The sequence below is a fragment of the Amblyomma americanum genome, chromosome 1 (assembly GCF_052857255.1).
Source record: "Amblyomma americanum isolate KBUSLIRL-KWMA chromosome 1, ASM5285725v1, whole genome shotgun sequence".
NCBI lineage: Eukaryota > Metazoa > Arthropoda > Arachnida > Ixodida > Ixodidae > Amblyomma > Amblyomma americanum.
This window is the reverse complement of record NC_135497.1, coordinates 111,380,280-111,447,196: the sequence shown is the minus strand read 5'-3', so window position 1 is coordinate 111,447,196 and position 66,917 is coordinate 111,380,280. Positions and strand designations below refer to the sequence as shown.

At 44.6% G+C, this 66,917-nt stretch overlaps 2 protein-coding genes, 1 long non-coding RNA gene and 1 pseudogene across 3 annotated transcripts in view; 3 read left to right on the top strand and 1 right to left on the bottom strand.

The window, feature by feature from the left end:
* The first annotated feature begins 18,569 nt into the window (after positions 1-18,569).
* On the top strand, positions 18,570-29,753 carry LOC144113458 (uncharacterized). Its single transcript, XM_077646541.1, has 6 exons — positions 18,570-18,851; positions 19,018-19,192; positions 22,766-22,819; positions 23,123-23,176; positions 23,479-23,547; positions 24,539-29,753. Exons 1-6 carry the CDS (start codon positions 18,622-18,624, stop codon positions 24,584-24,586), a joined length of 630 nt encoding a protein of 209 aa, XP_077502667.1. The 5' UTR covers positions 18,570-18,621; the 3' UTR covers positions 24,587-29,753.
* A 1,424-nt stretch (positions 29,754-31,177) lies between these two features.
* On the top strand, positions 31,178-50,904 carry LOC144113454 (uncharacterized). The gene is made up of 5 exons (XR_013310802.1): positions 31,178-31,306; positions 31,422-31,501; positions 31,943-32,094; positions 33,131-33,378; positions 50,700-50,904. It is a non-coding gene; the product is annotated as an uncharacterized LOC144113454 (long non-coding RNA).
* An 11,090-nt stretch (positions 50,905-61,994) lies between these two features.
* On the bottom strand, positions 61,995-63,133 carry LOC144113453 (cleavage and polyadenylation specificity factor subunit 4 pseudogene; annotated as a pseudogene).
* Positions 63,134-63,996: 863 nt separating this feature from the next.
* The window catches only part of LOC144113459 (uncharacterized), a 16,599-nt gene continuing 13,678 nt past the window's right edge, over positions 63,997-66,917 (top strand). The window contains exon 1 of the mRNA XM_077646543.1: positions 63,997-64,217. Within this exon, the coding sequence (XP_077502669.1) occupies positions 64,212-64,217 (6 nt within the window). The 5' untranslated portion in view covers positions 63,997-64,211. The remainder of the gene's footprint in view (positions 64,218-66,917) is intronic.

The following is a 66,917-nucleotide window of genomic DNA, read 5'->3' as shown; positions in this document are numbered from 1 at the left end:
GACGACTCTCTCCCAAGCGGTTTTCTCTGGTCTCCCTTTCCTGGTTGGCCTCGTGCGCCGACACAGGGTGCCGTCTTTGCCAATGAAATAACCTAGCTGTTCGGGGGTGAGACGGTGCGCCCTCTAAGCTTTCGATTATTCGCTTCAGGTCAGGATCTTTGCACTGCTCTGTGCGTAATTCGGCGGGGTCGACTACGGGGACAAACTCATCTATAGCTGCCACGGCAGCTGTGCGGCTGAGTGCATCAGCATTCAGATGTGTCTTTCCTGACTTGTGCTCAACTTCAAAGCAGTATTCCTGCAGGTGTAGATTCCATCTAGCGAGTCGCGAGCTAGGGTCCCTGACACTCATCACCCATTTCAGAGGATGGCAGTCTGTGACTAGCTTGAATTTGCGGCCGTAAAGGTAGCATCTGAAGTGCTTTACTGCCCAGACAACGGCGAGGCACTCCCTTTCCGTAGCTCCGTACTTTTGCTCTGTGGGGCTCAGCTGTCGGCTAGCAAAAGCAACGGGATGTTCTTTGCCCTCGATAACCTGAGATAGCACGGCACCAACTGCGAACTTTGACGCATCTGTGGCCATAACGAAGGGCAAACTAAAATCCGGGTGGCGCAACAGCGGTGCACTCATTAGCTTCCTTTTCAGGGCCCCAAAAGCATTCTCCGCGTTTTCGTCCCAGCGAAAGGCGACATTTTTGGCTGTTAAGGCGGTGAGCGGCTTAGCGAGCTTGGCGAACTCCTCTATGTGCCTTCGGTAGTAACCGATCAGGCCGAGAAACTGCCGGACCTGGCGGACGCTAGTCGGGGATGGAAAATCCGAGACACACCTTAGTTTCTCAGGGTCCGGTCGCACGCCGTCAGCTGAAACAACGTGCCCGAGGTATTTCACCTCGTTTTTGAGGAATTGGCACTTAGAGGGCTTCAGCTTGAGACCCGCTGCTCTTAGTCGCACCAAAACCTGCTCAATATCGCGCAAATGGTTATCAAAACTGTCACTGTATATGATAATGTCATCCATATACACGAAGCACAGCCTCCCCAGAAGACCTGCCAGGATAACATCAGCGGTTCTCTGCCAGACAGCAGGGCTGTTGGCCAGACCCATCGGCATTCTTTTCCATTCATAGTGCCCTGAGGGCGTGTTGAATGCCGTTTTCTCGGCATCTGCCGGATCCATTGCTATCTGCCAGAATCCCGCCGCCATGTCCACTACCGTGAAGTACCTGGCAGAGCCCAGCTGAGAAAGCGTCTCCTGTATATTGGGGATGGCGTATGGATCGATGCGAGTTACGGCATTTAGTTTGCGGTAGTCCACTACCAATCGATACGAGCCATCTGGCTTTTCCACCAATAGTGCTGGTGCTTCCCAGGCTGACTTTGAGTGTTCGACAATGCCGCGATCAATCAGGTCCTGCACCTGCCGCTCCATCTCCTCACGTTGGGAGTAAGGAATCCTGTACGCACGCTGGTAAACGGCCGATGAAGTGCCGGTTTCTATCCTGTGCTTTATAACGCCACAGCAGCCCAAATCCAGGTTGGACGCGGCGAATACCTCCGAGTAGTCGTTCAGCAAACCAGCCAGAGCCTCCCTCTCCCTGGATTTTACGTGAGAAAGATTGAACGACGCCTTTGGAGCAGCCGAAGGACTAGCATGCTCTACAGTTGCGAGTACCGTATCGGTGGGCTCACGTTTCTCTATCGCAGAGGTGAAGAAAGCCAATGTTTTGTTCTTGGGAAGGCTCAGTGACTACTGGCTACAGTTAACCACCCGTAGGGGCACTCTGTGGGCGTCATTAACTGTCACGAGGCACGCGGCTGCCTTCAGGCCATTGCTGAGAGAGTCGACCGGCTCAAGCACTCCCACGGCGCCGCTCTCTACATCTGAAGGCACACACGCGTACAAAATGTGCTCCGACCAAGGAAGGACGACCGCCTCATCGACCAGCCTGATGGCAACCCGCGAATATACCTTCTCCAATGATCCCACTGTTTGACGGGTGTCAATATCGGTAATGCGAATCTCAGCCCCTCTCCTGTTCAAAAACGGAACTTTTGAGCCGCCCGCATTAACCTCTTCCTCAGAGAATGAGACTACTACCTTCCCTTTTCTCAAAAAATCCTGCCCTAATATACCTGACACTCCGTTTGGCAGAGACACCGTGTCCGGGCATACGTAGCAGGGGGTGCTCCAATGCAATTCCGCCGAGAGAGAAGTGTAACCGGTAGAGTCCACTTACGCCAAGAGGATCCCCCGTTATGCCTACAAATTTGGTTGCCATACCACCAGACGCTTCCAACACCTCGCGGTCCCCCTTCCCTTCGAAGCGTGTTAAAACTGCTCTCCTTAAGCAATGTCACCTTTGACCCCGTATCTATCAACAATTCCATGCAACAACCATTTAACTTGCAACGCACAACAGGGCATGCCTCGTCGGCCACACAAACTACCACCACCTCATCATTCACTGCTCCCTCCCCACGCTCCTCAGGCTGGGGAGGACTAACTAGTTTTTTGTCTCGGTATCTGGAGCCCCGCTGTAGGCTTGCTTAGGGCGTGTCTCGCCTGCTTCTCTTTGTGGCTCCTCACGGCGCACGTTTTGGCAGAACCTGGCGATGTGTCCGCGACCCTGGCAAGCGAAGCATACGATTTCTTCAAAATCTCGCATACCGCGCCTGTAGCTTTGTGGCGGTCTCCGGTTTCCAGCGAATGGGCGCTGTTGAGCGCGCGCTTCAACCTGGCATTCTACCTGCTGAGATAGCAGCTGTTCTAAGCGATCTAACCGCTCTGTCAAGAGAGCAACCTCAGGGTTGAGCACCGCTCTCTCTATGACGCGTACTCTCGCTGCGGCTGTCGTTAACGCCTCATTTTGTTCCTCATCCAATGCGGCCTCCACGGCTTGGTCGAAATTGCTCGGCTTGCGCGAGAGCACGAACCGGCGCACGGGGTCTTGCAGACCAGCCACGAACAAAGCGGTCATTTCCTTTTTAAGTAGATCCTCCGCGTATTTCTTCCTTAGCTGGTCTCCTTCCTCCTCCCTGCTTAACGTATCGCGCGCTAAGCGCTGAAGCCGCGACGCAAACGTTCGCACGTCCTCCCCTACCATCTGTCCGGCGTCACGGAACCTCTGTACTCGCACGTGACGTGGTTCAGTGTCAAAATGCTCAAACGCGAGCTTCTTAAATTCCGGAAATGATTTTGTGGATTTTACTTTTTCGTCTCGCCATGCAAAATCATGAGCAGCTCCTGCCATCTTACACCTCGCCATTCCCAGCATTTGAGCATCGGACCATCCCCCCAATTTTCCCAATCTCTTCTAGCATGGAAAAGAAATCGCAGATTGGAACCCCTGTCTTATCTCCCGTAAACGTCGGAATGACGCTTCCTAATGCCAGCATGCTTGCTCCGAGCGACGGCTGTGGAGTGGGAGCTCCCTCAGATACAGTCATTTTTTTTTTTTCAAGCCCTCCAGTGCCTCAAGCCTTTCAAATGGGGGTAAAAGTCCCACAATCAGTCCCGTGATTCCCTTTTGATTACAATTTTGAAGTCATGAATGTCACAGCATTCAGAGGACATTTGCTTTTGAGACCCCACTTCTGACACCAGTGTGATGACCCCCATAATGCGCAGGTCCACACGGGACGGAGAGGCAAAGAGACACCGTATGGCTCAGTTTAAACAAACAGGTATATCCAATAATTACACATGATTAAGGTTATACATCAGAGGCTGGGGCGTCCGAGCTTACGTGCCGACGACTTCATGGGGGCGATGGAGTGGCTCCGGAGTTGGGCTCGAGCGGTTGCTGGCAGAAGCTGCACGCCGTCGGGCTTCGGCGCTGAAGGCCCTCTTCGCTAACGATGTCGTCCTGAGCGTGTATGCAGTAGAATTTCAATAGTCGTCCGTTTCTTCGAGGATGGTTCACAAACCCTTCCTCTAGTGTCGTTCGGCTTGGAAGATGAACAGGAGGCGAGCTTGTAGATGATGACAGCAGAGCATAATTTTACAACAGAACAAACTTTGCACTACTTTACTCATCGACCGGGCAGGTTAGTGCCTAAGTAGCATCACATTACATGCTAAGCATGGAGCCCCAGCTCAGACTGGACTGCATCCGTTTACATGTGCTTTTAAGCACTTGATTAACAAAGGACTAAGGGCGGTCATTTCCAGTGGCCCGCCCAAAGCATCAATTCTCCAATCCAAAATAACATGCGAGATGGGGACCACCCCTTGGGTTGGGCTTAGCCTCGAACCCAGAGTCTGTTAACAATACAAACTAAATAAACAACAAAAACGCCACCACTCTCTCTCAAGTGAGAGTATACACAGGCTCTCTCTTCGGAGCTAATTCACTAGCGCCTGTCTTTCCACATTCTTGGCGAGTACTGCCTGTCCGCCATGACAGGTGTCCGTCGCGGCCCTTCTGGGAAGCTGTGGGTGCCTTCCCGGCGATAGCCCACGACAAAGGGGGGGGGGGGGGAGGGAAAGAATGTCGTCTTCGCGGTAGCGCATAGCGTCGGCTGTGGTACGGCGCGCTCTGGCCCGCTGACAGCTCCCTTGTCCTGGAATGTGCCCGGAAATTGGGGAGGATAAAGCCTGTTTCACCGCGGCGGCGGCGGCGTGTCCGGTTGTTCTGGTCGTCACTCAAAGAGCATGGCTGGGTAATTGATGATGCCGCTGTCACGGGTCTCCGTCTGCGCCGCGCCGTCGAACGTGGATCCTCGTAGCACACACGGAATGTCACAGTACTATTAGTACTTTTCCGCGCCACCTTCAGGCGCTTATTGGCGTGAGCCTCCGCGCTCTGTCGAAGGCGCACGTGCCGTGCGTCAGCTATCTGGGCTACGCCGAGAGAAGCTAGGCAATGAATGCTGTCATCCAAACGCGGGTATCTAATCGCGCAGAATGTGTCCTCGCGTTTGCAGTGGCCCAAGCGGCTGACAAAAGCAGTTTTGAGTCATTGATTGGAACAATTGCAGTGCCACCTTGGCAGCGCAGGTTCTCCTTTTTTGAAAACTAGGCTTCCTAAAAACATTGGTCATCTTCTTACGTGCTAGAAAACTGCTTCGCGCTTTGCGGAAATGTAGCTGTATAAGTTCACTTATCATGCCAGTATGGTGCTCGGATTATTTAGGGTGAAATGCTTGGGAAATGGGTCTTTGACCCCACCTTGAGAAATCGAAAAATACCTTGTGCCATGGCGCTCTTTGGCCTCAGATGCACTTGCGCCATAAAAATTCATCATCATCATCATTATCATGCCAGTTCGAAATAGTGAATGCTGTCTACATATTCCTCGCAGCGAATTGCTACTGCGATAAGCCAAATATTCCTCACGGGAATGAATATAAAAAGTGTGCTACGCATCAACAAAGACGCGCTTACAGAGTTACGCAGGGCTGTTGTAACTAAAGACTGCATTTACTTGGTAGATGTTTGTAAAGTTGTGTAATTAGATCTCACAATAACAGATTTATACTGGGCGTGAAACGAAAGCGGGACATCACGCACGACTGAAAGCAAAAGTAACCACATAACCTTGGAAGCCGTTCTGCTAAAATGTGAGCACTTTTATAACTAGCCTCGTTTCACTATTTAATTATATTAATTATATCATTATTTAGTTAATAATTTCGAAACAGTACTAGTATTAAAAAAATTATGAGTGCTGCAGTCCCCAAAAGAGATTTGAAGAGGATGGAAATACAAAAATTAATGTGGATTAGCCCAGCTAATCAAGGATATACAAAGCGAAAGCGAGATTGAGGTCTCGGCTGACCCACGGAGCCGGTTGTGCGCCTTTCCTTTCGTGAAAATGAATGGTCTTTGCAAAGTTGTCAACGCCAATGAACTCTATGAACGCCGTCTGCTCACTTGTTTTGTTTGGTTTTTGAGGAAAGGAAATGGCACAGTAACCGTCTCACATATCTCGGCGGACACCCGAACCGCGCCGTAAAGGAAGGGATAAAGGAGGGAGGCAAAGAAGAAAGAGAAAACTGAAAAAATTGAAAGTTGCATTTTGAGGAAAGACGCGGCGCTGCGCAGCGGCGGAACACCTGTGGCTCGGTGCTACTAGTGGCGCATGCGCAGTTGTGACTAGGGAGCGAGAGAGAGAGAAATGCGCCGTGTGTCGTCACTGCTCCTCGAGCATGCGCAGCGGGAATCACGCGAAACTGCTCAAGCTGAGGCCAGTAAAGCTTTCGCTTTAAAACTCCAATATTACATGCTACCCAGACTGCGACTGGGTAGCTGAGGGCAGAGCTCGGCGAGCCACTGCGTGATGTGAAGGCAGTCTGCCGCGGAGTCGGTGGTGCGCGCCGCTTGCCGCAAGACACGCTCGGGTGGGAAGTCCGTCACTTGGAAGCCGACACTAATCGCTCAGCTGACCATTTTCCTTGCACGTACCGTGACGCTGAAAATAATGAAGTATCAGAGCAATAGCGCTACCACGCTGGCAAAAGTCAGAAACAGGTGCAGTCCCAGCAGTGAAAAGACTTCGCTGGGATTAATTCCCCTCTGAAAATGTCTCCGTGACTGCCGCACAACTTATGCGAACTTGAACACGCTTTTTTTTTTTTGCTCATGAACGCGCAAAAGAGCGCTTGTGTGCACCGCCGTGCTATGCGAGCTTGCCATGTCTTCCACTCGTCGGCGCGCATGCATCACTTAACTGGAGTGGGGCGTCCAGTTATTAATAGTTCTACCTTGAACGATTAATAACTGGACGCCCCACTCCAGTTGTAGCCAACACAGTGCTGTTCGCGTGTTTTAATTCCTCTAAAATGAACTAATCACGCGCACAACCTGGACACATTTCTTATTGTGTAAATAGTTTGTGCATATTACTTCTCCCCCTATCCTCTCTTCCTATCCCCTCACCTCTTTCATTTCATTTTTCCATTCTGCCTGCTATCCTTTATTTTCGCTGCCCCAGCTCAGGTGCTTCAGTATCGATGGCAGATGCCGGGGCTAGCAAAAATATTTTCCTTCCTTTTTACTATTATTTTAATAAAAAAACCATTACCACCACCACCTCAAGACCCGTTAAATAGCAATCCAGCTCCAATAAAATATAAAAAAGATATGGGTTCTTAAAAGACAAAAATATAGTAGTATTTAGTAACAAGTTATGCGTAGCGATATGCAGTCACGTTGTGGGATACATAGATCACTTTTACTGCAAAAGGTCACTACATCTGGCTCGTCGACACTTTCACAGTCCGATTAAAATAAGACTGCATTGTCCAACCTGCAATGCGCCCGAGTATACAAATAAGAGGTAAGATTTTTTCATTTCATAACGTTTTGGTCAGGCTGTGGATCCAGTAACGGACAACAAATACGATTTGTATAGATCGTTCATTTGGTTTAAAAGTAAGTACCTTCTGATCGCAATCAGTGCAGTATGCATTAACTAGGCGTATATTCTTTTAGAAGGATTTTCAATATACAGTTTGCATTTTACACGCTATCGAAACAGTCGGAAACAACGAGTAATTACCCCTTTGTTGCAAATGTACTCCACCTTGTTGGATTTCCCCAAAACTTTAGACCAATCGGCGACGACTTTCGCAAGTTCACAGCATCGCCAATCATGACCGAGGTACGGTGGCATTTATCGCTGTAAACCCTTTACAGACAGCACGTTCACGCAAAGCGCAACAAATGACGCCACCAGAACAGCTAGGGTGCTTGTATACAAATCGCTCCGATAAAGGAAGCCGAGTCGAGGAGCACTAAATACGTCTATAGCGCCTCCCGAGGCGTCGTTGGCAGCGAATGCGGTGAAGTGCGGACCGCTCCTACGTAATCCTTCGAAGTGTACGCATGTCCGGGGTGTCTTTAACCACAGCTATTGTATACATGCGGTTGCCAAGTGTATTTTTAGATCAATGAACATTGAAGTAGCTGAAAATGCGCTTGCGGTCGGTTGGCGTATGACGAGGTCCTTTCACATAGGACAAGATCATTTGCGCCGCAGATTATAGTTTCACCGATGCAAATGACAGGAATTACTATACAGTGCGTGCAGTAGATGTGAAAACCAGCTGATAGTATTCATATCAGTAATAGGCAGTGCTTATCGGCGCCACAACACTGTCAGGCTGTTTTTATTTAAAAGAGTTTTGCTGACGCCAATAGTGCAAATACTTCTACGATGAAGTCATCACGCGAAGAGAGAAGGTATGTGCACGTTCATAATACATCAAATATTGCCGCGTAAAACAACGCACATACATCGAAAAGCGAAATCTTGAATTTTATGACTTTTTGATATTATGACCGATTTCAGCTGCCTTCGCCTGTGACAGCTCGTACCCTGTGCAAAGTTGTGTCTTACTTTCGCCAGTGTTTAGGGTATAGTCGAAGCGCGTTTAGATCAGAATGAATAATTTTTCTTTGGAAGCCTTTGATCGCGTTCCACACTCTAGATTAATAGCCAAATTATCATCATTACTTTAGACAGCCTTACAATATCGTGGATAAGAAACTTCCTCACATTCCGCAAACAGTTTACGTTTACTGACAATCATTCTTCTACCTTGGCCGATGTCTCATCCGGTGTACCTCAAGGTAGCGTGTTGGGTCCGCTATTGTTTCTCATCTACATAAATGATTTGCCATCCAACATAACATCAGCAATCAGATTATTTGCTGACGATTGCGTAGTTTATCGCCAAATTAAGACACCCGACGACCACATCGCTCTTCAAAAAGATCTAGATAAGATTACAAACTGGTGCACGCTATGGCAAATGTCACTAAATACAGAAAAATGCAAATTAATGACTGTCAGCCGAAAGAAAACTAACTCTCTTTACACTTACTCGCTTAATAACAGTGCTGTCACTGTCACCCCCTTGTACAAATATCTCGGTATTCATATTACAACAAACTTATCATGGAAGGCGCATATAAAACATGTTACAGCAAAAGCATATAGCACACTTGGTTACCTAAAACGAAACCTATGTGAAGCCCCTTCATCCACTCGTGAAATAGCGCACAGAACCTTTGTTCGTCCTCAGCTCGAATTCGCTTCCGCCATCTGGTCGCCACATCAGGAATATTTAAATTCTCTCGAATCTGTTCAAATCCGTGCTGCGCGTTTCACCGCGAAAGATTACAGTAGGCATTCTAGCGTAACTGCTATAAAGAAATCACTATCACTCCCATCTCTTGAATCTAGAAGGACGATAGCTCTGCTTTGCTTACTGCACAAAATCACTCACAGTGAACACGCAACTACATTACCCCTTTCCCGCCCATTTCGCACATCTCGCCGCTTATATAACGCACACAGTTTCACACGTGTTTTTGGCCACACAAATGCATTTAACAAATCTGCATTGCCTCTGGCAATAGCAGCTTGGAACGATCTTCCAAGCCACATTGTTGAAATTAATAATCTAGACACGTTTAGAGAAACATTAAAAAAATTGATTCCGTAGTGATGCGCACACGTTTCATTTGCACCATGCGACTTGGCTGTCATTCTCTATCCTTGCAAGCAGTTTATAAATATACATGCGTTTGCAGTTCTTTGCAGGAATTCGATGAGCCATGCGCGTTTCTGATCGTCCAGAGTGTTGTTGTTCTTTTTCGTTTGCTTGATGTTGTTCGGCGTCTTTCGATTCAATTTTCTGTTTCTTTTGATTCTTGGATTTGTTGTTAGCTATGTTTTTTTGCTCCTGTTTTCGCTATATGTTGTTTGTCTTACCCCTCTCACACAATACTCCAGTTGGAGCCTGTGAGGTATGTGTATAAATAAATAAATAAATAAATAAATAAATAAATAAATAAATAAATAAATAAATAAATAAATAAATAAATAAATAAATAAGCGGAAGAAAGCAGTACTTCTAAAAAGCCGTCGGGCATACAAAATGGATGCCCTGTAACTTGTCGAATAAAAGCTTTAAGTCTGCGCTGTGCGTCTCTCGTTTTTTTTTGTTTATCAGTCCTCCTATTTTTGCGCAGTTCTTCAAAATGAATGCAAAGATTGCCAGGTGACCTTCAAATATACTAGCAATTTCAGCGCAATAGCTGGTCGTTTCACCACGCCTTCCTATTACGCCACTGGATAATGAGTCGGTTAAATATACAGCTGCCAACGGCACCGTAGTCTCATCTCGCAGTCACGAGCTCACAGGCCACGATTGTCTCACCTTTGACGCGTTCAGTCTGCTTCAAGGGCGTAATAATAATAATAATAATAATAATAATAATAATAATAATAATAATAATAATAATAATATTAATAATAATAATAATAATAATAATAATAATAATAATAATAATAATAATAATAATAATAATAATAATAATAATTGGTTTTGGGGGGAAAGGAAATGGCGCAGTATCTGTCTCATATATCGTTGGACATATGAGACAGATACTGCGCCATTTCCTTTTCCCCCAAAACCAATTATTATTATTATTATTATTAGCTAAACCACAGCCAGTTTTTTTTGTTGTTGTGGAGGAATTCCGTGCGGTGGTCCTAAATGTGGGCGGAGACTGACTGCAGAGTTAACTTGTATCCCACTATAGTCTGCACAACACTACGCCGGAAGGATATACAGGATCTGTCCTGAAAGTAAGCAGACAAGTCATGGCGTTGGGCGCACGTGGGCTTGGCTGGGAAACCGTTTCGGGGGAAAGTGGGGTGGGGGGGTTAGGGCGCTCGACTACTGATCCGGAGTTCCCGGGTTCGAACCCTACCGCGGCGGCTGCGTTTTTATGGAGGAAAAACGCTAAGGCGCCCGTGTGCTGTGCGATGTCAGTGCACGTTAAAGATCCCCAGGTGGTCGAAATTATTCCGGAGCCCTCCACTACGGCACCTCCTTCTTCCTTTCCTCTTTCACTCCCTCCCTTATCTCTTCTCTTACGGCGCGGTTCAGGTGTCCAACGATATATGAGACAGATACTGCGCCATTTCCTTTCCCCAAAAGACCAATTATTATTATTATTATTATTAAAGTGGGGGAACATTTAGCGTCACAACGCGACAAGATCAGTTAGCTTCGAAGAGGCGAAACGAGTGGACGTGCTTGAGAATGTGCCCTGCTTCGTCGCTGCGTTAAGAAAACAGTGGAGCGAAGGTTGGAACAATGCTAGGCGGTTAAGTTTTGCGTTAAACTAAGTCTCCTACCGAGACGTTCAACACGATCAAGGCGGCATACGGGAACGATGTAATGCGCAGTTCGCGAGTGTTCAAATGACACAAAGCCTTTACAGACGGCCGAGTAGTACTCCCCGACGAGCAGCGGTCCGGGCGCCCGTCGGCGGCGGTTACGGACGCTAACGTTGATTGGATGCACGTTTTCTGGACACTGATCGGCATATAAGTGTCCGTATGATTGCAGGAGAATTAAGGGTTACAAAAACGCAAGTTCATGAAACTGTTAACAAAAATATGCAAAAGCGCATGTTCTGCGCAAAACTTGTGCAGACAATTTTGAACCGTATGCAAACGGAAACCCGAATGACTGCTTTTGCTGCATTGTTGCAACGAGTCAACAGTGACCAAAACTTTTTAACCCAAGCTATTACTGGAGGTCATAGCTTGCGTTAAAGCTATTACTGGGAGTCTCAATATGATAGAGAAACAAAACTACAGAGCTATAGAAAAAGTCAGAGTTCAGAGTGGTGCGCTAATGAACCTCCCTGTCGGAGGCAGGCGCGGATATCAAATTTAAAAAAAAAATCTCTTTATCGTGTTGCATGACTGAAAGCAAATCGATACAGCGCCGTGGAAGGCGTTCAAAGGGTCTCAGCGAAGGTGCTCAAAGAGATTCCCGGAAAGACTGCCAAGACGCCTGCAAACAGTTGGGAGCTCGCTGTGTCGATATAATGTATAGAACGATTTTTCCGAATAAGCAGTGTTTTCTATTCTCAGTCTCCTTACTTTCAGGAAAGATGCTGTAGTGCACCTTCCGGCCTTTCCCTCCTGCAAGTGAAGAATGGTATTTCCCTCTCTCCACTTTGCCAGGTGGCTCTTCAGTGCACTAACCAGTGGGTCGAGCGGCCGTGCCAGTGCATAAAGTCTGGCTCCATCGAAGGGATGTTTCTAGTGACTCAAGCACAGGTGGAGAGGAAAATAAAGAGAGAGAGAGAGAGTGACTGGCGGCCTGGTTCACACCTCGTTTTATACAAATGGTTTTATACAGCTCGCCCTGGCCACTCCGGATGACGGCACCGCCTTTTCGGTAAAATGGCCAGGGTCCAGGGTACGTGGCTCCCTCAGAGTATCGTCTAAATCCGCGTCTCTTGCGGTTCGAGAGAGAGCGCTCCGCCGCGGAGCCAATTGCTCCAAAACGACCAGTGAAACTCGCAAACCCGATCCAGATCAGCCAGTGGTGCACGCATTCGCTGCCGCGGACCAAGAAAACCTGCTCCGTGGATGGAAAAGTACATTTCGCCATTAGTTTAGGAGCTTCGCGTCAGTTCCTGGCGGACGCCCTCTCAGAAACAGCTCCTGCTGTAAAAGGTACTCAGCAGACTGCCTGCATGGCCTGTCGGCATAGTCAGACCGATCCGCCAATCAGGACCGGGAGAATCAGGTCATTAAATAAAATCTTTTGCAGCACTAACACGTATACTATACCCAATGCGAGAGGCAGAAGAGCGATTCCGGAAGTGCGCCAGTGTGCACGATCAGCACCCGTCAAAACTCAAGCACCACGAGGAACAACAAAATTACAAAAAAAAATTGTAATTGCTGTATCCGCTTGCATGCCTCGTTTTTTACGGCGTCCAGAACTTTTGTTGCTGAAATCGACCGGGAAGTACGCAAAAAAAAAAAGTTTCGTGAAGTGCACTGCGGGGAGACCCTCCAGCAATGGGTGTTTTCTCCCTTATGGTTTTCTGCCGAGATAGCCTAGATACTCACCTTGCGGAGCAAATTGCTTCACGACTGTTTTATCTATCTTGACCTCGTTTGGTCAGATGTTTAGGAGAATCCCCCAAGGCGGGGTAGATTTGCAATAAGGTAGTAATTACTCATTGCCGTCCACCCACAGCTTTCTCAGAAACTTCGTAGGTAAAGAAAAATTCGTCCTGGTCCGGAATTCGAAGCCGGGACCACCGCTTCTGCGGAGCAGTCGCTCTACCAATTGAGCTAACCGAGGCGGCAAGCTTATGGTAGGGCGAGAGCGAATTGATCAATAACACGAAGAGGGAACAGTGTTGGTCAAATGATTAGGGGAATCCCCCGAGGTGGAGTAGGACCATAGTGCAGGTCAAGACTGTAGGAAATACAGAAAGCCGTGTTTTGTAGCGATAGCTACTTTACGGCAGCATTTCGAGCTTTCAGCGCGGCGGCGCCGTGGGTGCGCCGCCATGCTGTCAGGTGGTTGGTCACGTGGTGCGGAGCAGCTGCCGGCGGCGCGGCACCGTGGCTGATAACGTGGTTGGTCACGTGACCAAGTTCCACTCAGCCAGCTGTAGCTATCGCGTAATTCCAGGTTTAACCAGAGCTAAACCACCGTCAATTTTTCGCTTACGGGAGAGACGCAACTTGGAGAAGGAAGGAAGTAAGCCCTTCCCTGCCTCTCCCAGGAGGAGTGGCCAAACGGCCAGCTTGGGAGCACTGCGCCCTTCCGCTTCCCCAAACCGCAGTCGCAAGTCCGCGTCTCCAGCATCGCAAAAGCGTACGCTGATTGGCCGAAAGTCACGACTGCCAAATGCATCGAAATCGTCAGTGACAGGCTGTGGCCGTAGAGACGACACCGAGCTGCGACAGCGAGATGACGCCAGGCAAACACCTTTGCCTCATTTCCTTTGTTGTCGCCATCTTGCCCCGTCAGCCCGCAGACCAAGCCAAACGGCACGGGTCCAGTAGAGTGGTGAGCAGGGCGCGAGTCGGTGCATGATTGCAGAAAGGAAACCAGCGCAAAAGACGGAGGCACACAACAGGAACACAGGACGACGCTGGACTATCGGGTCGCATACCACCTCAGAAGCCAGCGGTCTTTTTTGGGAAAGCCCAATAAGCGTATGGCCCATCGCAATTTCTGGAACTTCTGTGTGCCCTGAATGTAAAGATAGTGTTTCAGAATCAAATGATGGCGTGCTTTGCACAGTTTGTAGCACTATGTACCACATGGGTAAATGCGCCGGAGTGTCTGAGGCTACTCTGAAATCAAAAGGAGACGTATATCGCAAATCTTGGAGGTGTCAACAATGTAGGGGATCGAAAGGTCGCGCACAACGAACTGAGAAAGCTGAAACCAACAGCGAAGAACAACAACAGGATATATTGCTCATCCTCAAAGCAATCAATCAAAAAATTAATGTCTTAATGCCACTAAAAGAAACAGCCGATGACATTGAGGATGCCGTGCAGTTCGTGTCTGATCAAATGTCTGACTTGCTTCAGCGCACTGAACAAAATGAACGAGAAATAAAAGAAATGAGGATTAGAGTGGACAAGCTTGAGGCGAAAGAGAAAAGTCTTGAATCACTTGAAAGCCAAATTGACGAACTGGAATGGCGACACCGGCGAGCAAACTTAGAAATACATGGATTTCAGGAAACGGACAGTGGAGATCTTTTGGGCAAACTGAACATTATCGCCGAAAAACTTAAACTGCAACTGCTTAGTGACCAAGATGTAGATGCACTCCATCGCTTGCCAGCAAGGCGCGATAAGATTCCGGGCGTTATCTGCCGGTTCGCTAGGCAAGGCGTCAGGTACTACATGTGGTCGACGAATCAGAAGATACAGACCGCTGCTGGCGACGGAGCGCATGTGTTCGAAAACCTGACTAAAAGAGATCGGGAACTCTTCAAAATTGTCAAGGATCAGGCAAAAGTACACGATCACAAGTATGTGTGGCACACAAATGGCAAGGTACTGGTAAGGAAGTCTAATGGTCTGTCAGCCATTCACATCACTAAAGCGTCTTAACTCGATCGGCTAATCTAAGGTTGTATTTCCATCGCATGGCTGGTACTGTACATCATTCTACCACCCGTACATTCTTCCGGGTGAGCTTATAAGCCATATCGGCTCAGCGTTTTCAAAGCACTTAAAATGTCTCCATGTTAATTCTCGGTCAATAAGAAACAAGGAATCGCAGCTATCAGCTTTACTTCTATGCTGCAGTGATTCCTTTGATGTCATTATGGTTTCTGAAACCAGGTGTACCAGTGAAATAGACGTCCTTCGGTTAGACACCTACCAGACTTTCTTTTTAAACCGTGCCTTTGGCCGCGGTGGCGGTGTGTGTGTTCTGTTTTAGAAGGCATGGCAGCCCGAGTTACTACCCATGTTCACTATTTCTACATGCGATTATGAAATTTTGTCCACTCGTGTCGAAAATGTGATTTTTTTCGTTTGTTATCGCCCGTCCCAAGGTTGTATTTCGAATTTCTTTACTTTTCTTGAATCATTGCTTTCTTATGCTAATGATAACTGTTTAAGGCTGCTGTTTGGTGGTGATATAAATATTAACTTAATAGTGCCAGGTAGTCATACTGAAACCTAGACCTTTTGTTAAAAGTAAACGGACTTTCCAATGTAATCAATTCACCAACGTGAATTACACCTTCCTGCTCTTCATTACTAGATGTGTTCATCACAAATTTTGAAACTGACAGTCTCAAAGCTGGGATTATTATTTCTGATCTCATTGACCACTTGCCCATATTCGTCTGTATAAAACACAGAAAATTAAGTTCAAGAATTCAAAGCAGTGTTTTCCGGTCATTAACAGTGACAACCCCCTTAAATTCAGAGGCACGTTGACAAATGTCGATTGGACTAGTGTGCTTCAGGAGACTGACCCGAACAACGCGTGCGAACATTTTTTAGGCATCGTCAAGAATGTTTAGCAAGAAAGCTTTCCTGCAAGAACGACAAAGCGCAGTCATCGCACCCGTAAACCATGGATCACACCTGACCCGATAAATAACATTAATAAGAAGCATGAACTCTATCACAAATTTATCAAATCAAAGGAGATCAGTGAACTGACGACTTTCAAAATATACCGAAACCGCCTGAACAAAGAACTTGAGCGAGCAAAAAACATTTGCTACGCTAACCAGTTTGGTTCTGCTGGAGGTAGGACGGCGATAATGTGGAAAAAATTAAGCAATCTTTTCTCTTTTAGTAATACTCGCAATGAGATTAATGTTATCAGGCAAAATGAGGCTAATATATCGGGACAACAATTCGTAAACAAATTCAACCAGCATTTCGTTAATCTTTCAATCCCGCCATACGTGCATAACGACCTTTGCAACATCCCTTTGAGCAGTGAAACAATATTTCTCGATGCTGTTGAAGAACATGAAGTACTGCGTATTTTCCAGGAGCTGAACAATACCACAAGTATAGACATTGACGGGATGCAATTAAAACATATTAAGTTTGTCCTGGATGTCCTGCTTCCATGCCTCACACATATTTTTAATTTGTGCATTGCTAATGCTATCTTTCCATACCAAATGCAAATTGCACGTGTCTCTGTAATGTACAAAAAAGGCGACAAAAATGACTTCGGCAATTATAGACCCATCTCTGTGCTACCAGTATTTTCTAAAACACTTGAAAAGCTAATTGACAAACGTTTCGCAAAGTTCGAGCAGGAACAAAATATAAGAAACAAAATATATAAGCACCGTTCTACAGAGCACGCATTACTAGCTCAAAAAAGAGTACATATTAAAACACCTTAATCAAAATAAAATATTCATTGGCATTTTCGGAGATTTTACAAAAGCGTTTGATTTGTTGAACCATGCATTACTTATCCGCAAACTCGACCGTTACGGTTCCCGAGGTCACGCCGGATCTCTTGTACAGTCTTACTTGAGTAATCGCAGACAAGCTGTCAGTAATAATGGGTATAAAGCGGAAATAGAATCACTTCACCGCGGTGTTCATCAAGGAAGAATACTGGGTCCTTTTCTTTTTAATATTTTTTACTAATGATATTGTGCACATCGCCCCTGCGAAATACATAATATATGCTGACGATACGAGTATATTTTTTTTTCAGGAACTCAAGTAGATACAGTGAATTCGGCCCTCTCTAATTTATATGAATGGACAAAAAAAAATGGTTTACAGGTAAATGTCGCGAAAACAAAATCAGTTATTTTTAGAGCAAAAAAAAAAAAAGAAAGTTACACTTGTAAAACCCATTTGCTTCAATAATGCTCATTTAGATATAGTACCTACATTTAAAACACTGGCGTTGTATTCGATGCAAAAATGACTGGGATGACCATATCTATTTTACTGCCAGCAAACTGTCGCAAATTACTGGTTTAATTTGCAGATATCGCCAACTACTGCTAACAAGAGCATTGCTGGCCGTATATAATTCGCTCTTAAGTTCTCGCCTCAGTTACAGTAATTTAGTGTGGGGAAAAACGTCCCCAGAAAACATCAATAAGCTACTCGTATTACAGAAAAATTTTCTGAGAATAATTGAAAATGTTCCTAGAACATTTCACACGCAAGAACTTTTTCTAAATATAAAATACTTCCGCTAACTAAATTGTACACCTTTCGCTTAAGCCATGATCTGAAGCGCGATATTATTAATCATACGTCCTTCCTTCATGAACTGTCCAACATTGAAGTAAGCTATATAAAGTACACAACACGAGAAACGTCGATCAGTGGCATATTAAAACATACAGAAGAACATATATATGGCTGCCAAAAACTTGAAAACATATTACCGCGTCTACTAAATGCTCTTTGTCTAAGTAAGTAGTAGTAGTAGTAGTAAAGACTTTTATTCGACCATAATTTATAGGCCGAGCATGTCGACCGCCTGGGCGACCAGAAGCCGCTGTTCTTCTTCCCCTTCAGCGCTGTCTAAGTAACATTGACCTAAAAACCACATCACGCATAAAGCTTTTAGAATATTTTTTATTTACAGACACTGCATTGAATTGGTGAAACAAATTGACTGTATTGTACTCTTCATTGCTTTGTTTGTCATTTTGTTTTCCTTACTAATTTGCAACATTCTATTGTAATTGTATTGTATTATAATTTGAAAGTGTGCCACTGTTTTGTTGCCAAAGTTCGCAGCTGGGTGTCCATGGCCAAGTCAAGCGGTCCAAGAGGCCACTTTTACTGTAGGCACCCTGTCACCATGTATATTGTGGTAGTAAAACAAATAAATAAAATAAATAAAAGCGCGCTGTTCGGTGTTGCATTCCTTCGCATAGCCGCGGTGACACTTTGAAGGCGGCCTCACATGGCGTGCGCTACCGGGAGCGTGGGGCTCGCGGCCTAGGCCTCAAAGGAAGTTAAACCGCCTAGTAAGGACCCCCACAACATCATTCTTTGCCTTTAAAAAAATGTGAATTTTAAATTCTCTGCATGGACCCGCCGCGGTGGGTCAGTGGCTAGGGCGCTCGGCTACTGATCCGGAGTTCCCGGGTTCGAAGCCGACCGCGGCGGCTGCGTTTTTATGGAGGCAAAACGCTAAAGGCGCGCTCAGGCTAGCGGGAAGCTTCCCACAGCGGCACAGCGTCAACGTCGACGCTGCCTCGCAGCTCCTCGGAATGACGCTCACGGAGGAAAGAAGGAAAAGAGGAGAGGCTGCTACGTCACATTTTTTGAAGCCGGAAGCGAGGGCTCCGCCATGACACTTGGCCGTTTTCTCAGCCAATGGCATGCGAGCGCCGCGAAGATCAACGCGAGCGGCGCGAGCAGACGATTTCGCGTCGCGCCAGGCTGTCGGCAGCTGTCAGACACGGCGGAAAGTGAGACTTCTGCTCCCATTGACAACAAAGACGCTGCGATGCCCAGCTGCTGCGTTCCTGGGTGTCGGTCGCGCACGCCAGGACAAGAACCGGGCGTCACTTTCCACACGTAAGTATACTGCATTTTGTTTTCGTATTTAATTGACTGCGTAATGAGTAAAATGCATGCTCGCAGAACATAACGCACGACACGGCGTGAACGTGGTATTCGTACCGCCCCGGCCTTATTGGTGGCTCTTTGTCCGAGTGCAGTGAATAGTATTGTTTTCAAACAGGTTTCCGAAAGATCCAGAGCGAAGGAGGCAGTGGACTGAGGCCGTTAGACCAGGCCAAAGAGACTGGGAGCCAGCTAAATGGACCTGCGTATGTTCAAAACATTTCCTGCCCGAGCACTTCGATCGGATGTCGCCGCTCGTAGTTCGTATACGTGCGGATGCCGTCCCCCTTCAGGTGAGGAACCACCTTCTATACATTCTCAAGAGATTGGAAAGAAATGCTCTTATTGAGAAGGTGCTTTATTATAACTTGACTGCATAAGCATGCGTTCAATATGATGTTTTAGGTGTTCTTGCAAGAAATAGAACGATTTGTGAATAAATGGCTTTAGCTAGACGTTATGATCGAGTAGCGCGGCTACAGTACTCCCGCACTGATAAAAAGTAATTGTGTCATTATACTCCTAAACTGGCTGCGGTTTATATATGGCTCTGGTGAAATTCTGCTTACTGTACATGATAATTTATTTATTTATTAGCTTACGCACTCCATCATTAGAAGAAAATAAAAAAAAAAGAGAGCATCGAGCACACCACAGTTTTCCTTGGGGCATCATTTCTATTTAATTATTACTTGTAGTGTGCAAATGTTTGCGCCTAGCAGTAGGCGGTGCATTTTTTGTTGTCATCTCGGCCATAGCACCTGGGAAGTGTCACTGAGAGAGCACTGTAATTCCTTAAAACTATAGTTCGTTTACAAAGGAAATCACAAAGAATTTCCATAAGGCATAGAGCACCGTACGTATTTGCTCACGTGATTTGCGCACGTTTTTTCTTTAATTAGGGCTCCAAAAAGAGGGTGCGCAATTTACGCGCAAGCGAGTTATCCGAACACGTCCTGAAAAAAAGGTTGGCACCCCTCGCCCCATGGCAACAAGGTTGACACGTCCCCCCCCCCCCCCCCCCCTTCTCCCCGCGGGGTGGCATGACATGACGGCACGTGCTTAGCTCAAAGCAATAAACGCGCAAAGATTCAATCGCGAAGTCAGCCGTGGGAGGAGATAACGGGCAATAAAACGGGGCCCTTGCGTGTGGCCCGACTGACTAGCGGCAAACCGTATAGCAAACGGTACGGTAGAGTTTTGGATTCGGGCGCGCGCGCAACTGTTCGTCCGGGACAGCGACCGCCAGCGCGAGCAAGCCGGGTAAACGGCACAGTTCGCACCCGCGTACATGCTGGTGGTCTGGCTCAGCATAGTGCGCAAAATGTGCGAGTAGTTTTTTTTTTTATCGGGTTAAAAGTTTGAAACTTTTTGGGGTGCACAATCTATGTGCAGGCGCAAATTACGCGAGTAAATACGGTAAATGTCATACACATAAGGAAAAAGGGAAGCATGAGACAAAGAAAAAAAGACAAAACACAGGCAGAAAGCTTGGCCAAATGTTTAGGGGAATCCCGTTTTCTTTTGCGAAGTTTCTGCGGAAACAATTTATAGCTTTCCTTTAGCCGCATAGCTGCGCTTGGGTGGATGCCAATGAGTATAATTAGCTCCCTTATTATACAGATACGGCAGTTCTGCATATATAATTCCTCATACACATACCATACACACTTCATGGGGTATAGCTGGGTGAGCCTGAGGAGAGACACCCCACTCTTCCTTCTCAAAAATATGGTAGACCTGCTGTACTAACAATGCATTTCTCTGCTGTTGCTTTCTTAAGAAATGGGTGCACTCTCGCCCACTGGCTGTGTTCCATATTGACAGTCTCAGATTGGTACAGATTTTCACAGCAGCCAGGCGATGGCACAGCTGTTGCTGCCACTGCTCAGCATGGCACCCAGCAAGCACTAACACAAAGTCACACATCTCCAGCGTCTCCACTGCAACAGGTATTTTCAAACAGCGCTGTTTTGTGACTACTACAGCTATTCAAAGCATCACAGTGGCTGTGTATATGTTGGAGTAGGAGCTACAAACACTGCTTCCTGGCACGGGCTCACCAGAAGATTTATCCGAATCCCATGACACACTAGTCATCATATTTCTTAACCCTTCAGACAGCACTCAAAACAGTCTTAAAGTGTGATGCTCCACCTCCATCTTTCACTAGCTGCTTAAAGCTGAACACCTTGTATGATTGGTACATGATGTATGCGTTAACAGACAAAGAGGGCAATATCATTAGCAATATGGATAAGATATCAAATAGCCAAAGAGACACAAATCTATGCAGTAGCCAATGCAATCAGAACTTTAATGAGAGAAGCCGCAGCGCACAGCAATGGGACATCCCGTAGCAGTAAGAGAAGAGGAAGTAACAGAAGCCTTAGTAGGAATGAAAAGCGGGAAAGCAGCTGGTGAGGATCAGGTAACAGCAGATTTGTTGAAGGAGGGAGGGGAGATTGTGCTAGTAGAACTAGCCATCCTATATATGCAATGCCTTGTGACCTCGAGAGTACCAGGAGCTTGGAAGAATGCTAACATTATCTTTATAAAGGAGACGTCAAGGACTTGAAGAATTACAGACCGATCAGCTTACTGTCCATTGCCTACTAAGTATTTGCTAAGGTAATCGCTAATAGTCAGGACAACCTTAGGCTTTAATCAACCAAATAATTAGGCAGGCTTTCGTAAAAGATACTCAACAATAGATCATGTTCACGCTATCAGTGAGTGATAGAGGAATGCACAGATTATAACCGACCCCTATATATGGCCTTCATTGATTACGAGAAAGCATTTAACTAAGTGGAAACCTCAACTGTCATGCAGGCACTGCAGAATCAGCGTGTGGAAGAGTGTTATGTGAAAATATTGGAAGATATTTATAACGATTGCATGCCTACCATAGTCCTCCATATAGTCAGCAATAAAATTCCAATAAGGAAGGGTGTCAGGCAGGGAGACACGATCTCGCCAATGCTATTCACTGCCTGTTTACAGGAGGTATTCCGCGGCCTGAAATGGGAACATTTGGGGATAAGAGTTAATGGAGAATACCTGAGTAATTTGCGATTCGCTGATGACATTGCCTTGCTAAGCCACTCAGGACAAGAACTGCAAAGCATGATCAATGAGTTAGACAGGCAGAGCAGAATGGTGGGGCTAAAAAATAATATGCAGAAAACCAAAGTAGAAACAGCAGTTCGCAATTGGTAGCGAGGTGCTGGAAGTAGTAAGAGAATATGCCTACTTAGGGCAGGTAGTGACCGCTAATACAGATCATGAAAGGGAAATAATTAGAAGAATAAGAATGGGTGGAGCGCATATGGCAGGTTCTCCGAGATCATGAATGGCAGTTTACCATTATCCCTCAAGAGAAAAGTCTACGACAGCTGTATCTTACCGGTACTCATCTATGGGGCAGAAATGTGGAGGCTAATAAAGAGGGTTCAGCTTAAGTTAAGGACAACACAGTGAGCTATGGATAGGAAAATGACAGGTGTAACGTTAAGAAACCAGAAGTAGGCAGAGTGGATGAGGGAACAAACGTGGGTTAATGACATCCTAGTTGAAATCAAGAGGAAGAAGTGGGCTTGGGCAGGGCACGTAATGCAAAGGCAAGATAACCGCTGGTCCTTAAGGGTAACAGAGTGGATTCGAAGAGAAGGCAAGCGTAGCAGGGGGCGGCAGGAAGTTAGGTGGGCGGGTGAGATTAAGGAGTTTGCAGGAATGCGGTGGCCGCAGCTGGCAAAGGACAGGGTTAATTGGAGACATGGGAGAGGCCTTCACCCTTCAGTGGGCATAGTCAGGCTGATGATGACGATGATGATATTCCTCCAGAATAAATTTTTTTTTTACAGGCACCTATGGATGTCGCTGAAAGCCAGGAGACTTTGGCAGGCCCATCACAACAGGTATTTTACAATATGCCATTTTGTGACTGCATCAATTCGAAGAACAACAGTCTCTGCGTTTATGTCGCAGCACGAGCGACCAAAAACAGATTTCTGTAACAGAATGCATCCTGGCACTGGCTCAGAGGAAGTTTTCTCTGAATCGCCTCAACACATTAGTCATTTTTTATAATCCTTTTGACAGAACTGAAAACACAGCCTAGCAGTGTGATGCTTTTCTATTTTTCAGTAGTTGCTTAGAACTGAATACATCTTATGCTTTGGTAGAAGCATATTTCTCAAGAATAAAATTTTTTTTCACAGGCACCTATGGATGTCACTGAAAGGCAGGAAACTTTACCAGGCCCATCACAACAGGTATGTTACGATATACCATTTTGTGACAGCAACTGCTAGAAGATTGACAGTGTCTGAGTTTATCTCGCAGCACGAGTCACGAAACGGGTGAATTTTTATGTAAAAGAAAGCTTCCTGGCGCAGGCTCAGAGGAAGTTTTGACCAAGCCACTTCAGCACACCAGTCACATCTTTATTCCTTCAGACATAACTCAAAACGGTCTAGTAGTGTGATGCTTCTCCACTTTTCACTAGGTGCTTAAAACTGAACGCTTGTTATGTCTCGGTACACACACATTTCTCCTGAACAAAATTTTTTTACAGGCATCTATGGATGTGGCCACAATGCTGGACATTCAGCCAGGGCCATCTCAAGCCTTTCAACTTACACCAGTAAGTTTTATATCGTCCTGTGTGGTTTCCATCCAGGTTTATTCACTGCATGAGGTAGGATGTCGTTGCAATTCTGCAATGTAAAGTGCAGTAGAACCTGCAGTTGTTTGTCAGGCCCCGTGCTTACCGGAGACAGTAGCAGAGTGCAGTAGGTTCTGCAAAGATCCTTCATATAGGATGGTACCTTTTTGTGGAACCACATAAGCACATTAGTAACTGCCACAATATTCTTTCATGTGCCTTCATTGCTTATGTTCCGTTACACAAATCAATATAGTCATCTCGTCAGAGTTCCACTACAAATAATCTGTCAGTATCAAGAAAAATTTAGCTATGCAAGACATACTCCACCAGGTCAGTGATATCTTTTCTACAAAATTTTCTCACGTTATTCCAAATTGGTTTACTGATTTTGGACAAGGTCATTGACAGCTATGTAGAAAGTATTCGGTGCAAACTGGCATGCGTGCTACATGAAAAATTTGTACTGTCATGTTTTCTTCTTTTTCAGTTGTTCCTTGTATAAGTTTTCATGAAATACTTCTTATATGGGTACATGCCAACCTCTTTAACGTCAGTTCCAGTGGGCATTCAGAAAAGGAGATTGCACGACACAAAATTTAATGCAATAATTTTTAAAGCTGTATGTATTCACGCTTCTACACAGTTGTGCTATTAACCCTGCTTTATTTCTGCAACACTTTGAGTGTATAATAAAAATAAAATGTGTAGACATATAACATTACCTTAACATGCTAGGTGATATGAGTTTAACAATGTGCGAGCGTTTTTCTTTTGCAGTGACATCGAAATTGGCATTGAGTACATATGCACTGAAGCTGTTGCGTGGCCCAGTAGTGGGCATGCCGAGTAATTTTGTGATTAGCCTCATGTCCTGCTTTCCTTCTTATGTCTTGATGCATGGCGGAGGAGAACAGGGCAACAGGCATTCTAAGGTGGGCTGCATTACTAAACAGTTTATCTTATGCAGGAACTTCCGACTTTGCCAACCGCCCCAGCCTCTGTTGGGACGCCATGAAGAAGGACGCCAGCAATGGTAAATGGACCTGTCAAATGTGCCTATTTCTGAAGCAGAATTCAACACCATGAATGTCAAATGCTTGTGCATATGCCAAGAGCGTATTTGATAGCGTGAGTGGCCCATCCACAGCATGCATTATTAGCATAATCTTTAACACAGCATGTGCAGGCACCCAGACTGTGTGAATGGACTTAGCTTGATTTCGCCGTGGCAATTTTTACTAATATCTACTAACTGATCTGCATGGTATATTGTATGCAATGATGAATCAATAAACCAATGAATTTTTAAGTGTGTGAGTGGCCTGCATATCAAGCTGAGGAGCACATTATGGAATCTTCTTCTTGGACACCTCTCCATCTACCAGAGGAGAATCGGTGAGTCACAGCTTCATTTATTGATCTATTCAAGTACCCTAAGGGTCCACTAGGGGCATTACATAGGGGGAGATGGGGGGGACTCAAAGCGGAACAAAATTGTTTCAAAAACAAAAAAAGCAGCGTAGGTACGGCACTCAGGTGCAAGTCGAGAAACATCATTGCCAAGTAAATATTCTTACGAAAATTCACAAAGAAAAAATAAACAGCAGGTGCGAATTAGTCATCTGAGAAATCAAATTTTGTTACTGAAAGTGTGAGGAATCCATATAAGAAAGTGATCCTGACTGAAATAACAAAGACTCTGTTATCATGGCAATCCTGGAAGGTAAATCATTGCATTCTTTCATCATTAAGGTTACAGGTGAATTTTTGTACTTTTCCGTCTGGACAAAAACAGGGTTACCCTTGTAGGCATTACCGGCTTGATGCGAGGTGAGGTGCTGGTAAAATATGTGACAGGGCAAATGATCTGTTGCTATGGTACAATGTGCGAGAAAAAGATGATCAAGTGAATTTTCTGTGCGTTGTGAGGGATGGCATGCTGAGCATTTCCATCAGAGGTGAAACACTTTGATATTAAAGTAGGACGAGAAGATTAACTGAGCTCCTTCATTCTTCTTTTAATGGAACATTCAGAGTGCTTTGTGTTTTATATGTGCACACTGTTGTAACTGTGGTATGCAAGGCTTGGGTGTGCATTGTTCTAATGATGCATTGCATTTTCTATCTCTCTTCATAGGAGGACACACCCGAAAAAGCTTACTTGAGAGCAAGGGCTGCATGGTTTTCTGCAATGCATGCTCAGTCAAGAAAAAGCATAAAAAGGCTGCAGCAAACAAGGCGGAGACTGCAAGAGAAAAATGCGGAACTAAAATCTGTTCTGTCAGCTTTAACTACGGAGAATATCCTCCTGACAGAGCAAGTGTCTGTTTTAGATGGCCTGGGTAAAGTAAATAAGCACCTACTTGAAAGACAAGTTGAAAAGCATGGTGGAATTGGCACTCCAAAGTAGTACTCCCCTAAACTGAGAACGTTTGCCTTAACTTTAAATTTCTATTCCCCACGAGCCTATCAGTATGTCAGGAAAGTTTTTGACACGTGCCTCCCACATCCCAGAACTCTGCGAAAATGGCATGAGACTGTTGATGGCCAGGCAGGACTTTCAACAGAAGCTTTCAATGCACTAAAAATGAAGTGTGCTGAAACAGCAAGCAAGGGGCACCGAACAGTTTGCAGCCTCATGGTTGATGAAATGGCTATTCGGCAAAACATCCAGTGGAACAAACGCAACTTTGAAGGGTTTGTTGACTTTGGCAGTGGCATTGACAGCGACTCTTTGCCACAAGCAAAGGCTGCATTCGTTATAATGGCTGTGGCTATTAATGGGCGATGGAAGTTGCCCCTTGGGTACTTCCTAGTTGATGGCCTAATTGGAACACAGAGGGCTAACCTTGTCACCCAGTGCCTTCATAAGGCACATGATGCTGGAGCTATGGTTGCTTCACTCACTTGTGACGGGGCGCCTGCAAATCTGGCTATGTTGCAAGAGCTTGGGTGTGATTTCCATCATGTGGGAGACCTAAAAACAACCTTTCGACACCCAGCTACCCAGGAACCAGTGGCAGCTTTTTTGGATCCCTGCCATATGCTGAAACTTGTGAGGAATGCACTGGCACACAAGTGGTACTTTATTGACCACCAAGGAAGGACAGTGTCATGGGAGCATATTGAGCGGCTGCATACTGTGCAGCAGAAAGAAGGCCTACATTTGGCTAACAAGTTGCGCAGAGCTCATATTGAGTGGCAGCGGCAGCCCATGAAAGTTAGACTTGCTGCCCAAGTAATGAGCACTTCTGTTGCGACAGCACTAGCCGAGTGCAGGGAACTTGACCTGGAAGGTTTTTCTGGCACACAGGCAACAGAGAATTTTTTGTTGAAAATTAATGAGACATTTGATGCCCTAAATTCTAGAAGCCCATATCAGAAAGGTTGGAAGAAACCTATAAATGAAAAGAACATTGAAGCTTTCGAAGGCATGTTCAAAACCACAACCCATTACCTCTCTTCCTTGAAGGAGTCTGCAAATGGAAGACGAATGATTGAAACAAACCGAAAGACAGGTTTCTTAGGTTTTATCATCTGCATGCAAAGCCTGATTAGTCTTTTTCATTTTCTTGTCACTGAAAAACGAGTGCTGAAGTACATTCCGGCCCACAAAAGTTGCCAGGACCATTTGGAACTGTTTTTTGGCCTGATTCGAGCACATGGCGGGCATAATGACAACCCTACTACACAGCAGTTTCGTGCTGCCTTCAAAAAAGTGATTGTTCAAAGTGAACTGGCTGATGTATCAACAGGTAACTGTCTGAGCCTGGACAGCATCTCCATATTGTCATGCAGCAGTGCAACAGTTATTTCTTCTCAGGTCTTGAATATATCTGCACCAAGGAGGCAACTTCTAGACAGTGATGCTGTTCAGCAGTCTCAGGTAACAGCTGCAGACCATGACTACATCATAGCTCCAGGCTACATCAGTGAATGTGGAGGCCGAATTGTGGCTTACATGGCAGGTTATGTAGCTCATAAATTGGCTGCAAAGCTGACTTGTGAGCACTGCACAAGTGCACTACTCACAACAGAACGAGGAAACATTTACTCACTAATTAAGAGGAAAAGCAGAGGAGGGCTGAAATACCCATCAGAAAGTGTACTGAAGATCTGTCAAAAATCGGAGGCGGTGATCAGGACGGCAGTGCGCCTGAACAAATTGGCATCAAGAACACTACTCACTGATCTTCTCCACGAGGTTCTTTACGCATTCCACGGTAGAGAGCTCTTCAATGAACTTCATGAGCACATGTTCGACAACTCTCCACTCAACAATCATTACATACACCTTGTCAGAAGTGTTGCAGAAAATTACATCAACATGCGCTTGTTTCATGTTGGCAAGCAGGCAACCGAGAGCCTGCACACTGCTCAGGTCCGGCAGATGTTTAAAAAAATAACTCAATTCAAGGGGCAGTGACTGATGCGACAGTGAGAATTCAAAAATCAGACTTGGTTTTCGTCAGCACATGTCTTAATTTACCGTAGAGTATGAATGCAACCAGCCCATAGGGGTCCCATGCTTCATGTTGACACTGCAGCTTGCTGCCGCAATATGAGCTGAATAAGAATCTTACATGTAACAGACTTTCATGTCTGACTTTGTAAGAATAAAATTCTATTCAAACGGCCGCTCACAGTTTAGAGTACATTACAACCTGTCATACTGAGTATTGAAAAGAATAGCTTTTTAATGTGAATGCGTCATGTACACCACCGACTTACGCTCATGCTTGATGATAGTCACTGTCAGTTTTTTCAGGAGTAATCAGGGTTTTGATTTAGCTTGATTGCTACTGAATCAACCAGAAATTACCTGCTTCCTAAAATTAGATTTTCGTCTTTTGTGGTAAATGAACAATATGCACATTTTAAAAAAGAAGTCAGTTAAGTAAAATCAGTACATGTCCAGAGCGCAAATGCTAGTTCTTGTTCATGAATCTATATGCCGTAGATTCACAGATGGACATGCACTATTGGTCACTGATGTTCAAGAATAGGGGCTGCAGTTAGCAGTCTCCCAGAGCTTTCTTTGCAGCGTGCCTGCACTACTGTCCTTTATGGTACAGGGTGACTGAAGTATCTCGTATTTTGTAAAAAATATGGAGTGCATGTTTTTCATACTATAGAAGCCAGAATAATCAAGAGAGTAATTAGTGTACCATACTTACAATTTTAGTTCTAGACATTCAACACAACTGAAGGTGATTTTGGCCTTTCAAAGTAATAGTGTCAAAAGGGGGTGATCATCCCACTGCACGCAGCAACAGAGTAAGCACTAGCATATAAGTTTTGCAACAAATTCATGTTCTTAAATGATGAAAACACTTTTCCACATGCACTTGGTACATTCATGCATACAGAGGACAACCTTATCATTCTACCAGCCGCAGTTTGTACATTATATTAAACATTCTTTAGCTGTCATCATGCCTTAGTTGTGCACAGCTCAAATGCCCGACTTATGTACAGACTATGTTGGTTGGCTCGTGGTTTTGACAAATATAAAACAGCATGTGCACACAAGCACCACATAGTACACAACAAACAGAACAGAAAATTGGACAGAAAACTATGCTATTTCTATACTGTTTCAGGCTAGGCAGATAAGAGTCAAATACAACAATGCAACAATAGAAACAGTGTCAGCAGGGTGCTCTCTTTCTTTACATATATTACAGAAAGGAATACATGAAGCAGAAGGGAGGAAAATGATTCACTTTTTCCACTAGCTGCGACAACTGTTACCAATTTTTCAAGTCACTTCCATGCAGTGCTCCAATTACTTTGCATTTGCATCGCTTAAATTTTATCAGTTTTGTGATGCAGAAACAACTACCGAGAAATGAAAGCTTTCACACAATTTGGCAAGATCGGTCCACAAATATTTTTCTGTCTCAAAGCCCCCATTTACTGCCTTCCTATATATGTTTTACTCTCTCTGTTCGAATGGTTCATGGTTGCAAAGTGATCTAATTCAGATGTGCATTTCTTCTTCTGGTCTTTTTTGTTGAATCCTTTTTGTGTGTGTTCTCCTTCCATGTGTTATCACTTTTGTTAAAAGATTTTGCTTGCTTCAGGTAGCAAGCTATGTTTTGTAATAAGTGTTATGCTGTATCAAACCTTTTTAAAGCTCATATTTTGATTGTCCAATAAAATACAAATTTTGGACTTCATTAATCCGTTTAATCAGCTGAATGCAAGAAAGTGCAACTCGGCGAGGTGGTCGCGAGGGTCGACTCGGCATCTCGGTAAACGGTAAGTTGCGAGGTAAACTCAATCTTACAGAGGCATGGCCTTACACTTCACCACCCTTAAGCGCAAATGTTTTAAACCTAACACTGCGCCTCCTAAACCCGGCTATGTGTCCTTACGCTCGCATAACAGCACTCGATCGAGACAGCAGCGCGGGTCGGTCGATCCACTGGGTCCATATCGGAGAAAACTTGCACGCAGTTGACATATCGCTCGCACAGCGTACAGTAAACATATGGTACGTTTCAGACTGCTTCGCGTATCGCTTTGCTGACGGATACTATCGCATGCGGCGCGGCTTCCTTGGCACTGCACGCTTCGGTGAGCACACCGCGGCCCACGCATATCGGTCGCCGCCAGTTGTGACCGTCATGCATAGGGGAATGTAGACGCAACGGGTATGCTTACAAGGACACGGTCTGGACGAGTTTGTATTTATTCGTGGTTAAAACAGCGCGGGAAAAATACACAAAAATGAAGGAACACGCAGAACACGTATTCACACACAAAACAATTAAGCGCCGACTCGCACTTTTTCTTCCCGCGCTGCTGTAACCATAAACCAGCGTGTCACCGTCGTCTATCGCTTTATGAGCCGTCGGCACTGTCAATTTCTCCTTGGAACAAGGCTAGCAGCGTTGAGGGACGCAACCGCACAAAGCCGAAAGAGAATAGCGCTAAGCCAAGCCTTTTCAGAGAAAGCTGTCGCGGGCTTCCAAAACAACCGCTTTCGTCAAGACGGCATCCTGAATGAACTAAGCGCACAGCAATGAAGACCAGCACCGACTACAGGCCTCTGGAACTTTGTGCCTCCCGCGGACCACAACGATTGAATAAAAATGCGAATTTCCAACTCTACTCGACCGGTCTGCCGACATGGGTGATGCGTGAAGCAGACGACGCCGCTGCGCCCAACGCTGCTATTGGCTGCGCCATCGGCCAACAAATCCCAGTAGGCCTTGCAAAACCACGTGACTTTCTGCACGTTTTTTGTCATGCGGCTAGGCCTCTCCTATGGTTTCCTTCCTCCGTGGTATGACAACCTTTAAGAGCGTACGTTGTTGGGCTAGTCGGTCAATCATGGTAAATACAAGAAGGGGGGGAGGGCACTGCGCACAAAAAGACAAGGACAAGAAGATAAGAAGAGTCGCGAGACCGCGCCTGTTGTGTTGTCTTCTTGTCCTTGTCTTTTTGTGCGCAGTACCCCCCCCCCCCCCCCCCCTTGTATTTAGTATGACAACCTCCTCACCGCGCTTTACCCCCCTGCCTCAAACAGTTGGAATAACAGTTGGCACAGCGAAATAACGCAAGCGTTATTTCAACCCATCACGTCGCATCCGGTTTGAAGAAAATACGTCACATCCGGCTATTTTTTTGTGTTGTTTGAGTCATGTTTGAGCCGAGCCGAGCATTGGTTTCAGACTTCAGTAGCACTATGGCCGGTCGGCGGGTAGGGCGTGCGATCGTGTTGCACGTGAGTAATTTGTTCTTTCTATCTTTTGGTATGCACATACTGAGCGATTGCCTGTTATCTGACGCTCGGCATGCCGTTGTCAACTTCCTTGCGCCCGAATATTTTGTGTCAGCAGATAACCCAGGACTAGCACGGAGCCCGCTTGCCCGCCAGTGGACCGAAAAGGCCCGGAGGGAAAGACTCATCTGTTTTATCGTAAGTTCTGCTCAAAAGCTCTGTGCAGGTCTACGGAAAAGAGCAAGCGCTGAGCTTGATATCTTTTGTCAACCCAGCCCAACGTAACTCATGGTCATGTAAAACACGCATAATTACCAGCTTTTGCGTGCTGCCGAAAAAAGGCGGGAAACTTGACAACAGTCCAGTTGAACCACGACCGGCTTTATTACTAATACTAATAAAGCCGGTCGTGAGTTGAACTAACCGTTTGTGCGATGAGTTTTGTACACGGTCCGATTTTTTGTGGCCCCGCGGCTGGGAATGTCTGTAGAGTGTTGACTTCATTGCACTTTACAATTGTGTGCTCCTGTTACAATTCGCTTTCTAAAACAGGCACAAAATTTGCGGCGAGATAAGCGATTACGCTTTGGTGCCTGCAGAGCGAAACATGTTCTTATTTTAAATTCATGTTTATTTCAGAAAACAGCACTTTAAAAACTGGCATGCAGTTTTCTGGTATGCACGGGCCTTCCCGATTCCTGCTTCGAGTCCGGCGTTCACTTGCTGGCGCAGAGGCTGAACAAATGGGACATTAAAATGCTGAGGCAGCAAAGGCTTTAAGGCACCACAAGGTGAGCCCTCCACCTTCTGTGATAATTTTAAAATGAGTGCTGTGCCACCTGCATCGAACATCAGTTTTACTTGGGGAAGGTGTTTGGACTTAGGTGGCCAACTAGCATGGAGCGCATGAGGCAACTGGAAAAGCTAGCTTCCTTTTAAGGCCTTTAATCTTAAGACCTTTTTACAGCTGATGCTGTAAAGAGGCCTTAAAGAGATGAACACTGTGGACAATGTGCTTGATGTCCTTTGACTGTTTGGAAGCTTGTGAGGTGCATAAAGCTCACAAGGCACTGTTGCAGTGTGTGACAGGTCATTGTGGTGATATTAGAAGAAGACATAATACAGCACAATGCGACAGAGAAAAGGAACACACAGGATAAGCGCTCGCCCTGTGTGCTCCTTTTCTTTGTCCCGTTGTGCTGCGCTGTGTCTTCTAATATGCTATACCAACAAGCCCAAACTACCACCTTGTTAAGATTGTGGTCATGATAGGATTCTTTGATTTGGCTGCACTCTGCACTAGTTCTGAGAAGTTCCACGGTGGTGCCGGCAGCGTGCAGCGTCAGTTCAGACAGTTCAAACGCAGCTTGGCACTGGCCGCTTCCAAAACGAATGGTCGAGTGCAGGCCTGATTGTCTGATAGCTTTGCTGTCGTCACGAAATTGCAGCCAACTGCATGCCGCCGACACCAACGACCACCAAAATCCTGAAGCACTTGGAAGAATTTTCAAGCAGCAAATCGCAAAGAAATCTTACCATGAACCTGCTGTAGGAAATCGTCATTTCGTAGAGAAAAAAAGTCGGTGCATGTATACACACAGGCGACTTGCGAATTAGCGCTGAAATGCTTCCCATGCGACTCGACTCTACCGCTTAGGTTTTCATTATGGCGCCTCAAACAGTCACTCAACTCCTCCATGTGTAGGTCGAAGAAGCAGAGAAGCACGTGTTATTTAATGAAATGACAGTTATTTGCTGAAAGGTTATGGTTTTGGCAGCAGCGGTAGCGCACACGGCACATCTGTTGATTGTCGCCTGTCTACGCAGATTCTTCATTGGCCGCTGTCTTCCTGGCTGTAGCCTACGTGACGCCCAGCTCCCGGCTATCGTGCTGCACGGGGTGATTGCTCGACTGTGCTGTTATCTCCAGCTGAGGAAACCAACTATTTTCACCGCTGGGTGCCACTACCATCACCAGTCTTCGCTATAAAGCCGTCGACCCCTGAGGACAGCAACCTTTTGGCAGCAGCGGTAGCGCACACGGCACATCTGTTGATTGTCGTCTGTCTACGCAGGTTAGTCCACGCCCTGTAAAAATTTGCTCTCGTTCTTAGTGTGTTGTCTATTCTTCCGCTGCTGCCACATAAAATTGAATTTTTTTTTTTGTTTCTCTGTGCTGCATTTTCTGCTTCTATGCCTGCGCACAATGTATGTCCTGCGTGTAACGAGCCTATTAGCCCGGATGAACTGTCTCTGTCGTGTGGTGAATGTAGCCACTTTTTCCATGTTGGAGCATGTGCCGGAATATCGGAAAAACAGTATAAAAAGAAATCTGAATCCGCCAAACAAAAGTGGACCTGCTCTATCTGCAAAGATGATGGAAAAAATGCCGAAAGCACAGAAGGGAGACCGACAGCTGAAGAACTTACTGATATCAGGTCTATTCTAGCTGTTATAAGCCAAAAGTTGGACGAGTTGTTGCCGCTCAAAGAAACTGTGCCAAGCATCGAACGGTCGGTGCAGCTCATGTCGGACAAGTACGACGAAATTTTGACGCGACTAGCTGCACAGGAAAAAGAATCGAAAGAAATACGGAAAAGGCTAGAACACCTTGAACAGAACACTCGCGCTTGTGACGATGCAACTAGAAGACTTGAGGCAGATTTGAACGACTTAGAGTGGAGAAACCGGAAGCTAAATTTAGAAATTCACGGTTTTGGTGTTTCTGAGAATGAAAATTTGCTTCTAAAAGTAAACTCTGTTGCCAGTTTGATTGAGGTTCCTGCACTTGCTGAAACAGACGTCGCCGCTATTCACCGCCTCCCATGTAAACCTGGAAAAATACCAGGTATAATCGTTCGGTATATCAGGCAATCTATCAGAGATCAATGGCTGAATAACCGATCTAAACTAAAAGAAGAGAAATCTAACCTGTTCATCCAAGAAAACATGACCAGTCAAAGCCGGCAACTGCTTCGAGAGGCTAAGGATTGGGCCAAACAAAACGAGTGCAAGTACGTGTGGCACAGGAACGGAAAAATCTTGCTGCGCAAAGCCGACGGTGACTCTGTGGTAGTAGTGCGTCACAGGTCAGACCTTCCAACCTAAGCCTGCTGACTATAGACCGTGTCAAGATTATTTTTTGTTAAAAATGGCTAGTCACAGTCATATTCTTCCGCATGAGTTAAACACCTTTGTCTCAAGTCACCATGCTGTTTCACTGAAATGCCTTCACCTAAACGTTCGCTCGCTGTACAGCAAAGAAACCGACATAAATGACTTCATCACTGGTTTTAATTTTTTGTTTGATGCAGTCATGCTTAGTGAAACTTGGTGCAGGGATGACCGCGAGCTGCCCAATTTTCCGTCCTACCGGTCGTACAGTGTGAATCGAACAAATCGTCGGGGCGGTGGTGTAATGCTGTTGTTAAGAGAGCATGTGAACTGCGAGTTGCTTTCCGACTTTTGTATCTGCTGTGATGATTTTGAAATTATAACAGCTTGCGTGAATGACTATACGTTTTCTGTTTGCTACAGACCACCACATGGAAACCTTTCTAGCTTCTTTTCTTTTTATGAGCAACTGCTGTCATTTACTTCAGAAACTGGTAATTACTTGGTGTCTGCTGGGGATTTCAATATTGACATGTTGACCATCTCTGCACCGCAAAAGGCCATGCTAACCATTTTAACCTCAAACGGATATGAAAATGTCATCCGTGCGCCAACTAGGATCACAACCGAAAGCAAAACACTGCTTGATCTGTTTATTACAAATGCCGATTCTACAAACGCTGCTAGTGGTGTAATATCATACGACCTAAGTGACCACCTTCCAATATTTTTTCTGTTAAGAAAACATAATCTTATATCAAACAAAAAGCATCAGTACGTTTCCCTCCAGACCATTACACAGACTGGTTTAGATAGTTTCAGAGCTGAGTTACAGTGTTGCGACATGAAGGAAATTCTGGAAACAGATAGCGTAGACATCGCGTACAGCAAGCTTATTGATGAGATCTCTCGAATATATAAGCGCCATTTCCCAGAACAGAAGTTTAGACTGGGTAAAAAGATAAGAAAGCCATGGATAACTCCCGAATTGTTAAAACAAATAAATTGTAAAAATGCACTCTACCACAAGTTTATTAAGACCAAGGATCCATGCGTATTAAAGGAATATAAATCATTTAGAAACAAACTGAACAGAAAACTAAAAGTGCATAGGAAATTCTATTTTCATGCCGAATTTGACAGCTGCTCGAATAAACCTGATATTTTATGGCAGAAGTTAAATACCCTCTTGAATCGTCGCAGGTCATCTCCGCGTGTAGAAAAGCTACTTCTTGGTGGCAAAGAAATATCGGGAATTGCTCTAGCAAATACGTTTAACGATTATTTTGTGGGCTACTCCAATAGTTGTGCATCGACTGATATTTCGACATTACTGCCTGATAGAAATCAATTTTCACTTTTTTTTCGCCCTTTTACGGAACTTGAGGTACAGTCAGTTTTCCTTTCACTCAAAAATAGCTCAAGTTGCGACGTAGAAGGCATGCAGGTCCGGCCAATCAAATATGTGCTCGATATTCTTTCTCCATATCTCACTTGTATCTTTAATATGTCTTTGGCGAGCGCTATCTTTCCGAGGAGGATGCAGATTGCAAGAGTTTCGGTCCTGTTTAAGAAAGGTGATGTAAACGATATCAAAAATTACAGGCCTATTTCCATTTTACCGGTGCTATCCAAGGGATTAGAGAAGCTAATACATATGCAAATGTCTAATTTTTTTGATAAGCATAATCTTATTTCCTCTGCCCAGTTTGGATTTAGAAAAGGCCGATTGACGGAATTAGCACTACTTGAGCAAAAAGAATTTATTCTGTCGCAGTTTGACAACAAGAATTTTGTGCTCGGCCTTTACATAGATTTCACTAAAGCATTTGATTGAATCCATCATTCCATATTACTTGAAAAGCTTGAGACTTACGGCGTTCGAGGACACAGTCAAAATCTCATAAAATCGTACCTAGATCATCGCCATCAATATGTACAAATAGAGAACTGCCGTTCAGATTTGAAACAAATCAACAGAGGTGTTCCTCAAGGCAGTATTCTTGGCCCGTTCCTTTTTATAGTCTATATAAATGACTTAGTTCATATCTACAGAGATGCAAAATACATTTTATACGCTGATGACGCTAGTATATTTTTTTCATCACCTGAACCTAGTAGCCTTCAGAATAAAGCCAACTCTGCTCTAAGATCCCTTCATAAATGGTCCGCAGCAAACAGTCTACAAATTAATACAAAAAAGACAAAAGCCGTAATTTTCAGACCGAAATCGAAGCAAATAAACAGCAGTCTAATCACCCTTCTTTACGAGAACGAAAAAATCGAAAGAGATAGTAGTGTTAAAATACTTGGAGTTATCTTCACACAAAGTATGCTTTGGGATGCGCACATTGAATCTGTGTCAGGGAAGCTATCTCGTGTTGTTGGTATGACGGCGCGACACAGAGCTATATTACCTTTCAATATAAAGCTTCTTATTTACAATACTCTCTTTTTTTCTTCTTTGTATTATTGTGTATTGGTATGGGGTACCACGACACGTACAAATCTTGAAAGAATACATATACTTCAAAAAAAAATTGTTCGAGCACTTTTTAATGTACCGTATCATTCCCATACTTCACAGCTATTTTCGAAAGCAAACATAATACGCGCGTTTAATCTTTATAACTATAAGTTAAGTCTGGCTTTCAAACGGGAGGTGAAAGAAAATCTCAAGTTTTTTCATGAATTATCAGATCTCGATAAAAACACACATTCCTACACCACCCGTTACACAGAACCGTGGAAAGTGGTCACTGCGCGGGTAAATTATTCCAGGTAAAAAGTGTCATACACACTGCCAACCCTTTTAAATTCATTTCACAAATCAGGTATAGATTTGCATACGATTTCTGTACGAACCCTACGCCAACATTTCATTAACAATCCTTGCTTACAATAACAACTAAAAGTGTTATCTTGCCTTTTGTTATGTTTACCTGTTGTGACTATCAAGTGTGCGTGCATTAATTTTTAATATTGTGCTTTCTGCGAGTTTTTTTTTTTGTTGTTGTTGTTGTCCTATCGCTGCCTGCTTTGTAGGGAGGCTGCGGGCTTCAGTCAAGTCGCTTGTTGTCAAGCGGCTTTTATCCGCAGTCTCCCCCATCACTGATGGAAATAAACAAGTTATTATTAATATTATTATTATTATTATTATTATTATTATTATTATTATTATTATTATTATTATTATTATTTATGGGGTTTAGCATCCTAAAGCGACTAAGGCTATAAGGGATGCCGTAGTGAAGGGCTCCGGAAATTTTGACCACCTGGTGTTCTTTAAGGGAGCTGCTGACCCGAAGGACATGGGTTCGATCCCTGCCATGGGGGTCGAATTTTGATGGAGGCGAAGTTCTAGAGGCCCGTGTACTGTGTGATGTCAGTGCACATTAAAGAACCCCAGGTGGTCGAAATTTCCGGAGGCCTTCACTACAGTGTTCCTCATAGCCTGAGTCACTTTGGGATGTTAATCCGCCGTAAACCAAACCAATCTTTTTTTGTAATGAGGTGTAAGGCATTATTATACACGGAATACTAGTGGTATGCTCCTACGCCTGCTAAATAATTTATAACTGAATTTCTCTCTCGTGCTGTTTCAGTTTGTTTCAACAGCTGAACGATGACTGTGACCTTAAATAGAGCTTGTAGGTCATGTGAGCCTTGAAAAACTGCTATATAATTGGTGCTTCTACAGTTGTTGTCATTCCTCCTCTTGAGGAAGGCTGGCTTGAGCAGTGCAGTAAATTAACCCATTCGCGTCAAAAGACGGCGATTCGCCGTCCGGTGGAGAAAGGGCCGAAGTGGCAAAAGACGGCGAAACGCCGTCCGACTGAAAACCGTTAGTTATCGCAATAAATAAGAGATGGCGCTACATGAAAATGTTTCCTGGTTTTTGTTTACTAATTTTTACACCAGGTGGAGATAGTTGTCTGCAAGATTCTCAAATATTTGCAAGGAGAAAAGTATTTTCCACGTGGTATTTTCCAAGCCCGCATTTCTGAGTCAAACATGGCGACGCGGCGAGGCAAGGCTCTCACGCAGGCAGAGATTGAATCGGTTCTATTTGCGAGTGATGATGAGGACAGCGACGACACTGTAGTTGTAGATGACCTGCAAAGCAGTGATTCTGAAAGTGACTCGTCCGACGACGATGTCGGCTCTGACGCCGAGTCAAACTCATCAGATGTGGATTGCGCGCCGCCTGCAAAAGCACCGAAGTTAGAAGACTGGAAGTGGAATCCGACTGACAGCGACAAGAAAGTGGAACAGTGTTTGTTCAGTGGGAATTCAGGGATGAAGAGAACTGTTCAGTTAGCCCTCTCTGCAAATCCGACAGCTTTGACGTCGTTCAACTGCTTGATCGGCGAAGACTTCTGGCAGATGATCGCTGATGAAACGAACGCATTTGCTGTTCTGAAACAGGCTTCAGCGCCCGATCGCTCTTGGTTTCCCACAACACCAGGTGAGATGAAGGTTTTCTTCGCCGTCTGTGTACTTATGGGCCAAGTCAAGAAAAACACAATTCAGTCATATTGGGCACACAGATCGGTAATTAGCACACCGTTCTTCCCATCCCTGATGCCAAGGCAGCGTTATCAAGCCCTTTGTAAATACCTGCATTTCTCGGACAGTAGCGGCCAAGCACAAGGGGATAAGCTGTGGAAGTTGCGCTCAGTGTTAGAGTATGTCTTGGAAGCTTTCTCCAGTTCCTATTATCCAGAACATCAGTTGGCAGTGGATGAGAGTCTCATGAAGTTTCGAGGCCGACTCTGCTTTGTGCAGTTCAACCCGTCGAAGAGAGCACGCTTCGGTATAAAATTTTACAAGATCTGCGAATCGACCAGTGGATACTGCCTCAAGTTTGCGATATACACCGGAAAGAGCGACAAGTCGCCTGCGACGGCTGGAATGTTGTGCAGCGAGGCCGTTGTTATTGAACTTGCAAGCGAGTACCTACCAAATGGCCATACCATTTTTGTGGACAATTGGTATAGTTCTCCGGCCCTGTTTCTGCGTGTCAAAGATTCAGGATCCAATGCTGTTGGTACAGCGAGATTGCACCGAAAAAACATGCCCAAAGATTTCAAGAAATTGAACTTGCAACGGGGTGAGTGCTCCACTGTGTTTTCCCATGGCATCATGGCTGCAAAATGGCAGGACAAAAAGCCAGTGACAATGCTCTCCACTGTCCACGCTGCTGCAGACTTCACTGACTCGTCGAAAAAAACAAAAGATGGTCAACCGATCCGGAAACCTCGTGTTGTGCTTGACTATAATAAAGGCATGGGAGGCGTTGACCGTCATGATCAGCAGCTGGCTTCCTTCCCTATAATGCGCAGATACGCCAAAGGATACAGGAAAATTTTTTTTTATGTTATGGATTTAGCTGTTTATAACAGCTATATCTTGTTCCAAAAAGCAACCGGGAAAAAAATGTCCTACGCGGATTGGAAGGTGGACCTTGTCGAACAGATCGTCGAAGAAACTGTTTTGCCAGGATATCAGCGCAGAGGGAAACCAGCTGTGGCTCCATCACCGATGCGGCTAGAAGCTTCTGAGTGGGCGCATTTTCCTCGCCAGATACTCCCCAATGCTGTGAAGGAAAATCCATCTCGAAGATGTGTGGTCTGCAAAGCACAGGGGAAGAGAAGTGAAAGCCGTTGGGAGTGTGAAAAATGTAACGTCGCACTTCACATGCCAGAGTGTTTTAAAATTTATCATACGCGAAAGAACTTCTAATTCTGAAAATGTGTGCGTGCTTTGAGAGCAAAATAAAACCATTTTTTTTGCGCTATGACTTTTCTAGCGCAAGTTATCGCGGTTTGTTTGCAGCGACATCGGTCGCGCCGCGCGCTCAAAAAATGTCGCGGATGGCAGCGCGCGGAACGCGGATGAAGCGGCGGAAGCGAATGGGTTAAAATGATAAAGCAGCAATTATATCGCAGTTTTTCTATGCCTCTAATGACCTAAAACCTCTCCTTGTCGTCACAGCTCTCATTCAGCTGTTTAAACCGAAACAGCATGACAGAAAAATTCGATTATGAATTAATTAGCGGTCGTAGGCGAATACCACATCGTGATTCATGCATTGTAGTGTCTTCCGCTTCATTATAAAGAAGAAAATATGCCACCAAAATTAGGTCTCTATGCTCCCTTAACGTGCACTGACATCGCACAGTACACGGGCCCCTAGAATTTTGCCTCTATCAAAATTCTAGATGCCCGTGTACTGTGATGTCAGTTCATGGTAAAGAACCCCAGGTGGTCGAAATTTCCAGAGCCCTTCACTATGGCATCCCTCATAGCCTGAGTCACTTTGCGACGTTAAACCCCTATAAACCATAAACCTTTCAACAAAGAACTATCATTATTTCTTTAAATAACTAGTGCCACACCTTCTCCTCTTCTTCGACCTGCACATGGGCACCGCCATACTGCTGCACCGCAGCTGCGCTTCCATTTCGGCGAGTGCAAGCCAGCCTAGAACTCGTGCTGCACTTCTTGAACTAATGCAGAAAGTGCAGCCAAATGGAAGAGACCTTATGATTATGTGACTACTTCCTTTGCATTGGGTGGGCGACAGTTTTTTGTCCTAGCCATTACATAGAAAGAAGAAAAAAAGGAAATGTGGGAAAATTCATTATTAAGACAACAGCTTTCACCTGCAGACCCCAATTGAACAAAGCCTGCCTGTATACTGAACAAATCAACTAGGCTGTCACGGATCTAGCAAATTATAATTTTGAAAGTGGGCCTCCTGCTGTGAAACTGGCAACGTTTGTAACCCTAGAGACAATCAGTGGCGAGAGGCGAAACTCAGACGAATGTAGGTAGGACAGGTAGCTGAACAAGGAAGTAGTTACCATAATTGAAAAATACATGGAAAGACAAGGACGAGACATGTTTATGTTCTTCCTTCTATGTTTGTCGTTTTGTTTTCGCAAGTTAGGAGTAGATGTTTGTTGTTTCATTTTTTGAGGAAAATGGGGAAGGTGTTGTTCATCTTGAGACATGCAGTCCAAAAAAGACAGAGCACAGGAGTGACTCACACAACATTAGTGTTTGCGTTTTGTTCCTACTGTTCTGTGTGCTTGTACCCCTTGTCCCCAAATGGGGCATTGACATGATCTTGCGTGGTGCTATGCAGGTAAAGGATGTGTGCTGCATGCATATGGGTGTGTGGCATTCAGATTCAAGCACCAACACACGGCTTCTAGTGCAGTAGGAATTATGGGAGCAAAAAAAACCTCACGGATGTGGATGAATAGTTTAGCTCTTCAACACGATAAGGTAGGAAAGTTGGTGATACATATTAAAAAAAATTAACAGTGCGGAAAACGGGGACTTCAAGGGTAGAAAACACAGAACAAGCGCTTGTCCTGTGTTTTCTATCCTTCAAGTCCCCGTTTTCCGCATTGTTATGTTTTTAGCTCTTCAGTTTGCCTTTTCTGAAAAAATTCTGTGACAGGAGGTTTTAATACATGTGAGCCCACCCCACATGTACTACTCCCTTGTAGGCCTTTGAGGTACAGATAAATAAAAAAAAGTAGTGCCCTTTCAAACAGTATAATTTGCAACTTTGGTGCGAGATTTTCGGTGGCCCCTTCAGGGAGTGTTTGCCTAGAGCTTGTAGTGATTGCTTAATGTCACTTGGTCCCAAGAACCAGACAGTTAACCAATTGCCCTTGTGCCTCTTGATGAGAAAATTGAGAGGCAAAAATGACAATTTACCATAGCTGTGAACAGTAATGAGCTGGATGTATTGCCAAAGAGAATCGAGGTCATCTACTTAACAGTGGTAAGAATTTTGGGTTGGTTAGAGCATAGGTGGCTTAACATCATCTTCCATATCTTAATAGATGCGGCATTGTTGGCATATGTAATTAAAAATTTGTTTCGATGTGTGTGGCTGGTGAGCTGTCAGCTCGGGCATGACAAAGTTGTAAGCTCAACCAGAAGTACCTGTGCTGTTTGAGCTGAGGGCAAGAGCTTTTGAGCGAGGCCACTTCACTACGTCCTTGTTGTACATTTGGCTTTCGTGGTGCTCCAACTTCCTTCTTCCCCCACCTCTGTTAGGAATGTCGCCATGGGGCCGAGCGAAAGTGGTGGGGTGTAATTAGAGCAGTGGCATGGGCATAAGGTCCATCCGAACAGCACTGCGTAAGGCTTGTTTGCTGGATTGGCCCCGCAGTCAGAACTGAGGTGAGTTATGAGTGGGCCACTGTGGAAAAAGACAGTAGAGCAGTGGAAAACATGCCATGAATGGTGGAGAGCTATAGTTTGGAGGCAGCTTTTGATGCCTGTGTTGCCATTGTGGTCAAAGTTATCTGTGATACCATCAAGGGTAGCACCTGTTCTAAACGCACCGCATAGCAATAGATCAGAACTTCGGTTTTATAGTTGGCTCATGGGCGTATGAGTGCAGGAGGTGTAGAATCGGTTCAGATTTCACATTGAGACGCATCAAATTCAGCAACCTTAGTACTCACAGGTACAGTAAAACCTCATTAAAGCGTACCTCGTGGCACTGCGGAAAAACTATGTGCAAAGCGGCAATATTGTCACGAAGACGACGAAGCTGGCAATGGTGCAGGAATAGAAAGGTCGCGTTATAGGCGAGTGACCATTAAAATCATCTCACTGCCATCATTCATCACCGCTTATTATTCGGCTGGTCGCTACATAACATTTGGTGTGAGATGGGTGGTATCATCCCCATCCTAATCCTGGAGCTTCGGAGTCCTCCGCCGGCCGTGTGCACCTGGTTTGCCCCACCCGCCTGTGCCCCAGCCCGCCGGACCTAAACCGACCTCGCTGCTCACCCCATCCCCGTCCCCTGCCCTGACCACAAGACATGTTGACATGACTACGCTGCGGCGACCTGAGACGCCGCCCACACGTGACGACACCACCGCCCTGCCCATGCCATTCGGTGCGTCCAAGGGCTTCGGCCGTCGGTTCCTGGCGACCTGTGACCTGGAAGCTTCATGGACCAGGATTCATTCACACATATCTTTCATTGTGGCGGCCAGCACTTCCCCCTTCCATTTCTGTTGTACCGTCCTCCGAACCCATCTCCACTGAGTGCATCTCTCTGTCGGTGTCTTCTATTCACTATCAGGACGATCGCTCGGCAGCTCTGGCTAGCGTCATGAAAACGACAAAGCTGGCAGTGGCGCGGGAACAGGAAGGTCGCGCTATAGGCGAGCGGCCATTAAAATCATCTCACTGCCATCGTTCATCGCCGCTTATTATTCGGCTGGTCGCCACGTAACAATATGCCCAAACTGAAAGGAGCCTGAGTATATCCGTTGACCTGGTAAAAGATGATACCTGAGGCATTTCAAAGAATGCGCAGGTGAAACCTTTATATCACATAGGTACTAGTGCAGCTTCGAAGGCATGTAAGCCAGGTCCCGTGTCCCAGCTGCTCTTTTAGGCCGTATTTGAGTGAACAGGCAAATGTCTAGCGCGCATGCAGTTTCTCCAACAGCACGGGCTTAGCTGTTTCCAGCTTCCATGTCGGCATTGCTTCTGTTGGATGGGGTTTTGCCAATGATGGAAGCAAGAGTGTCAATAACAAACTATGCTGAAGAAGTCTTGGACTGCAGTGTCTAATACTTCACCAGTCATGCAAAAAAAAAAATGAATATCCACAATGCCTGCTCTGCAACGAAATACCTCCTGTAAACAGAAGGTATTTAGGAATACCTGCTGTGCTCCGAGGTCTGGATTGGGAACAGTTGGGGGTAAGAGTTAATGGAGAACACCTTAGTAATCTGCGATTCACACGTGATATCGCTAAGTCACTCAGGAGGTGAACTGCAAAGCAGTGAGCAGAATGGTGGGTCTAAAGAATTGAAGGAGTATAGACACCTAACTTTCGGGTGCTTGTTTTTTTGTTTGTAATGATGCGTAAGGCATTGCTAAACATGGATTACCACCTGGTATTCTTCTATAACCACTAATTAATTTATAATCACATTTCTTTCTCGTGCTGTTTCGATCTCAGTTTCAATAGCCAAATGAGGACTGTGACGCCGTGTGCCTACAGGTCACGTGAGGCATGAAAAAACTGCAATATAATCACTGCTTCCGCATTAATTGTCATTCCGGCTCTTGAGGAAGGCTGGCTTCAGCACTGCAGTAAATTATAACAATGAAGCAGTGATTATATGGGCGTTTTTCCATGCCTCACGTGACACAAAAGCACTCTTTGACGTCGCCGCCATTGTTCGGCTGTTGTAATCGAAACAGCCTGACAGAAAAAAAAATTATAAATTATTTAGCGGCCATGGGCAAATATTACATGGTGATTCATGTGTAGTAGTATTTTCCACATCATTGTAGAGAAGAAAACATGCCACCACAATTACGTGCCTATACTCCTTTAACATGAAAACCAAATGTAAAATGCTCTTGGCCATTCTCTCCATGCAAGTGCTGTGTGGTGTATAATATTGTTACGTGGTGGCCGGCCAAAGAGTGAGGCGCAATGAACGATGGAAGAGATATGATTTGCATGGAGGGAATGGCTGAATGCTCTGTAGTGAGTGCTCTGTACCACACCACTGCCAGCTTTGTCGTCTGTCACAATATTCCTTTTTCTCGTGAACATTGTCACATGTAGGAAAGCTTGTTATACCTAGTGGCACAGGCAGGGGCTTAATTGTTTACATTCTTTTAGGCTGCCCCACCATACTTTTTGCCACATGTAGGAAATTGGATGGTGTATCATCGTTTAGGTAAGAACTTAAGGACACTGACAAGTTCCCTAAGCAGCCGCTGACCACACACCATACATGGCAAAATTACTTTTGAAAAGTAATTAAATTTCATTACTGACTGCTTTCCTAGAAATCTCACAGCAGTAATTAAATTACATTACAAATTACTGCTATCAAAAAGTAATGACATGACATTACAATTACCTGCCTTAAGTAATGAAAATTACTTAGTTTTGATGCTAAAATGTTGTGCAATTGGTCATAGTTTATGCAAAATTTCTAGTTTTTTGTTTGCACTGCCACTGAGCTTGAAAATGGGTGTTGGATATTTTGCCCCTCTTTAGTCAATTTGAACAGCCACTTTGCTGATGTAGATGGTCTTTCTCATATCACTCTTCAAGCAGAAGTACATCATTCAATGTGTAATATGGTCCCACCATCCTGATTTTGAAGAATTGGTCATCCGCGTAAACAGCGGGAGTACATTGACTGCTTATCCACGCATCATGCCAGAAGTGCACAGGGGCGCAGAGAAGCTGCCAATTCTGCTGATGTTCAATTGATTTGTTCTGTAGGCAAGTTGGTGGAAGTAAATTGCATGTCGCTGGGGCGCTGTTGCCTGTGTTGCCCTTGAGTTAGAAATAGGGCCTCAAATGAGGCCACACAAGACCAACAACTCACAACCAACTTTCTTAGAAGTGTCAGTTGAGACTTCTTGTCAGTGTGGCAACGTTAAAGTACTTGCTCAAGCACTCGCAGTGCATCTGCGTGAAGGTGCCATATGGCATACCTTGGTCATGGAGCTCTTCTGGTGCCCATGCAGTGCGTTTGTGTGTGAGACCATATGCAGTGTAGGAAGATACGTAGCAGTCCTGTAACTATATGCAGACTCTTCACAAAGGCAGTGCTGATGCCTGCGTGCACATCACCTCTTGTCCGCATGCGCCGCTTCCCTGGGGTGCTGGCTATTACTGGTTGCGCGCTTTTAAGGCAAGAGCCTTAAGTGGCACATTAACGTCGATACCCGGCGTTGTTGTCGATTCCCAGGAAAAGTGGTCCACAGCCCCAGTGACATCATCAGCAAAGAGAAAAATTTCTTCCGAGGGTGCAGAGAATTGAACCAAGGGCCTTCAGATTGCGAGGCAATCGCGCGCGACCCATGGGCCACAAAACCGCGTTTCTTCGCGGCGAGTAATGATTCATTTAATGTATGTGTTGCCCTATGACTATGCTAATGAGTAGGTGTGTCACTAGAAAGGAAGGAAACAATATAAATTAAAAAGTGAATGTTTTTCGCCTTCAAAGCATGGAAGTAGTCTCTAGTCGCCTCCGTAATTTATTCTTGCTTTGGGAGTTGCCGCGGTGGCTCATTGGTTATATGGTGCTCGGCTGCTAACCCGAAAGACTCTGGTTTGATCCCAGCCGCAGCAGTCTCATTTCGGTGGAGAAGAAATGCTATAGGCGCACGTACTGTGCAATGTCGGTGCATGTTAAAGAACCCCACGTGGCCAAAATTCCCGGAGCCCTTCACTATGGCGTCCCTCATAGCCCGAGCCGCTTGCTTTGGGATGTTAAACCCCCATAAACTGCATCTTTGCTTTGTATATTGTCACCGACAAACGTAGCAAGAAGCAGGAAACACAGCCGTTTACTGGGGCGAGGCTTGCCGAACCGCCGTGTTCATTCGAGACAAAAGAAGACGTTCGGCCACCAGGTGGCGCCGGCAGAATGTCAGCAGTGTGGCAATATGCTCGTCTCCACAAACGCGAGGCCAAAGTATAGCAGATACGAGAAGCATAGACTCGGTACGCAGCAAAAGTAATATCTAGTAATTAATTACTTTTCCGTGAAATTACTGCTTGAAAGTAGTTCATTACATTACTAAATTACCAGGTCACAAAAGTAATGAATTACATTAGAAATTACCGAGAAAAGTAATTTTATTACAGTAATTTAATTGCTGGCTAGTCTGCCGCACACTGATTTCAAGGTGATTGCACATTGCTTTTCAATGAATGCGAAATCCTGACATGATAGCGTCTGCAAATGGTACGAGACAAGGCTTTTTGCATCTTTAAGGCAAAGGCCCCCCTTTTTCCCCCTTTATATATTTTTTTTGATGTTATGAATGCAATGTTTTAGCAACAAGCTTGAATTAGCACCTACGAAAAATTTTTTTGCTGGTCTGCACGTGATTGTCTCTATGTCCAGGTTTTGCACCATTTCCTAGTTCCTGGCATTTATTGGCACTTTCACTTCATTAAAACTTTTGTGAATTTGCTGGCACAAATTTTGAAAAGTTCCTTTTCTAGCGCTTGCAAGTTGTTTTCATATTTTTTTTTTCTATGGGGCTGAAGTTTCATGGCACGTTCAGTCTGTCAACTATTTCTTACCGTTTTCAGATACTTTGTCCCGTTACACTTCTGCATTGTGGAAGAGCCGCAGCTGCTCTTAAGATGCTTTGTGGTCTTGCCTTTGTGCAGGGCAGCAGCGGCGTCTTTTCCGCAGTGCTCATGTGCATGTGGGCAAAGCATCCAAAAAATGATGACTAGCTTGGCTGGCATTTTCTCTTGGTCTCTGAATGCATCATATGGTCAGCCGCCATGGTGGCAGAGTGGTTACGGCGCTCGGCTGCTGGACCAAGACGCGGGTTCGATCCCAGCTGCGGCGGTCGAATTTCAATGGAGGCGAAATTCTAGAGGCCCTTGTACTGTGCGATGTCTGTGCACGTTAAAGAACCCCAGGTGGTCGAAATTTCCGGAGCCCTTCACTACGGTGTCTCTCATAGCCTGAGTCGCTTTGGGACGTTAAACCCCCCATAAATCAAACCAAACTAAGCATCATATGGTCAGAGTTTGGCAAAATTATGAACATGCATACCAGGGAATCGTTTAAAAAATTTATCCAGGATTTGTATTGTGAATAAATATAGAACAACACGCATAATTTCTGGTTCTGTGATACTGCAGATTACACAAACCAAGAACCGAACAGCAAGGCTCTACTGTATTTTTTTGAAGGGCTGTGACGGTTTTAAAGGGTGTTTAGTAACCTAGAATTGTCAGAGGAATTTCGTTTACCTGGAAAAATCGGGGAATTGTGAGGGATACCATCAAGAAAGCGGCCAGGTCTAGAAAAAAGACGGACTGAAATTAACGCAGGGGTCTGCCGCTAGTTTTAACGATACTGTGAGTGTCCAGCACACGGTCCGTTCTCATTGGCATGACATATTTTTGCTTCTAACGAGTCTTAGGCATGACAGCCTGTCTGTTTTAGCTGTCTTTTTCCTGTCTTCAATTAAGTGAGCGTTGTATATACTGGTTGGTTCTGTACAGGTTCCCGCACTCCTCATTAAATTTCGTCTGGTGCATATGAATAGACACAGCTACGTTCAAAAGTATTTTCTGTGGAATAAGCGGTAGTCATAGTAATGTGCAAAATTCATGCACTTTCATTATACTGATGCGAGGTGCCACGCCACCCTAGTATGGCATCAAAATGGATCTGTAAATCTTGCTCTCAGGCCTCGTCAATCTTGTAGGCTATTGCAGAAACAGAGGCTAGTTTCTCTGCAGTTTGAGCTGTGATGACGAGGCCATAAAAAGCTGTTACTTTTTGTGAAAATCGCTTGGTGCTTGTCCTGTGGCATTGCTGCTATCGGAAGGGATGCCAGTGTGCCTTCATTGGAAAGGCAGTGCTTCTCAGTGATGAGCAAACTACCAACCTTTGTCAGCCCCCTTGTTCAAGGGTTCCTTCTTGAAAGCCTGAAATATTCTTTTGCAGTACAATGAAGCCCCTGAAAGCATGCAGAGTGTTGCATTTAGAAATTTTCCAGAATTTTCTTAAAGTAGAGTTGTTTGTTTCTTCTGTGAAAGCACATGTAATGTCAGCACATATGGCCACCACTCTTATGAACCATTAAAAGAAAGCAAAAACTTGTGAGCATAACTTTAACAAACTTCCAAATCTAAGAGTCTGGATCAGTCAGGCACTTTTCGTCTAGTCAGAAGGGAAACAGCTGCTGAAATTGCTGCACAGATTCCTAGTTGAAATATGCCAGCATCTGTGGGTCCATTACGGCCAGGGATTCCAGTGTGGTGAAACCCATACACAAGAGTTAAGTGGGCTAGCTACCGTCAAGAATACTGCATCTGGGGCAGCATTCCACGGCTGGAGGTGTCACAAGGGAGTGTGGAAGAGGTCGTCTTGTTAATGCTCTCACTCTTGTAGTAGCTTAAGCTGCTGTTCATCGATTTTTTGTGTCATTTTGTTTCTCAACAATGCCACACCACATCATACACCACAAATATGGGCTTCTACCTCACGAGGCGGATTTAGGGTTGCTTGACGGCAGAACTTATCTCTGATCCGTCAAGGCAACGGTTTGGTCGAAGACCCTTTTCCCAAGCATCTCACCCTAGATGAGACGAGCACCATGGCGGGGGAAATCTTGTACCATTAAAAAACCGGTGGGTACCCGGCGGCGCTGGGAATGGACCCTCCCGAATGTGAGGCGGATACTCTACCACAAGGCCGCGCTTCGGTGCTATGATCTTTGCCAAGAGGCCAAGAAGTGAAAAGCCGAAATATTGTCGTTCGGCAGCTTACAAAGTCAAGCTGTCATGTTTTTTTCCTGAACACAGTTATGGCTAAGACGAATTGTACTATTCTACATGATTTCCCCTCATTCATTGAGATGCTGAATAAGCTTTAGGATGTGATAAATGATGAGGAGGAATAAAATATTTGTGTGAAATGTTTCTTTTCATCACTTCATTTTGTGGAAACATGTTTGTATTGTAATTTCAAATATCTGTTTTAATATTTGAAGTACTCGAAAATAAAGCATATCGCAGTACTGGCCGGCATTTCCAAAGGCCCTGGTATGCGCAGCATGTGTACTAGAGCAGACGATGCGGCGGTCCCTGTGGCACTACTTTTGGAGCCCACATGACCAGGGTTGCTGCTGTTCCTCGGGAGTGACGTTGTAACGCACCCCAACACTCAAACCGAAATCGCTCAGTATAAATAATGCGATAATATTTAATGCGCATATTTGAATCGCAGAGCACGTATCATGCGCCTGGTGGGAGTATGCTATGTTTGAAACTAGGAACACTCCAACCAAAAATTTGATGCCTCCGCCCCTTTAAGGTTTTAGGTTTAGCATATGGAGCTTGTGACCTCCTGTGTGCCAGCGTCAGAAGCCTTTCTGAAACCCTTTCATTGTTTGTCTTGACTATTTTCATTCATTTCTGTTCTCTGCCTTGTACACACTTCTTTTTGTGTGTGGTTACCCCGGCACATCTCAAACAATGTTCCTTTTATCCTTTTTTGAGGATCTTTGTAATGTGCATACGCAAAGCCACTACAGGAGTGCGTGGGCTGCTGCTACAGTTGGATGTCCTTATCTTTTTCTCTCATATGCATTCCATTTTTTGTGTATGTTTGTGGTTTTCTCTTAGTGGTTTATTAGTTGCATTTTATTGTTCTGAGCTTGCATACTTTCTCTTTTCATGGCATCCAACCCTGTGTATGACTGACGCTAGTGGAGGGACTGCAGCAGCCGACCTTGTATGGCGCGGCATTCTCTGGTCCAAGGCACCTATTCCCTGTTCCAGGCTGCTGGCTCAAGATTGTGCCCACAAGTCTCTACCTTGGCCTACAAGCAGAGTCGCATTAGACCCACGTTGGCCAGGACTTCCGTGCCAAATAAAGTATTCCTACTGACGCGCCTTGTCAGTAATTAATGAAGTGTATGTATAAATGAGTAACAACTTCGTTGGCCATATAGAAAAGCCGTGTTACAAAGCAGCTTTTTTTTTTTAAGACCATATCCAGCCACCACATTATTTCCTCTGAGTAATCTACTCATCTTTGAGGTAAGTGCTTGCTGTGTGTTGCATCATAGTCTGAAGTGTTGCTGCAGAACTGCATATTGCCTTCCTGTTTATACCATTGCAACAGAAAGTGCTCCACAAAGCTAATGAGAAAAAGAAATTTCACCAACATACTGCTTTGAGACAACTGCTAAAAAGGTGCTGAAGCCCACTGAAAATGTCAATCGGGTAATGAACAGGATGGTTGTGGGCACTGCACGTGTCTACTTTTAATGCATAGGAGGGGCCAGTTTCAACACTTACAGGTGGGTAGTGCCTTTTCTAATTGTATCATCACTGAGTGGGATGTTTGTACCCATACAACCACCTCATTCAGCACTTGAGCTTTGGCAGTGCTAGGGAAGCTCTTGTTGAACATTGTAATCGAGGCCCTTTGAATTGAATGGTCTTTGTAGGTATTTTACAAAGGCAAGGTAACTCCTAGCAGTGCTACTGGGATTGCAACTCTTCAAACGAGGCGGATTCTGTAGCACTGGGCTCTTGCTGGCAGTTTGTGAAATTGGTATTAGCCGCAACTGCGCTGTAAAAGAGAATAAAGAAAACGGTGTCTTCTACAGTAATTCATGCCATGCAACGACATGGAAACCATCACCTGGCCAGTTTATTCATTGCTTCGAGGTGCAAGACATCTGCGAGTTTCTATAAGGTAGCTTCAGCCTGTTGCACTGGAAAACTACATTTCTCTTGAAGGCAATTTTTGAGCAGGAATTGGGTTTATCCTGGTTTTCATGGATTCTGCTTCGGGTGCACAAACTGGGTAATATCAGGCTTTAACTGCTAATGAAAGGCTCTAAATATTTGCTAAATTTGATTTATAGTCCTCTTACTGTTGTGACCTCTCTTTCCTCAAGCAGAACAGTGGCCTGAGCTAGGTCGCTGAGTGAATTTGCATCACCTGTTAGATTAATTTTTTTCTTGTTCTAACTTTCTTAGCTGCTGAGGGCCATTATTGCCAGAGAGGTGTAAGGTGCGAACCATACACAGACAGTGAAATCGCTTAATTCAAACCTGCGGTATTTACAAATTGGCACTTCGCTCCCATCAAAATCTCGTATTTCAGTGCGACAAAGCTGCCGGTAATATAAGCGCACGCAACGGCCGTACAGCTTACCTGTCCTGACTGATGAAGCATGGCAATGCAGCGTGCTGCATGCGGCCATTGTGGAGAACCACTCGTCTACTACCCCAGTCACATGGTGCTTTCGAAGTGCAGTTTCTCTCCCCAGCTGTACTCCTGTTCCAGTCACGACGTGGGACCAGTTTACTTTAGCACATGCGGGGCCGATATGAGGCGCTGCTATTAATGCTGTCAGTGCTGATGAGCGGTCGCATAAGAATGAATAGACCCATACCAACCCCTCTGGTCGAGCTCTCTTTATTCCGAACTCGGCGTAAAAGAACTATTTTTCGGTCCCCTTAACCTTCGTTTCTAATCAGCATAATTTGAAGTATTGAGACGTCGAATGCCTGACCATTGGTACGTGGCCATATATATATTTCCCATCCATGGCGCGCGCATAATTTGTCCCTAAACGTAATGGCCCTTGGATATATTGTCTTCATCTTCGAAAGACTTGTCGCATATCTCAAAAGTTTATTATAGCGATAAATTTATATATAAGACTCCTCAAGGGGAGCACGGCTACAAAACCACCGCCGCACACACGCGTCCACTATCTTGGCGCTCTTAATTCAGTTCCAGTAGATTGACCGGAAGTTTGAGCTATAAAAGCGAGCACGAAACAACGAGAGTTCACTGTGTGAGCGTGTGCTTGAGGAAGGATCGCGCATAAAAGGTTTTGCCACAAAACGCACTGATCATGGTGCTTGCATGAGGCCACCGAAACGGCGATGTCGATACGAGATAAAATTCCGCAGCTGGGGGGGTGCTTCTAGCCCTCGCAATGAAAAGAGGCAGGATTGATTTTCCCTTTGCAAAACGAACATCCAGTAGACCCCCGCTGTTACATCCACGGTTGCTGCGTTTTTCTCGGTGCTACGTTTTTTTTTTTCATATGAGCCAGGTAGTCCAGCTGCCACAGAAACCTCTGCAACTGAAATTCGATCGCCTATATCTGTTACATAATGCAATTGTTGCATAATTGCCTTGTCGTACGTTGAGAAAGTCATCTCACGATAGTATTACACCGTCCTGGAATTCGTTCAATGCGCGCGTAATGGCAACGCCGGCCTGAAAAAGCGAGGCTATACACGTACGTATACTCTATATAGGCGCTTGTTCGCCGCTGCGTTCAGCGACTTTTGGAAGGAAGCACCCAGGCCAACGTCAACACACTTACAGACTATGTGATTTTTGTGCGTCTGTTGGCACAGTTACATCGCCGCTGTGGCGCTAGCGCGAACGACCTAAAGCGCAAAAAACGAAACTATGCCGTGGCAGATAGATGGCACAAGCAGCGCTGTACGAAATGCGGTTGCGTGGGTTGGCTCCAACAATTTTGCTTCTGCCATCCGCTTTATTCTTGTCACCTAGCTGCACCTCTTTATTCACCATTATTTATTCACATCCCAAGATACTTGTACTCATCCACGACTTCTAGTGTGAACTCTTGTATTCTATGCTGGCCGCCCTCATCATTAAGCGTCATGACAGCAGATTTTTCCTTACTAAACTTCAAACCTATCTCCCTCTGTACCACAGATGGTAATCAACTTCTGCAAATATTCCTTATTGTCAGCCATTAGTACTACATCCGCGTACATTAGTCCCGGTATTGACTGTTTAATCCATTCTCCTTGCTTGAAAAAAGAAGGGTTGAAGCCTAGTCCGCTCCTCTCTAGTTTGATCTCTAACCCTTGCAGGTACAACATGAACAACAATTAAAGGGGACAGAAGACATCCTTGCTGTATGTCTATAGGCCCTGACACATTTTTTTCCCATTTTAGAAGCACTCTGTTACCTTTATATATATCTTTTAAAAGATTAATTACTCCATCTTCGACATCCAATGTGCCCAGTACGTCCCACAAATCCTTTTGAATAATGTTGCCGTAGGCTCGCCTGATATCCAGAAATGCTAGCCATAGGGGCCTGTGTTCCTTTTCGGCAATCTCTATACAATGCGTCAATGAAAAAAGATTGTCCTAGCTCCAACCTCCTCTGTTTCCGGAACCCATTGTGTAGCTCCCCTAGCACCCCCTCGTTCTCCACCCAAGCCTGCAGTCTGTCCTTTATAATCTGCATCACCACCCTATAAACCACACACTTCACTGTTATGGGACGGTATTTGCTTATGTCAGCTTTGTCCCTCTTTCCCCTATATATTATGTTCATTCTACTTGATCGCCATTCATTGGGGGCTTTGCCATCCACTATCATTTTGTTCGCTAACTTCATTAATGTTTGCTTGGATTTTTGTGGAGCGCCTTCGAAGGCACAGGCTCTACACAAGTGCGAGCACACAAACCACACAAGCGTCCTTTCACAACGAACGTGCCACACCACACGTCCAGAGCATCCAGAGGCCGACCAAACAAGCAAGTGATGCAAAACGCCCGCACGACCGCGATCCACAAATCACAAATTACGCCAAGCCAATCTATAATCCTTGGGTGAAAATAACGCTTTCGTTATTATGACCAGGTTGGAATAACGATTTGGCTTGGCTTTCCGTTATTTTCACCTGGTCGAAATAACGCCGGCCCCCATCCATCCATCTATCTATCCAGTTGAGCGGTTCTGGCACCTTGAGATTCCGCTGCCCAAGTTCGATTTTTGCTTTAGTGGCGTGAATTGAATTCAAAACACAAAAGAAATTTGTTGCTTGAAATTAAAATCAGTAGTGTGGCAGTCTTAAAATTTTGTTTACATGAAATTATCTTGTGCAAAGTGGTTAACGATATGGACTCGGTCGAGCAGCGCTTGAAGCTCATTCACGTTTCGCTTCCTCGCTCAATTCATTTTTCATTCGATCTAATAGATGTAAGCATAATAAACATAAGTGGGGGTCCTCATGCCCTTTTCTGCTCACAAGGGCAGAAAATTATCGCACCGGAAAGTTTTTGCTTCACGCTTATCGTTGCTTTTTCCCTATATACGAAGACCGTTCAAACATTGTTTCATTGAGTGAGCTAATTTTCAAGATTTCAAGGCTATTTATGACTCAAGTTTTAGGTAAAAACTTTCTCACGCCGGAAATGTATCAGATGGGATGAAAGGGCGCGTCGGATCATGGACCATAACCCAGCACGAAAGCTTGAGAAAACATCATTTTTATTCCGATGCAAATTATCATAGAACGGGCATAATTTTCAATAAGCTCCTTTCCACTGGAGGCTAAATGGCGATGCAGTATAATTGTTGAAGCACCATCAAATGCCAGACATGGCATCAGATTGGCAGAGTCAACTGCAGAGTCAAGATGCTGTCGCTTAACTGCTGGCTCCAAGGTTGTTCTGCATCTGCAGGCATCACAGCAGGCAAGGAAGCTTGGAGAGGCTGCATCGCACTGTTGTCGTCGACTTTCAGCTGACGTAGCTTGGATCTTGTGCAGGAGGTTTACTCTTCCGGGGTAGTTTTCTATGTCTCTCTGGCCGCGTGAGATACTTGGGACAGTTCGGAAATAATGTAGGAACTGCATCTCTGGAAAGTATGGGCCTCTTTTCCGTGTAAAGTAGCACTCTTTTATCGAGCTCCACGTAAGATGCCTGAGATATAGCATCCTCTGCAAAATGCTTGGCGCAGACATGGTCAGTGGGCATTAACGTCTGGTCTACCCTAGGAATCGCACGGCGCCAGTTCACCAAACAAACATTGTCGGACAGAGCTTTGAATAATGGTACACGCTCCGCACTTCTCCGGTAGCCCTATTTCTATTTTTATTTTTTTTATTTTGTACATACAAATGCAGGTACTAACGTTTCAACCGTTATAACATTTACGAAGAAAACTAGAATGTTTTTAAACCTTGTTTTCTTGTGTTAAAATTGTTCATTTGGAAGCTGTAAACAGAAAGGTGAATTTTAAAGAGACTCGTTTTTGCATAATTTGACATTTGGCATAGTGCCTTGTAGCAATGACAGTGGTTCATTGACCTTGCCACTTTTCTATTGAATGCAGTGCATTTGGTGCATTTGTGTGAACAGCCTCATATGTGGGATTCCAATTCTTTTCTTGGCATGTCCATCTTGTTTGCAGATGTTTTAAAGGGCCTTAGACTACTAAATTTAGTTACATATTTTCTTCTTTCAAATGATGTGCTAGACATTGAATACATGGTTCAGCGCATGGTATTTGCCTTTGACCGGTAGATGATTTATGAAACTTCTTGATGATATTTCAACTTCATCAACCGAATAGCTGTGACGTGTTTGGAGAGTTTAGGTCACTTGACATACGAAAAAAAAGCTGCAATATAATTGTTGCTACATAATTTTAATTCACTACGATACTTAGGCCAGCCCGATTCAAGAGCTGGAATGACAAGCAACATATCAACGCTTATATTGCATTTTTTTTTCAGGCATCATGTGATCTAAACACTCCCAATGCATTACAGTTATCGTTCAATTGATGAAACCAAACAGCATCAGCAAGAAATTCAATTATAAAATATTTAGCGGTCGTAGGCGAAAACTACATGGTGAACCATGTATTCTAACGTGTAACACATCGTTTGGAAGAAGAAAGCACAGAACTAAAAATAAGTGTCTATGGATATTTTAGAATGATATTATTAACAGGACCAGCACTGATACACAAAAGGCTGCACACTGAACTGTTTTGAAGCAACTTTCAATAGCTTGTTCTTTATTCCTGTCGTCGTATACAATATATTCATAGCAAGCCATAGTACCAAACTGACATGAGCTAAATTCCTGCCCACCACCTGTAATTTTTTGTGCACTTCTGATACTTCTGTTACAGTGAAAGGATATGAACGATTTCTTGGGAAGAATTTTTTGTGCAGTGTGTTTTGTCTTGACAGTGTATCATGAGAATTATTTAGCAATAATTTTGCAGAGTATGTGAGAGGTGCCATGTTAGAATAATGGCCTGAGGCGTGAGTTGGTGCATGATGAAATGAACGGCGGCGAAAAAAGCACACTAACAAGAGAGAGACACCACATGCGCACCATGTTGAAAGGAAAGGTAAAGAAGAAAATTATTAAAATAACTGAGGCTAGTGTTGAAGTGTTCTTTCTTTTAGATCCTTAGTACTCCTGCACTACACAAAATGTGCCAATAGCTTGAGATGTGACAGTGGTTATTGATGACAGGTTTCTTGAACATTTAGATATGATGAGCTGCACAGTCAATGAAATCATTTCTGTCAAATTTAATCATGTATAGTCGAGCCCAGATATATCGAACAGTGAGAACATCAACTTTAAAATCCCATCCAAAAGTGTAGCACCATTGTTCGTGTACAGTGGAACTGTGCGCCGTGCCCCCTAAGTGCCACTTCTTCTAATGGCATTCTTCGAATTCTTTTCACATGCAGATGATTGACTATACTGCCTTTGGCAGGTGATGGCAGTGCTGGCACTGGGAAACTGTGTGTCGAGGTAAAAATGGGGACTATTTGAGGGTGACCTGCGGTCTCTTGTACTCATTTTCCTCGCCACATTGCTGTCATGAGGTGAAGCCAACCCAATAACCCTGTCACACGAGTGTGGCTGAACTCCTTTCAAATCCTTTCAACCAAGATAGTCACCATGTCACACAGCAGTCTTTAAGGGAAGGAAGTTTAAGTTCCTAACGAAAGGAGACCAATCACCTCCCTCGAAGGGTGAAGGGAGTACTCTCATTTCCAATGTGTTTTACTTCCGAGTACGTAAATAATGTTCTTCAATAATTTTGTCTTTACTAGTACCTATATTAGTTTTTATCACATAAAATAAAGTATTCCAGCTCAGATAGTTGTGTTTAATTCTAATGACTGCAGTGTACTCTCATACCAGGTGCTCGACAGCTTGCCTTGATTGCACCATTTCGTTTGTTTTTATCTGTCTTGTGCATGCTCACACCTTGCATGTGTAGCCGTGTAGCATTCCTCCATGCCATGTAGCACATTATGATTGGGGTCGCAATCGCGCAATATGCCCAACCTCTGCTAGTGACGCGTCGGAGCGGAAAGTTAGCAAAGTCGCAATGGTTGCAATCCATTATGCAGGCACTCCAAAATACCGCACATGGCGTCCGGCAGAGTGGGCAAAAGCGCTGCGCTGAGAACATGTTTGTTTTTTGCAAACATGTTTTTTGTATGTGACAATTGCATTTTGTGAAAAAAATAAGAAATGCTAAAAAAAATTTTGTTCTTTTGAACGTTATTCTTTTATGCGTTTATACTGAGTGAACAGTGCCTAATGGGCCACTGGCAGACCCTCTTGAGAAAGTCATTACAGGCCGCCAAGGAAGATCAAGGGAGTTCAGAGTCTGCTGTGTGACACGGGTATAAGCTTTTCTGTAGGCCCTCACCTGTCATGATTCTGAGCCAAAGTTGCTGCTGAAACCAACAATGCCTTAGTTTTATGAAATTATTGTATTTATAGTTTACTGGAAACAGGATCAAACATCTTAAGGTAGGCAGTAGCTAGTTCCTAACCATCTTCTGATGCAGATTTGATGCAAAGCAGATTAAGCATAAAAATACCTAACTAGCGGTGCGCTGCCAGCACAGCATTGCAAGAACGCGTCAAGTGTGGATGCGATGTATTCTTGCTTAGAACCTGCCTGCCTGAGCCGCTGCTCTTGCGATGTCAGTTATGCCTCAATGAGCTCTTCAAGGGTGTTGTGGACCCCAAGAGACAGAAGTCCCACGTTGGACGCATTTCTGGGGAGGCCGAGAGCCACCTTGTATGCCTGCCTTATCAGGCAGTTCAGCTTTTCACTCTCTGCTCTCGAGATCCAGGTAAGAGGTGGCGTACACGAGCCGGCTGACAACGAAAGCCTAAACGAGCCGACATGTGTCCCGCTCTCTCATGCCCTGTTGCCGAGTCACCACATGCTTAATGAGCCGTCTGCTCTGCTGGACCGAGGTTGTCAACCTGTCCAGCATTACTTTCTTGCATCTGTTCGATTGTATAAGCATTCAAAGCAACCGTATCATGTCTAATTCCAGAATTTCGTTGCCTTGGATTTTCAGTTCCATACTATTCAGCTTAGTTTTGCAGGCCCATCCGTTATTAGAGATGACCAGCAGTTCTGACTTTTGTGGGGAGCATTCCAGTCCTGCCCAATGGGCGTGGGCGTCTATGATGTCCACCGCCTCTTGTAGGGCCATCTCGATCTGCCCGTCCGATCCGTGATTCATCCAAATCGTAACATCATCAGCATCAAGTTTTCTAGGGAGCGTGATCAGCGCAGCGTTGAATAAAAAGGGTGATAAAACTGACCCCTGCAGGGTACCCTTATTTCCCAGTGGTGTGCTTTCCGATTTGAGTTCCCCTATCGAGAGACAAAAACTACATGTCCGCCAAAAGGGACCATGAAAACAAGATTTGCAATATTAAGTGCACAACAAATTACATAAAATTCTCCTTTTTCCCGAAAACAATCTGAATGGAATGCGCTTCCAGCGCATGTGGCGATCGCCAGCAGCACCACTTTTGTTTCTTTACTGAGCGAGATGTAATTCCACTGATCTTGCTTTGTTTTTGTTTTGCCTTTAAGACCTGTTTGCACTTTTATTCTTTTTATTTGTTGGAATTGTATGTCCATCCATTGCATTGTGAAGCCCACTGTCCTGCTGTAATGCCTTGGCACTGCAGGGTACAACGTAAACAAACAATAAAATTAATGGAATCGGGTGAAGTGACAAACCAGAACAGTGTTACTTTTCACACCATGCTGAGGGAACCGAAGGCCATCACAGCGACATTGTTAGAGAAACATCCGTGTGCACTGTGTATACATCAAGTATACACTCGATTGCTGGGCTGCAGGGCGAAGCAACAATGCAGTCAGGATAGAACTTGCGCATACTTGGGACTTTTGCGCCCGACAGTATCTCAGTAGATGCACAAAGTCACCTGATTCATTGCACATTATTTTCAATGAATTTACTACATGATGCACCCCAAAATAGAAAAAAAAAAACCCTCACAGACCATTCGTTCAGTGTCTAGTCATGTGCCTACACCGATGAAAAAAAATGGCTGTATGCAGGCTTGTAACTAACCAACATATTACACAAAATAGTTTACTTACAAGAAAGAACATCTGCCATGGTGGCTCAGTGGTTAATGCACTCAACTACTGAGCCAGAGGACCCGGGTTCAACCCTGGCCGCTGCAGATATTTTGATGGAGCCCAAACACGAAATGCAACTGTGTGTTGTGGAATGTCAACGCACATTAAAGAACCCCAGGTGGCTGAAATTAGTCCGGAGCCCTCCGCTATGACACTCCTCATAGCCCATGTGTTGCTTCAGGACGTTAATCCCCCAATCTCAGATTTCGCAGATATTTGTCTAGCCAAAGCCCCTCTCGGCAACCTTGAGGTTGCTCGAGAAGGGAATCCTGGGTCTCACAAGCCCCATTGGTGGCAGCATCTGGCATTGCTGGACAGTGTCACATCGCTTAACCACTGCACCAGGGGTGCAATGAGGACTCCCAGCAATCTATACCATAGAGAATTACCAATTCCGCATATTTGGGTATTAACCCATTAACGCTATCGCCTCAAAGCCTTAAGGCAGAGCTTAAGAGTGAATTCATCTCAGTCTGAAGCCTGCTTGACCTTGAAAACCGAGCCTCGAACCAAGACCAAAGTGAAAACCAAATTGCTAGCGCAGCTAATTTGCACGTGGCCTTACCATGCTAAGCCGTTCACCATTTCTTAATAGGAAATAATTTCCCGCTGACAATAGTCAAGCCCCACAGTGTTATGTACTGCCACAGGAAAAGATGACAAACAAGAAAACAATAAAGGAAGCAAATTTAATCACAGCTTATGGGCACATCCTGGAATCGAAAGGTGTAGTTGGCATTTGTGTATGCAAACACCACTCTAGATTCACTTCAATGTTCTGTAAATCTGTGCAGGTAGGAAAATAGAGGAATTCTTTTACTTTAAAAGTCCAATCAATGCACAATATTTGGCAGGTACACAGGGTAGAAATTTAATGCACTTCATCCACAATAATTATCCTTGGCACACAATGCTCCGAATAGGAAGTACTATTTGTGCACAACATACCAGTAATTGATGCAAGCCTTTAACTGCATTTTTGTAGGGCTGGCCAGCAGCAACACTTTAGTGTAGCTTGATGAACACTACCTTAAAATGAAAGCTTAGATTAATAATTTGGAGACCTCCATGTATAAACATTGCATCTATAAAGACAAATGTGGCCAGCACAACTGTAGAACTTACTCAGCTCGGAGTGATTAAGCTTTTAGGAACTTTCACTTCTGTCAAGCTGAGCAAAAACCTTCTACTGCACACAGAAATCAATGACACCCAAGCTTTCTTAGCTGGGTCTTGATTTCGAAAGGACACCTGACCTCGATGACAAAGCAGGGTTACATTCTGACTAGGTTGCAAAGCTGTAGGTCAATGGTTGCATAGTAGTGTTCACATTCATACTGCAATGCATCCCAATCACTGACTAGATCTTTCTTTGTGGATGCATGGTAGTATAAATGATGCAGGATGCCTAAAACGTAGCACCCTTTCACTTGTACCAACAATCAGATTTTCAGTTCAGCTAAAAAAGGCACATGAGATCACAAGATTTAGGATGGGAAAATGCTCACAGGCACACTTGTATGTAAAACAATGGTTAGGTGATTAATACCTCAACTTTTGTGACTGCCACAAATGCATTTACACAGCCATCACATGAGCATAATGACACACAGATATCACAGGAGCATGATGACCCAAAGCTATCACAGGAACATGATGATGCAAAGCTATCACAGGAGCATGATGATGAAAGCTATCACAGGAGCATGATGAGGCAGAGACATGATGGAAAGTAAATGAAACAAACTTCAAATGCAATGATGCACACGAAGTCTACATGTTTGGGATGTTATGAAGAGCACTGGTGAGCATGATGATGCACGGACATGGTGGAAAGGAAATGAAACAAACTTCGAATGCAATGATGCACATGAAGTCTAAATGCATGGGATGTTATTTAGAGCACTGCTGAGGAAAGCCAAATGTCCTTTCGGACACTTATTTGCATAGTGTCCCTTTTCTCCACACTTGAAGCAGGTGACCTGATCCAGTGGCCTGAAGCCCCGTTGTCCACCTCCAGTGTGGGTGCCTGCGCCGCCGTCGTCGTAATCACGTCGTTCCATTCCACTGTAGATCTGCGAGGGAGAGTGGTGCTGGCCTTCCCTGCTCCCTACTGGCATCTTGTAGCAGAATGCTGCTTTGTGTCCAGCCTCACCACAGAAGTGGCATATAACGTTAGGATTCTTTAAATGCGGTCCAGGGCCTTGAACAGGTAAGTCGAACTTCGGGTGCACAAACTTGCAATGAGGCCCATCGGGGCAAAATCCGCTGAGGTAGTTGACGCACATGACGCGCCTTGTGTGCCGGTAGCGACAGTTGGGGCCAAGCCGGCAAAACCCTCGATCATACCACGGGCAATCTTTAACCTTGGCGTCAGGATCGATGTGCAGGAATGGGCATTGCTTGTTACTACACGAGTTGAAACGCGAGTAGAAGTAGCACTCGGGCATTTTCGTCATGTCGTACTCGTGGAGGAATTCGCATTGGTCGCCTTTTTTGCAAAGACCTCGGAGCCAATGCTTGCACACCACAGACCGGTCACCATTAATATGCCTAAAAGGGCAAGCAGATCCTTTGGTGCATTTTCCCTGCTGGTAAAAGGAGCATACGGCTGCACCTGACTTGTCCATACCTGGGAACGGTAGCGGCAACGCTCCGACCTGTTGTTCTAGGGCCTTCTCAATCTCGAAGACAACATTGCCAACTTTAGCCACTATTTCTTCCATCAAGACTGTGGTTCAGTGTCGGTAGAGCGAACAACCAATATGTCCAGATTCGTGTCCAGGTGACAGGAAAATGTTATAATTGAAAACAGACTTACGAACCAAAGACGAGAACAAGCGTCAAACCACCACCGCGACGCGCCACCACAACGCTACAAATCAGAATCGAAAATACGCAACTGGCTACTGCTGCAGACAGGCGCGTGCTTCTAAAACGGCTAAAGTTCGCTAAAGTATCTACCGTCGCTACGGTTTTCTATTTAGAACATAAAATTTTTTCACATCAGTATAAAAAAATTCTTGACATGTTGTTCTTTTTTTTGCCAAAATCTTGTAACAAATTTGGCCGAGAACAAAGCTATCTAATGGCAACTATGAAAATCCTTCCGTCATGGAATGCATATGAAAAAAAAAAAAAAAACTCGGTAATTTGAGCGATATATGTGGTGTTGGGTAGAGAACGCCTTTAGGAAACTACAAACCAACACATACCCAACGCCAGCTGAGTTACACCAGTGGCAGTGCCCGCACTGAGGAGAGCATGGAGGAAGGAAAAAAGGAAAAAAATTAGTGTTCCTTCCTCCGTGGTGGAGAGGTAGCTAACCTCTACCACATGGTTTGGGCATGCCAATTCAATCCTATAGTTGACCCCTTTCCAAACCCCTCAGATATAGCCTCAGAGGAGCAGTGGAATGCTATTCTGCTCAGCGCTGATCGTGACCGTCAGCACTGGCTGGTGGGGAGGGCCAGCACAGCCGCAATAACCAGTGGACTACCGGGTTAAGTGGGGCACCGACATGTACTACGAGTATTCAGTAAATAAAGATGTTTTAAATAAATGAATGCCGGCAATTTTTTTTGCTTGTCAGCCAGCGCATTTGTTTTAGTCAAGAGATCGGTGATAAGGTGAGTGCAATTTAGCGGCAATTTGTCGCGTGCTTTCAGGCAGCCAATACAAGGCGAACGGAATGAGAAATTGCTAAAGCAATTCTCACGGCTGCCGGGAGAATAGCCAGGTGATTGTTCTTTCTTTCTTCGCGCAGTGTGGGACCCGCAGTTAGCCCTCAATCTGTTTTACCTTGACCTATTCCAAATTTGTCAATGCCTACTCAGTTTGAGCTAAATATTTTACCTGCACTAGTGTTCTGAATTGCTATCGGCCCTTTTAGCTGTTGCACCTTCTGAAGTCATCGCTGCAAAACTTCCAAGTCAGCAAGACAGGAATGGCGGTAATGTTGACGTCTGTCGATATCGACCAGTCTCTGAAACAAACTCCTTTTATGGTGCGCCAGTTGTGTGCTCGGATGACTTGGAACGGCCTTGAAGTAGCGCAGCGTTTACATCCTACAGAGTTTCTTTGCACAAGTCGAATGCGCATCGATGTATGAGATACCGGCTTCTTCCGTAGCCAAGCACACAGAAACCATGCCATATGCGATAGTCATGCACCCATTTGAATGGATGTTTGACAGCCTAGCCTTCAGTACTTTCTTTTTGGTCACTGACAACTCGTATTCGTGTGCACCTCTTAAATCGTATGGGTTTGCATCCTTTCCAGAATCAGAAGTAGAAGTAATGGGTAGCAGTGACCCTCTTGTGAGGCGCGGGAATATTGTCGCCGCATTTGTGCCGTTGCTGAGGTCGGCAATAGTGGGACTCGCTCTCATCCAACTTTAGGCAGCAAGCAGTCGAAATAAATTGGTTGTGAATGCAGTGATGATATTCTCTGTTCTCACGAATCGCTGCTGTCTCGTTGCTATGCAGCTTGGAAGTACAGATATATATATATATATATATATATATATATATATATATATATATATATATATATATATATATATATATATATATATATATATATATATATATCAGCAGACAGGGTAAAGGAAATGAGGGACTCGTTTTGACAAACTTAAGAAGGGAGCCAACAGTCACCGAAACCAAGGTGCACAAGGGAATGTTTTTTTAGTTTTTAATGTGTAGTGCTAATCAGTGGGATAATAATACTTAGATTAATATATCGCTTAAAGAAATTTACTTACAAAGCTGCTTTTTAAGTAATTTTCTTTAAGCGATAGATTAATCTAAGCATTATTATCCCACTGATTAGCACTACACATTAAAACTAAATTAAAAAAAACATTCCCCTGTGCACCTTGGTTTCGGTGATTGTTGGCTTCCTTCTTAAGTTTATATATATATATATATATATAAAGTCGGTACCAACTAAAGAACTGTAAAGTGCAGAAGTATCGAAAGGTGAGAGCGTGAGTGATGTGATTGGAATAAAGCGCGAAAATCGACAGACTAGACAGGGTGAGCGCTCGTGCACTCAATTCTGCCTAGTCTGTCGTTTTTTGTGCTGTTTTCTCGGTATGAGCTGTACATAGAATACTTTCTTTCAATTTTTTTTATTTTGTAGATATAAATGCAGGTACTAACGTTTCAACCGTTATAACTTTTACGAAGGAAACTAGAAAGCTTTTAAACCTTGTTTTCTTGTGTTAAAATTGTTCATTTGGAAGCTGTAAACAGAAAGGTGAATTTTGAAGAGACTCGTTTTTGCGCAATTTGGCGCTCGGCATAGTGCCTTGTAGCAATGACAGTGTTCCATTGACCTCGCCACTTTTCTGTTGGTACAGTCTGTTGAATGCAGTGCATTTGGTGCATTTGTGTGAACAGCCTCATATGTGGGATTCCAATGCTTTTCTCGGCATGTCTATCTTGTATGCAGATGTTTTAAAGGGCCTTAGACTACTAAATTTAGTTACATGTTTTCTTCTTTCAAATGATGTGCTAGACATTGAATACATGGTTCAGCGCATGGTATTTGCCTTTGACCGGTAGATGATTTATGAAACTTTTTGATGATATTTCAGCTTCATCAACCGAATAGCTGTGACGTGTTTGGAGAGTTTAGGTCACTTGACATACGAAAAAAAAACTGCAATATAATTGTGGCTACATAATTTTAATTCACTACGATACTTAGGCCAGCCCGATTCAAGAGCTGGAATGACAAGCAACATATCAACACTTATATTGCATTTTTTTTTTCGGGCATCATGTGATCTAAACACTCCCAATGCGTTACAGTTGTCGTTCAATTGATGAGACCAAACAGCATCAGAAAGAATTTCAATTATAAATTATTTAGCAGTCGTAGTCGAAAACCACATGGTGAACCATGCATTCTAATGTGTAACGCATTGTTTGAAAGAAGAAACCACACAACTAAAAATAGGTGTCTGTGGATCTTTAAGAACGATATTATTAACACGACCAGCACTTCAACACTTGTGATGCACAAAAGGCTGCACACTGAACTGTTATGAAGCAACTTTCAATAGCTTGTTCTTCTTTATTCCTGTGGTCATATAGATCAAGCCATAGTACCAAACTGATATGAGCTAAATTCCTGCCCACCACCTGTAATTTTTTTGTCACTTTTGATAGTTCTATTAGAGTGAAAGGATATCTTGGGAAGAATTTTTTGTGCAGTGTGTTTTGTCTTGACAGTGTATCATGAGAATAATTTAACAATAATTTGGCAGAGTATGTGAGAAGTGTCATGTTGGAATAATGGCCTGAGGTGTGAGTTGGTGCATGATGAAATGAACGGTGGCGCAACAAGGACACTAACAAGAGAGACACCACATCCGAAACATGTTGAAAGGAAAGGTAAAGAAAATTGTTGGAATAACTGAGGCTAGTGTTGAAGTGTTCTTTCTTTTAGATCCTTAGTACTGCTGCACTACACAAAATGTGCCAATGTCTTGAGATGTGACAGTGGTTACTGATGATAAATTTCTTGAACACGTAGATTTGATGAGCTGCACAGTCAATGAAATCATTTCTGTCAAATTTAATCATGTATAGTCGAGCCCAGATATCTCGAACTTTATATTGAACAGTGAGAACATCAACTT

Bases quoted from the DNA above. Each gene is read 5' to 3' on its own strand.
- LOC144113458 (XM_077646541.1), top strand. From the start codon at position 18,622: ATGACACTTGGCCGTTTTCTCAGCCAATGGCATGCGAGCGCCGCGAAG. The intron at 18,852-19,017 runs GTAAGTATACTG...GTTTTCAAACAG, and splicing joins CCGGGCGTCACTTTCCACAC to GTTTCCGAAAGATCCAGAGC. The intron at 23,177-23,478 runs GTATGTTACGAT...ATTTTTTTACAG, and splicing joins TACCAGGCCCATCACAACAG to GCATCTATGGATGTGGCCAC.